Below are 72089 nucleotides of genomic sequence, written 5' to 3'. Positions count from 1 at the left end.
AGTACCCCATATGCTCCTCTATGGCAGAGACTGTGTCACTTAGTTCTGACATAAATCTCTGCACAATGTTTTTGTTAGTATTTAAAGTGACAAATGGAGAGATATTTGGGTTGGAGGATTTCCATTTATAAAAAAAAATGGCAGCTACAAAGTCAGATGTCTACTTCTTGAAGGAAAAAGCCGTGTTAGTATTTAATCTCCTGCATCTACATAACCTGGCATGTAATAACTGATAAAAAAAATACCCTAATGTATTGAATAAATAGATTAGAGACATATTTGCAAAGGGTGGTTATTTTCTTGAAATCTTTGATGGATTTGTCTATGGAATATGAATTACACTTTTATGTGTAGCTAGGGGTTTAATCTAGTAAAGTAAGATTAATATACAAATGAGTTCAGTTACAAATAAAAAGTGCTAAAATGTCATTTCTGTTTTCTTGTATCTTCCATTGTATTTCAAGCTCCCTGCAGCAGAGGTCTCTTTTCATCTCTCATAACCCATTCCCTGGCACAGTATATTTGGGGGTTAATGAGTAAGGAAATGATAATTGCAGCTTTGAACATGAAAGTAGTTATCTTCCCATTATTAGGGTGTCTACCCTTGTCCAGGTGACTACACTTTGTGAGTCTCAGAGAAGTTTCAAGAATCAGTTGGAGGGTCATTAGATGACACATAATGGTCACTCTAACTTTGAGACACTAAAAGAAATATTTCTGGTGTTGATAAAAATTCTTCTAAGTTGAAGCATGCATTTGCTATATGTAACAACAATCCATCCACATTTTTTAGAGAAATATTCTTCCTCTGACTATAAAGCATTCCACAGGGGGAAAAAAAAACTGTAATTCTTACTGGTAGAAAATAAAATGAGGTGTTACCTCTCTGGGATTATGGGGAAAAATCTTTGTATAACATTTTTTAATGCTTTAATCTTTTAAACTTTCAACTGACACAGTAATTTCATATATGTATTATTACCTTTTTCATTGCTGTGACTTAAGGAACTGATCAGAACAATTGTAGAGGAGAAAATTTTATTTGGGGGCTCATGGTTTCAGAAGTCTTGATCCAGAGACAGCTGGCTCCATTCCTCAGGGATTGAGGTGAGGCAGAACATCATGACAGAAGAGTGTGGTAGAGGGATGTGGCTCATATGATGATCAGGAAGCAAGAGAGAGAAACACCACTAGCCATATACAAAATAAATACCCCAGAGGCACACCCCCATGACCCACCTCTTCCAGCCATACCCTACCTGCCTTCAGTTACCACCAGTTGATCCCATCCTGTGATTAATTTACTGATTGGGTTAAGGGTCTTGTAACACAATCATTTCACCTCTAAACCTTCTTGCATTGTCTTACCCATGCACTTTGGGGGACACCTCACATCCAAACCATAATAATGTATTTGTGAATTATAATGTGAAGTTTGGTACATGCCATCTTGAAAACGTCTCTCTCTCTCTCTCTCTCTCTCTCTCTGCTAGATTATTAACTAACATCTCTCCCTTTTATCTGGATTCCAGAAGCTTTTTTTTTTTTTTTTTTTTTTTTTTTTAGGAGCAGCCTAGTTGTCTACAAGAGACTGAAACAATAAAACTGTTTCCTATATGTTGGTTTATTATGGAGCTTCTGCAGGAATTCAGGCAAGACCAGAATCACTAGAACTTATGCTTTCACATGTTCCTCAAATGTTGTTCCTGAGAGCTGAAAGCTACCTGTTACTTTGATATATCTTTCTATAGTAAGTGTGTGTGTGTGTGTGTGTGTGTATAAATGTGTGTGTAAGCATGCATATGTGTTGCTTCTCATGGATAGAGCAGCATGAGAACAATTATGGTAGTGTGTTTCGTACTTGCTGCAGCCTTCTTTTAGGGGTCCAAATCATATTAACTGAATTTTTTTGTTCTGGTAGAAATACTCTGTTATTAGAGTACTGTGTTCTGGGCAGCTTTATAGCATTTACCCATTCTTCAGAAAAGCTGGACTGCTATTAAAATAACACCTGCTAAAGTTTTCAAATTAGCCTTGAATGATGGCATATGATTTCAGTATTTACTTATTCACTTCTTCTTCTGTTCCTGTTGATAGAAATGCATATTTACTATTTTCATTTTTCCTTAATTTAAAAGTGTTTTGGCTGTTGAGACAAATTGGAGTAACAATTTGCAGACAATGGTCAGTACAGAATACTAAGATATCTTCAAAATGAAAAAAATTTTAACTCTACAGAAGTGAAATTTTTGGAACTTTCCCAAAAGAAATTTATAATTAAATTTCACAAGGTTTTTCAAGAAGGGAGAAGAAGCATGGTAAAGACATAAATAATGGCTAATGTATTTGTAGCAGTTTCAATCATTCAGCCTTTACCGTTTTGAATCTTGCCAGGGAATGTCATTATTATGATTTGACAGGAGGGGAAACTGGAGTATGGTGTGGTCAGATGGCTTATATAAGGTTAGAAGTCTGCAGGTCCCAGATCAGTGGCTTTTGATGTCTTTGACTTATGGATACTTTCAGGATTCCAGAGAAGGTATGACTCTTCTCCCCAGAACATCTGGGTGGGTTTGTGTCCTGAGCGAGGGGCGAGGAGGAGTTACTTGCCCTTGGTTAATTTTTCCAGATGACGTCAGGGGATTCTCAGGTCCCTCAGGTTCATCCAAGCGCTCACTGGGTGACAGTGGACCTCTTACCACCTAGCGGTCATTTTTTCCAGTCTCCTGATGACAAAGTTCAAGTTCTGAGGTCTGGTAGTTTCCTAAACCCATAGACATGTTAGTAAAAGGGCTATCCAAGGAGATAGCAGGAGTCAGGTGGCATGGATAATTTTTCAAAGCTAGAGGCCAAACAAATTGCAAACAGATCCGAAGAGTTAACACAGTGTTGCTCTTGTTCTGCAATATCTGTAACTTAAGTCTGGGATGGGAGTTGCTATGGACTAAATGTGTTTTTGCAAAACTCCTATGTTGAAACATAATCCCCAACGTGGTGGGTCCTTAGAGGGGCTGTTTAGGCCAGGATGGGTGAGATGCATGCCCTTATAAAAGGCTGAAGAGACCAGAGTTCATTCCTTGTGAGGACATGGTAGAAGGTACCATCTATATAATCAGAAAATGGGCCCTTGCTAGACTCCAAATCGGCGCCTACCAGCTCTCAGACTTTACAGGCTCCAGTAGTGCAAGGAACAAAAATTTTTCAGAGTATCCAGTTTGTGGTATTTTGTTATAGCAACCCAAATGGAAAGAAATTCCAAATCACGTTAAAAATTCTTTTTGTTTTTTAAAGAGAGAGAGAGAGAGAGAAAGGGGGGGAGGGAGGGAGGGAGGGAACTTTAATATTTATTTTTGAGTTATTGGCAGACACAACATCTTTGTTTGTATGTGGTGCTGAGGATCGAACCCCGGCCACGCGCTACCGCTGGAGCCACATCCCCAGCCCACGTTAAAATTCTTGATGAAGCCAATATCATGGAACCAGGTTCCTGGATACAGCTTGGTGGGCTAGAGTAGGACTTTCACAAGTTTCAGCAGTCTGTAGGGAGATTACAAAAAAAGAGAAAACAAGGACATTTTCACCCAGATAATATTAGGGGTCATTTTTTACATGTTGGCCAGAAGAAGATGCTCTGGTGCCAGACTCCTGAGGTCTAAAGCCTGGCTCTAGCACGGGGTAGGATAGACCATTTCTTTTAGTTTTAGTTTCTATATAATGTAAAATGGGAATAAAAACATACTTACTTCATAGGGTTTTTATGGGTGATTAAATAAGTTAATAGGCATAAAACTCTTAGAAGAGGAGGTTCTCTGTGTTAGCTAATGTAAAGAACATATATAGTTCAGCTATATATGGCAAAGTATTTGCAACCTTATGTGAATTTCACAAGTTAGTATTGTTGATGATATTTTATTCAAGTTATACTGATTATGAAAACCCCAATATGTAGTATATGAGAGGGATAAAAATAGGAAGGAGTGTGTGTGGGGAAGGAGAGTGAGTAAAATATTTGATGGAGAAAAAGATTCGATTAGTTATTTTCTGAGTGATGCCTTCTTTGTCTAGAAGAGGTGGATGGAAGAAGATTAGGGAATTCAAATTACATTAGTATGCCTTTTATTTGAGTTTGAATTTCTCTTATTAAATTTATCTTCGTGTGTGTGTGTGTGTGTATCTCCCTCCCCTTCCAGAGTGTCAGCCTAAAATCATCAGCCCCATCTGTCTTGGATCCTGTTGCTTCCTAATACCCAACACATAGAAAAGCTCATGGAGCTCAAAAATTATTTATTCAACAAAATAGGAATGATTTGATGAATCCATTAGTGGCAAAAGCTCTGACATGTAATTATTTTAATGTTGTCAGTGCTCTGTTGACCCTCTGACTAGCGGCCTCCTACTAGCTAGGGACACAGCCTCCACCCAGTGAGTGCAGGGGCCACTCAGTATGCACTATGACTCAGGACACAGTGTGACAGTCTCTCATGTCTGTCAAGGTGGGTACATATATTTTTTTAAATGTGAAATTTCAGTTTCCAGCATTCCTTGCCTCAACAGTAAATTAACTTCAGGCAATTACTTAATTGGCTTTTTAATGCCAAGGTGCTTCCACCTGTAAGATTAAAAGGTGTTTATCTCATTTAAGGGAGAGAAGGGCTTTATCTAAGATGAAAATATTTTGGTGGTGTGAGAAACACAGCTATCAGTGTGTTTTGAAGCTCTCTGCTTATGAATAAGAATAATTAATGTTTTCCTCTCTTCAAGGAACAATTTTTTTCTTTTGTCAGGCATAACAGAGAATAAATAATTGTTTCAACACATTCACTAATGACAAGAGAAAGCCACCCAAACCCAGCAAACAAACAACCTGGCAAGCACTAAGGTGTAGGATTGGAGACCCCCGACTCTGGGTGTGTCTTCAGCCTGCCAGGAGTGTGTAGAACTCCTCCACAGGGCTCTTCAAGGTCAGTATGTGGCTGGATGCCGTGGTATGTGCCTGTAATCACAGCTATTCAGGAGGTTGAGGCAGGAGGATCACAAGTTTGAGGCCAGCCTCATCGATTTATGGAGACCCTCAAAAGCTGAGCAAGATCCTGTCTCAAAACAGAATAACTTTTAATAAAGGGCTGGAGATGCAGCAGCTTAGTGATAAAAGTATTTCTGGCTTTAATCCTCACTGCCAAAAATAAATAAATAATTGTGCCTATTATATCACTCCTGGTTCAAGCTGATATTTGATAATGAATAGCAATACTAGCTCAAATAAATATAAGAAAAAAATGAAAAGGAAGAGAGACAACCTAAACCTAAGCCCCACCACCAACAACATCCTGAGATTCCTAGCATGGCATAGTTATGAGTCTCAGAAAACAGTAAATTACCTGGTGTCCCCACTATTTATATTGAAGTTTAGGAAAAAGGAAGACTGTTTATTTAATGAAGCTTACTGAAAAGGATGCATTTTTGGAATGTCAATTTCATTTTTCTATAGAATGAACAAAACCTCATATTATCACCTGATATTCTCAAATCATCTGATTATTAAGGGCTCCTCTTCCTTCAGCTAAGAATAATAAGTGGGTTAAGTGAGCAAAATAATTTCCTCTTTGACTTCAAGAATGATTTCTCCAGCACCCAGTACTCCTTCCATTAACTCATTTAGCATAACCTAGTACAGGTACTTTCTATTTTATCTGAAACTTTTAATATGCATCTTCCTACAGATTTCAATTCCTAAGAAGTTTTTGGCATAAGTTAGTTTTTAGAACACAAAGAGATGAATTGACAGGGAGGAAAAAAAGAAAACTTTTGTAGTTGTAAATAAAGGACATTATCCAGATTCTCCCAAAAGTGAACTAGGGAAAGTTCCTAGAAGGACATCATAGGTTTTGTGGACCCTCTGGAGGGACTGGTTCATGCCAGGTGTTCAAAGTTATCAAAGTTATCAGAACATAAAAGCCACCCCTTCTGTTCAGCATTTCATGGAGGTGATGAGACCCCACACGGATATAAAATGTTTGGGAAAATGCTGGCATTGATTTTTGGCTCTTTTCATCGAAGCTTAAAATCTTGCTGGCCGAGTCAACAGCCGGTGATATCTAAATTCCAAATCCTCCCTGAGAAAATGTGCTCTCTCCTGTGTGGGGGGTGGGTGGCAGTAGCGGGGTGTATTTGTTAATGGCGGGTACTCTTTTCATCTTAACTGCCTTCCTTGGGGTTTAATGGGTTGTTACAAATCAAACTTTGCAGTGATAGGAAAGCTTTCTCTAATCACCTCACCTAATTACAGGGGAGAGTGAATCAATCGCTAAGCCTCAGTAGCACTGCTAATAAATCACAAAATCCTTTAAATGGTGTTTTGAATCCCAGAAAAAAAGAGGGTGAGGCATGAACATTCAAATGAGTGTCCCTGCAGGGGAAAGCGGAGCAGGACAGGACATACAGGGCATCTTTCCATCCTCTGATCCAGGCTAATGTTTCCGGAACCTTTCCCCAGGGCGGGTGAGGCATGAATCACCTTTGGGCCTCACCTGTTCAGTCTTCCCAAGGGTCCTCTGAGTCCGATCTTGCTATTCTGTCTTTCTGAGGCTTCTGAAGCTCAGAGAAGCTCATGATGGCCCAAGTCCTGGAGTTTATAAATATAGGAGCTGGGATGGGAATGAAGTCTTGTGGCTACAAACCACCCCCCCTTGGTGTCCCAGTCACACCCCAGCCAAACCCTCCGGCTCTTCTCAGTGCCAATGGAGACACAGCAGAGTGAGCCACAGAATGATGGTAACTTTTAAAAAGTAAAATGTGTGGCTTGAAGAACTATGAAACATCATGCAGGAAAAAAGCAGAGGACTTAGTAATAATAATCTAATATCCAATTGCTTCACTAGAATGTGAACACTTACGAGTTGTCACTGAATTCTCACGTGAAGAAATTTCTATCATTATCACCCCCATTTTGCACCTGCATACTAATAAAAATTTAAATAAATGTGTCTGAGGTCACAGAATTTGGGATCTGAGCCCAAGTAGCTGGATTCCAAGGCCATCCATGGGTCCCTTCTTCATGTCACCCTCTGTAGGAGTCAAGAGGTCCGATCTCTGCATAAGGGACTCGGGTTTGGGCTCTTAGATTTAAATAAAACCCCACTTGATTTTTAAAATCTGTGAATTCAAAAAGTCTGATTGGGATAGATGGTATCAAGATAAACTCTGCCCCAGTAAATGCATATTCATCTTGTAATTTATCCCCTGAAAATATCATCTAGGGCTTTAAATGATCAAGTGTGTAAATGATGGCCCCATAATCACAGGTGCCATTTACAAAGGTTCACTAATCGTTACTCCATGAATATGTAAAGGAGAAAGATGGAATTAAACAAATATTAATTATTATAAGGAATGGAGACAACTTTGTAGTTTTTACTTTACTTTTTCCTGTATTGTTTGCATTTTCTACAATAGATTTGGATTACTTTTATCATTGAAAAATAGATGCAAAAGAGGAAGATTTATGATTGTCTGTTACTTAACTTTGCGTCTCTGAGGCTTCCAAAACTTCCTTTTCACATTCTTCTTCTCAAATTGTTTTCCAGTATTTATCTCATTCCCTTTACTTAGATTTCAGGCTCCTGAAGTCAAGGGATAGAGCAAATTTCTTGTACCACTTTATGTTTTCTCTTTATGTTTATGGTTTTCCTATGATAGTATCACTCTGCTTAAAAAATTAAAATTTGAGTAAAAAGAACATATTTTTGCATAAAGCTTATTCTGTACTTTGGACTATGTTCATAGAGTAGACTCTCATAACTAACATTAGGAATTCAGTCTTTGGAGGTTTTTATAGCTTGGATACACAGTTTCTAATGGCTCCCTTATAGTACAATGCTCTCACAATACAATTTATGGATGATACTGGTTTTATCCATTATTAGTTATCTTTACTAAAAAAAATCTTGGCCACTGTGATACATGAGAACAGTACGTCATGGTTGTTTTAATTACATTTTTGAAGTCTGGACACTATTCTATATACTTAACTTGCTAATACATTTCCTCTCATGTTATTTTTCCATATTTGAAGTTCATTTATTTTGTTTGGAGTATTGTTTGTCTGTTTCTGCTGGTTCTTACAGAACAACATTTGGCCCTTTGATTTACTTCTGAGAAACATTTCCCTCCATTTGTGTTCAATGCGATAAAATGGAATTTAAATTTTTTTTCCTAGCTAAAATCTTTGCAGTTTCCCTCTTGCTTTCAGGGCGATTTTATGTTTTCACAACACTTAAACTTTTCAAGGACAACTCTGTATTTACTCTGAAATGTTAAAGTGGAAAGCACAATTTTAGATAAGAAATAAAATAAAACATTAATTTCCTGGAGAATACGTGGGTTATGGAAGTGATTCATAAGTGGCTGGTTTTTAGCCAGGCCTAAAGAAAACAACTTTTTTTTCCCCCCTCTTATTCTATCCACTTCCTGCCCTAGTGAGTCCAGCTATTTCCAGGAAGAAGATACTTGCAGAGTATCAGTTGCTTCCCAATCTCCAGAGGTAAAGACAGAGAAGGCAGGACCTGCAGGAAGAGTAAAGAACTTTTACCATAATTCCCTTTTCCTCCATTTATGCCTTAGAGTTGCTTGTTTCTTTTGGCTTTTTCCTCTCTCTCTTAGAAAGCCTTCCCGGGAAATCACCCACTATCTTGGGTTAGGTGCACCAGCTGTGTATCTCCACCAAGTCCTTTACTTATTAATTTTAGCAGAGAGTTCCTGCCACACTGCTGGTGCTTATTGCCAGAAGCTAGCTCTGTTGGCAAGCTCTTCAACAGCAGAGCCTGATGACATGAATTAAGTATATGGAAATGGATGTGAAAATTTAGTGTGCAAATTCTACAGAGAAGTGAAACATGAGAACCCCATCCTGCAGCCCACACTTTTGGGCACCATGAGACATCTTAATGCTGTCTTCTATCTTATGTTACCAAATGCCCAGAATTAACCTTAAACTTCATTTTACTTTCTCCAGGACTCCATGACTTAGGATAGTTCTGCTAAACTCTTTGTTCTTTTTGCCAGTTGTGCTTTGGGGCCCATCATGAGTGTTCCAGAATCATACATTTATTTGCTAAACCAGTTTATAGACTTTGTTTTAGAGTCAACAACTCACCTGATTCAAATTACTTGGGCAGAAGAATTTCGTTGGCCCAAGGAACTAGAAAGTCCAGAGGTGGGTAGTTCCTTGTGGGCTTGCTATTGAGGCTCAGATGATCTCATCAGGACAGATTTTCTCCATCTGTTAAGTTCTGCGTTGGCTTTAGGATCCATGGAAAGGGAAGGTATATATCAGCAACCTCAGGCTCTTTTAGTCACTAAAACAAAAGCCCTGCATGAACTCTGAACATCCAAGCTCCTCAGATTCCTGCACAGTGCAGCGGAACAGCAGCCCGGGTCACCAGCCACTGGTAATCTCACATCCATTCGAAGAGCACACACTTGAGAGTGATGCTTCCTCAGAGGAAAATTTCATATTCCCAGAAAGAGGGTGATTAGCTGACTGCCAGAAAAAATTAACATAAAACACATGCTCTTTATTTTCTATGGAAATCCTTATTTCACCATCTCCATTATTTTGAGCTACATCTTCTTTCCAGTCCTCTCTGAAGCGTCACTTCCTATATCTTGACTTATATCTCCATTTTCCAGGGCAAATTAGCTCTCTGCTCAGTTTATCCAGATGCCACTCATGTTTCTCATGTGTGTTTTTATTATGATCTCAGATGTGCTTGTGTACTTGTCTTAACTTTCTATATGCTCCTAAAGATCAGAAACTCTGTCTCATCCTCATCAAATCCCTTGAGGAAACCAGTTCCCACTCTCAGACTCGGGAGATGTTTTGTAAATACTTGCTTAATTACATTTCCATGTTTCTAAAATAATAATTGCACTTCAATTGTAGAATTACATTAAATGAAACCGGAACAATGGGCTCTTGCTTTATTCCTTTGGTGGAAACATCATCCTAGATTTTGCTTTGAAATTTGGTAATGCCTGGTCTCAGAATTGGCAGTGACTTGCAGTGAGAGATCTGAGCTCCTATGATAGATGCCGAAGGAACTTCTGTTCAGTTATAGAGCAGAGTTGTTCCATGGAGATGCCCTCCAGATCACCATCATAACATAGCAGATATTTGTTTATGTGAATTGGACAGATTCTTAAGGCAGAAAGCAGATGGAGGACTGGGGGGGACATATACTTGAATGAAATTATGTTTTTCTGTGTTTGGCCTCATTAGAGTTTCCTTGTGATTCATAAACATAAGGGATAATTAAAAATGATATTTTGGCCTGGGGGTTTAATAAATAAAATGGACAACGACAACTGTAACAACAAAAACTAGGTCTCATCTCCCCATTTGTTATGTTATTTTTCATGTAACATAAATGAATCTCTACTGTGAAATCAATCCTGATAACTAGTCGAGATGAGCAGATGAAGCTGAACTATTACTTAATTACCACTTTTAACTTAGGATTTAATTCCTAGGGCTATAATGCCTCTCTAAATGGGGAATTCTCCATTGCTGTTTTGAGTTAAATTGGTTAGGATCTTATAAATTGGCAAGCATTAATTGTGCTATATCTTCTTATTTTTATTTTGTGATAGAAATGAAATTATTCATTAAATATTCATTGAATATGTATCATGTGCTAAGAATGAGATTTAGATAAAAATAAAAGGATTTACATTTCTTAAGGAACTTACCGTTATTAAAGGATATTAAATGTATTTACTTACAATGTTTGCTAGAAAACAAATGCAAAGAGACAGATAAAGATGAAGAGAGACTTCAAGAGAAACAATACTTATATATAGCTATTGGTTCAAAAAAGGCATATGGGGTTGAGGAAGAGAGTTGAGTGGGCTTTGAATTATGGTAAGATTTATATATTAGTAGCTGATATTCATTGAATATGTACTAAATAATGGGGAACTGTTCTAACTAAGAATTTATAAATTGTCACAGTTACTTCATGGGTGGTACTCTTATCCCTGTAAAATAGATAAGCAAATGGAGACAGAGTGACTGAGCAACTTGATCAAGAACACAGAGCTAGTAAGTGGTAAGATTAGGGTGTGAATGTGAAAAGTATAACCTCAGAGCTTGTGAGCTACTATGGAAAATTCCATGTATGAGTAATTTCCAGAGTGGAGGAAACAGGTCAGAAGAATGTGAGGTGGGTATGGGGAAGAACACAAGGTTGAGCCTAGATGTCATGAATTGTCCCTGGAGAATGTGTTGATAAAGTCTATTAAAGATGAAAGTTAGGGTGAATTACCAGAGGCTGTATGAACCAAGAAGCTTGGGTGCTCCACTGCAGGTAACTGAGCCAGGGCATTTTCTTGGATTTGGCTCCCCAGAAATGAACCTTAACACAAGGTAGTTAATTTGGTAAATGATCCTAGGAAAGATTCACACTGGTAGGGAAGTGGTGAAAAGAAGAAACGGAAGTCAAATATAATATGCCATAATGCAGATATGTGATGTATACCAGGAAGTTTTGAATTCCTCTTTAGAGAGTTCCAGATAATGAATGCATTTCCAGATGTTCATCCCAGTGAATAGCAAAGAGCAAGTCATGAGCACACCATCAGGAAGACCTCAGGCTGAAAATATAGATCTGAAAATTGTCTCTCACAGAGTTGATAGTTACTCCTATGTTCTTAAGAGTTCAACTGAAAGATTTTACTCTCAGAAAATGTACACATGACTTTGCAAGTCTTGACTTTAGCTCCTGACAGAGGTCCATAAACATTTGTGCAGAACTAAACTGTGAAGTTATATTCTACCTCCAGTAAGAGTGGGTAAAACTATAGGACCCAAGTTCCATTGAGGCAGATAGGATAGCCTGTTGTTATATTTTTCTCTTTTATTCTTTTTAGGAATACGTGACAATGGGTATTTTAACATATTTAACATATAATATGTGTATTTAAACATGTTATACCTACATGGAGTATATTTACTCTAATTAGGATCCCCGTTCTTATAGTTGTACATGATGTGGAGTTTCATGGGTCATTGATTCATATATGAACATAGGAAAGCTATGTCTGATTCATTCTACTGTCTTTCCTATTTTCACCCTCTTTCCCTCCCCTCATTCCCTTTTGTCTAATCCAATGAATTTCTATTCCACCCTCTTTATTGTATGTCAGCATCTGTGTACCAGAGAGAACATTTGGCCTTTGGTTTTGGGGATTAGCTTATTTCACGTAGCATAATAGTCTCCAATTCCATCCATTTACCAGAAAACACCATAATTTCATTATTCCTTATGGCTGAGTAATATTCCATTGTGTATTTATACCATTGTTTCATTATCCATTCATCTGTTGAAAGGCATCTAGGTTGGTTCCATAGCTTAGCTATTGTGAATTGAGCTACTGTAAACATCGGTGTGGCTGCATCCCTGTAATATGCTGATTTTAAGTCCTTTAGGTATATGCTGAAGAGCAACATTTCTTATTATTTGTATTTTTGATGATTGCCATTCTGACCAGAGTGATCTCAGTATAGTGGGAATTTTTATTTCTCTAATTGCTAGAGATGTTGAACATTTTTTTCAAGTACTTGTTAGCCATTTGTATTTCTTCTTCTGTGAGGTGCCTGTTCAGTTCTTTTGCCCAGTTATTGATTAGGTTATTTGTTATTATGGTGTTAGGTTTTGGGAAAAGTTTTTTCTCCTGAATGTTTGGGAAAGACATGAAGGAACTCTTCATCTAAAACCAGCAAGATGGGCTGGGGATGTGGCTCAAGCGGTAACGTGCTCGCCTGGCATGCGTGCAGCCCGGGTTCGATCCTCAGCACCACATACAGACAGAGATGTAGTGTCCGCCGAAAACTAAAAAATAAACATTAAAAAAAAAATTTCTCTCTCTCTCTCTCTCTCTTAAAAAAATAAAAAAATAAACCCAGCAAGATTAGCAAGAGATAAAAGGGATTTGCAGCTTCTTGTGAACATAAAAAAAAGGGAGAGTTAGTGTAACCGGGAGTTTGGCTATAAAATTGGTTCTGTGCCTCATGAATTCAAAGAATGAGATCCATGGACAAACAGAGGGTAGAGCAGTAAGTTTTATTTAAAGCAGAGAAAGACTCCTGCAGCATGGGAGGGGTCTCAAGGGAGAGTGACACTGGTGGCTGTTTACTGGGGATTTTTCAAGGCACATGTAATGGCCTAGCATGGGTGATTATGGTAATGAGAGACATACACCAATCAAGCTCTTTGGGTTCTGAGCTTTGCCAATCAGAAGTGTATAATTTCAATCCCTTATTTACATAATCAGGAGGATGGGTCCAACCTTGTGGTTTGGCACATCTGTGGGGGAGAAGAAGAGCTACAGGCAAGGGTGGATTGGTGGTCAGTCATTGCTAAGGGTAGGGATAGGAGAAGCTGAATAAGAGCCATTGTGGTTGAAGGTGTTGAGGAGATGGCAGCTGACAGGGGCAGCAAGGAACAGAGTGTTTTCCGGACATCATGTCTCCCTTCAGTTTGGAATCTTGTTTTCCTCCCCTTGTTCCCTTCTCTGAGGCCCTTATACTGTGTGCCTATGAGGTCACCGTCCAACCTCATTAGCAAGGCATGGTCATTTTTGTCTTGGGGAGGATATTGGAGGAGACTAGAAAAAGATTCTGATTCAAGGTTGATTTCCAAGAACAGTAGAGGACCTACATCCTGGAGACTTTGGGTAGCTACCATGTTTAAAGCACATTATTGGAAGGAGCTACAGAATTGGTACCTATTCATGAAGAAGGCAATGTCTATAGATCTCTATAAGCTGTTGAATTTATTTATTCCTTGTATGTATGTATGGATGGATGTGCATATATATCTATATAAATATATATAGAGAAAGTCATTCTTAAAATTATACTGAAAAGCCATTGAGAGAATTTACATCTGAAAATAATATAAATAAATAGGTCATTAAATTTTTTGACAGCTTTATTAGTCATTAACCTATAATTCTCCCATTAAAAGTTTAAAATTCATTGACTTTTAGTACACTCATAGAAATGTGCAACCATTACCACAGTCAGTTTTAGGACAAAACCCACACAGTGAGCGAAGAGTTTGCATATACTTGGTAAACCCTGTTACAACCACTGTTGGTCAGGCTGGTGATAGTATGGCTGGGTTTCAAGTTCTGATGGGCAGTCAAGAGGTCTCTTATTCTTAAGGCTACAAGTCCTCTACACCTGAGGTGTGGCTGTTCTGCTGAATTCAGTTGAGAGTCTCAGAAGTTCTTTAGGTTCTTCCACTCTGGCCACTTAAAACCACCGTATTTTTTCCCTACTCATTTCCCCATTTTTTCTTTGTATGTCCAGTGAATGGAAACTCCCCAGTCTTCATTCTTACAGCTCCCAAGAGCTGTTCTCTGCTGATTTCAGAGCCTTGCCCTCCATATGAACAGCTTAGAATATGGCCCAAGACCTAATGGGACATTTCTAAATATCTGGAGCTCCATTTTTTTTTTTTTTGGTGTAACTTTCTTCTCTTTAGTACCCTGTCTCCCAAGTTCCAATCACTCCAGTATTCCAGTATTCCAGTTGCTTCCAGTGGCTGATAGATTTTTATACCTTTACTTTTGAATTATATCATCAGAAAATTTCGTCTTAGGTGTCTAGTTGCAGCTCCTGTTTTTCCTCCTCTCCTTATCACCAGGAAAATAGAAATTAGATTAGTGGTCCACCTGTTGTATATTATTTTCTGCATTGTCTGTAAGACAAAAAGAGAAAGGTCAATATTGCTGGTGTGTAAAGAGAAAACTATTAATAAAGAAAGAGTTGATCATACCCATGTTTGAGTAGACTGGAAAAAGCAATCAATGTGATAGAGGAATTTATTAAAAGACTAATCAATTTCTGTTTGCAGTTTTGTCATAAGAAATTAGTTTTAAATTTTGAGGACTGCTTTTACATACTCCAGATACTGAAGAAAATAGAAAGCAGAGGATGGGAAACAAAAAGATTATTTTTTTGGCTACAGAAGAAATGTTGAGAAGGGAAGTACACAAATCCTATCATCTATTTATGATTGGTTTTAGAGTTATGTTTACTATGAAAATAAATACATTACCTCATTGGGTCAGTGATGAAAAACTCTTAACACCAAAAAGCCCTCATGTCTTCACGGGATACTTAGATTCTCAATAAAACCAGGAAAAGGGGAGAATTTTTATTTAGGCAGCAAGGATAGAAGACAAGGCTACAGGAAATGGTGGTATTGTCATTTTGTAGGGGTTTTATTATTAGTTGGTAAACATCCTTACCAGGTTAACATTTTCACAATAGAATCACTTTTAGAAATATGTTGGTGTCTTCCAGAAACAAATATGTGTTTTAAACTATATCCACAATGCAAGTAAACAATAAAAAACTGTGTAGAAATAACAAAGCAGATATATGTCTGAATATTTTAGAGGAAGAGGATTTATGATCCTTATTAGATTCTCCCAGTTGGTAAAATGAACAATATCAAACTCAGAGGGCCTATCTGAGATTTAAAACTACCCATATAAAAACATATCTTGCAAAGTACCTTGCACAGAATCATAATTCAGTAAATGTTGGATAAATAAACATTCACATATGGCTACTATCATTATCATTTATAGGTGTGAAAATGTGGCTCAGAGAGGATGCCTAATGACCTCACGGAGAGTGTTATTCTTGTTTTGCATTTTTTTTTTTTTGGGGGGGAGTGATACCTAGGTTTGAATCCAGGACCTTGCATGTGCTAGGCAGGCACTGAGATACATATTCAGCCCTTTTTATTTTTATTTTGAGATAGGGTCATGCTAAGATGCCCAGGCTGGCCTCAAACTTGTGAACTTCTTGCACAAGCCTCCTGAGAAGCTGGATTACAGATGTGCATCATCATGCCTGGCAGTGCTGAGATATTAACTTGGTTATCCTATTATAAAAGTCAATGTGGCCTTGAATTAGAAAAATATAAAGTGATATAACTTGGAATCTTGTATGCTTGTATATGAAGATGATAAAATCATCAAGTGAGTCGCCTTTGGCCTTTCCCTTCCTCCTCTGTGTATTTAAGAATACTGACAAAAATAGTGTAATATGTGACTTCAGTCATCAACAACTGAACGTCTTCTATGTAGAAGGGCCTCGTGCTGCTGTGTCGGAGACGAAATCCTAATAAGGCCTAATCTTCAAAGGAGAGGACATTGAAAGACCTTTGCCCATCTCGGGGAAAGGGATTGATGCCAACAGTCTCTTGAAGGCTTCTTCACCTAGGAGAGGAAATAAACAGTCAAGGGGGTCAGATCTTCCAGGAAACTGTTGGAACATGGGAGGAATTAGAAAGGGAGCAGCAGGCAAAGGGGGAAGGTGTCAGTACTGGAGAAATTTGTGTGGATGTGACAACCCTGAGACAATAGTCGTATAAGAGACTGAGATTTACTCAGATTAGAGAACACTACCCACCCCCACACCAAACCTCCACAACACAGCCCTAGTAAGATAACAATGGATTACTGGGGAAAGACTGACGGGTCAGAAACTCCCTCCGAGGAGGAATAAGTCCTAGGTCAAGAGGGATATCAATTGGAGCATTGCTATTTGAAGCCATAGCAAACATCAAGAACATCTCGATTCAAACCAGATTCACCCAAGTCTTCACACTGAGGGTTTATTTACTTGAGTCCCTATTAACCGCTACAATCCATGTCAAAGAACAAAAAACAAAAAACAAGCAAACAAAAAAACACTGAAGAATATGAGCAAGGCTAAGATGTGACACCCACAGATGTTGGGATTATCAGGGAGGGGATGTCAAATCACTATGACGGATATGTTAAAACGAATGTAGAAAACATAAGAGGAGATGTCAAAGCTCTACAAAAGATTCAAAAGGAAATGTTAGAAATTGAAAACTGTCACAAGAGGGAGGAATGCCTTTGGGAGGATCATCAGAAGACTGGATGTGACTGAAGAACCAGTGAACTTGAAGATAAGTCAGTAGAAGTTCCACAAACTGAAATATAAGGAGAAATAAAATTAGAACAGGACATATAGGAACATTGGAACACTGTCAAAAAGTACTTTATTATAACTATGTATATACACACAATTAGAATATCCAAAGGAGAAAAGAGAACTGAGCAGAGGAAATATTTGAAATAATAATGACCAAGAACCTTTCCAAAATTAAGGAGGGTGGACACCAAACTACAGATCCAGAAAACTCAGAGAATACCAAGATAGACATATAGAAAATTTGATATGTACAAGTCACATGAACTACAGAAAAAAAAATAAGGAAAAGAATCTTGAAAGAAACCTAAAATAGAGGGACAAACACTTTATTGCTCAAGGAGCAAAGCATATATATGCTCAAAGAACAAATTCGTATATGTGAATATATATGAGTTGATGAGAATTACACCATAATTGTCATCAGAAACTATGCAAGAAAGAAGAGCATAAAGTGAAATATTCAGAGGATTTGGAAGGGTACAACACCCTAGAATTCTTTATCCAGCAAAATCACTTGAAATTGAAGGAGATATAAAGAGTTTCTTAAACAAATAAAACTAGAGGGAATTCATAACCAGCAGATATGCACTGTAAGAAATGTTAAAGGAAAATTTTCAATCAGAAAATTATGTAAATCAGAAATGAATGTATACATAAAGAATGGAAGAGCATAAAAGATGGGATAAATTTAATATAAAATATTTTATTTTTCTTGTTAATTGATCTATAATAGAGTCCTCTGTTGAAAGCAGTGTTAGTAATAATGTGCTGGGTAATTATATTGAATGGATATGTTAAATGAATGACTGTGATAGATGTTTGGGAAAAACACAAAGGAACTCTTCATCTAAAAACAGCAGGAATAGCAAGAGAGAAAAGGGATTTGCAGCTCCTTGTGAACATAAAATAAAGGGAGAGTTAGTGTAACGGGGAGTTTGGCTATAAAATTGGTTCTGTGCCTCATGAATTCAAAGAATGAGATCCATGGACAAACAGAGGGTAGAGCAGTAAGTTTTATTTAAAGCAGAGAAAGACTCCTGCAGCGTGAGAGGGGTCTCAAGGGAGAGGGACACTGGTGGCTCTTTACTGGGGACTTTTAAAGGCACATGGCCTAGCATGGTGATTATGGTAATGAGAGACATACACCAATCAAGCTCTTTGGGTTCTGAGCTTTTTAAGCCAATCAGAAGTATATAATTTCAATCCCTTATTTATATAATTAGGAGGATGGGTTCAACCTTGTGGTTTGGCACATCTGTAGGGGAGAAGAACTTCATGCAAGGGTAGATTGGTGGTCAGTCATTGCCAGAGGTAGGGGTAGGAGAAGCTAAATAAGAGCTATTGTGGTTGAAGCTGTTGAGGAGTCCTGGAGATGGCAGCTGACAGGGACAGCAAGGAACAGAGTGTTTTCCGGACATCATGTCTCTCTTCAGTTTGGAATCTTGTTTTCCTCCCCTTGTTCCCTTCTCTGAGGCCCTTATCCTGTGTGTCTATGGGAGGTCACTGTCCAACCTCATTAGCAAGGCATGGTCATTATATAAGGTAATTATATTGAAAGGATATGTTAGATGAATGACTGGATTGTCATATGGGATGGAGGAATTGGCTACTTACATTGTATAATAAGTGGGTATTATTTGAAGGTCAACTTGGATTAGTTAAAAATGTATATTATAAATGAAAGGCAACCATTATTTTCAAAAAGTGTGTTATGCTTATGAAAGATTATGTCTCTTGAACTGAACAATTATGTTAGTGGATTGATAGGAGGTTAGAGCAGAGGATATAGAGGAGCAAGAGGAGTAGACTAAGATGATGCACATGGTTCTGGACTAGAATTAAAGACATCAGCATGAAGTCATGTGTAGCTCAACACAGAGATGAGTACATAGAGACTCAATTATTTACACGTGTATATGTGGATTTATAACAATGGATTCCCTCTCTGTCAGCTGAGAGGGCCTCAGAGTAACTGCACAGTATCTATAAGCACATCTGTCACTAAGATCTTCATTTCTAATACTATTCTCCATTAAAGGGAATCAGCTCCTTGGAGAATTTTCCAATTCTAGGACTGGAGCAGGAAACGTAGGAGTCTGGAGCATGCCATAGCACCAGAAAGTAAGAACAATGGTTTGAGTATGTCTTCAGAATTTAGTTTTGGGAAGCGAATCCCCAGTGTGACAGTATTGGGAGGTGGAGACTAATGGGAGGTATTTAGGTCCCGAGGGCTCTGCCTCCATTATAAAAAGGCCTTGCAGGAGTGGGTTTGCCTTGATGCACTGTTGCCCTTTTGGCCTTATTGTGATGCTGCAAGAGGCCTTTGCTAGAGGCCAAAACCTTGGTCTTGGATTTCCCAGCCCCCAGAACTGTGAGCCAATAAGTTTTTTTGTTCATTACAAATTACCCATTCTGTGCTAATCTGTTATAGTAGCACAAAACAGAATAGGACAGGAAGAAAGTACTTTAAAAAAGAAAAAGAAGCTATAATAAAAAATGTCAAAGGGATATAGGAGCTAAATAAAAGAGCTCCCAAATGGCCAAAATGAGAACAATTTGAGCAACAAAACACAGTCCTGCTAAACTATAACTCAAAGTTTGTGCATGTGTATGTTAATCTGAATAAATAGAGAAAAAAATAACACATCTGAAGAATTATAAATAATTTATGCAGATACTCTACCCTCAAGGAGGAAAAGCAAATCTCTGACTCATTCAGTGTGGAACGAGCATAGTTACTTCCTTCCAAGGAATAAGGGGGGAAAGGAGCATCTTCAGAGCAGAGAAACCTGACAGCACTACGTGAGCCAAGTCATCAACCTTAATTTCTATGATCTTCCCTCCCCATTCACATAATCACTGTGTAAGCAAGGGAGTCACATCAGATCCCTTCAATAGAGGGACATTCTACAGGAAACTTGGCCAGCACTCCTCAAAGTTTCAAGGTTGTCAAAATGCAAGAGAAGGCTGAGAAACCACCACAAGGAGCAGGAACATATGGAGTCCCGAGTACTGAACATCACATGCCACCCTGGATCAAATCCTGGAACAGAAAATGAACGAAGGTAGAAACAAGAGAAACCGCAATAAACTAGGGACTTTAATTTATCCATATCAGTTTCATTGCTAGATATGTCATAATTATGTAAAATGGTAAATGATAGAGGAAACTGGGTTCGGAGTACATTGAAGACTGCTTGTGTTAGCTTTATAACTTTTCTGTGAATCCAAAACTGCTATAAAATAATTTTTTGATGGGAACCCCACAGAGTGAGAAAATGCATTTGTGAGAAGCATACTGATTACTTCTGCATTATATAAAAATATACTTACAAATCAATTAAAAATAAATAAGCTAGGCAACCCAATTGAAAAGTTAATGCAAGATTTGAACAGATCCTTCATAAAAGATGACAAATGGTCAATGAATATATAGAAATTGTTAACTCCATTGGTCATCAGGGACATAAGACTTAAAATGATAATAAAGTTCCGCTACATGATATAAAGCAATTAGTACTTGCATCACCATTGGCTTAGTAAATGATATTGTCTAGTGTGTATGCAGGTATATATCTACCTAACAGAAAAGGCCTGTACTAGAGTATCCATAGCAACATTATCTCTAATCACATAGAATTTAAAACTGTTCTAATTATTTTCAACAGTAAAATGGTCTGAGATATCAGACATTCAAATATCAATAAGGAGATTGGAGCATCTGTGAATCCATGTAACAATATGGATAATGATTATTAACATAATGTTAAACCAGAAAAATCCAGAAAAAAAATCTGCTTTTATAGCAGAGATGCTGTAAAATTTCAAACACATAAAATACAAAAACAGGCAAAACAAATACCTAGTGTTAAATGGCTAGGTGGTGGCTTTCTGGAAACGAATGGAGAGTAGAGGGGCCTCCTAAGGTTCTGCTGTTTGTTTGCCCATGGGTTAAACTGGTACCTTCAGTTTCTGAGAATTCATCAAGGTGCATACTTGGTTAGGTATTGTTAGATGTATTTTGCTATGTATACATAGTTCAAAAAACTGTTAAAAAATGTTAATACCAAAAGTTTCAAAATCCACGGTAATCAAAGAGCAGTATAACACAGCAAAGCACAAAAAAACAGAGTAAAGAAAAGCAAGAATGAAGTGATGACTAGAAGAGAAAAATCAAAGAAGAATAATTGTATCCAGACATTTAGGGGTAAGGAATATACTACATTCAGTATAAAACTAAGGAGCACACCTGTGATCCCAGCAACTCAGCAGGCTGAGGCAGGAGGATCTCAAGTTTAAGAGCAGTCTGGGCCACTTAGCAAGTATAGACCCTGTCTTAAAGTTAAAAAAAAAAAAAAAGAATAAAGAAAAAAAAAGAAGGAAGGAAGGAAAGAAGGGCTGGGGATGTAAGTCATTGGTAAAGTGTCCCTAGGTTCAGTCCCTAGTACAAACAAGACACAACAACAAAACAAACCAGAGATCTAACTATCATGACCCAAAATGAAGTAATGTATGCAGAGCAAAGAATGTTAAGAGAAGTTTTAAACTCAGAAATATGACATCTCAGTCTTGATCAGGGACATGGATGAACCTAATGGGTAAAGATGGATAGGTCACAAAAATTTTAAAAACACTTTTGCCTTACTTACATTTCATTCTTTCAAATAATTTACTGAAAATAGCAAAACATCATTTCCTTAGAAATGCATGTCCAAGATCCAGAGCTAGGAAAATAGAAACTTTGAGAGAGAGGAAAAAAAAATGTGTCAGTGGCAGGAAATTCTTCTAAACATTGACAACAGCTTAGGAGTGGACAAGGAGAGGCTGTAGACAAATGCAATCCCTTCCCTCGTGGAATCTGTGGGTCTTGCCAAGAAGACAGACTTTGGAGAGCTGATGATAGCTATGACAGAAGGTCCAAAGGGAGGGTGCACCCCTGTGGACATGCAAAGATAGGGGCCAAGTTTTCTATGGTTTCTAGGGAAACAAAGGATGAGCAGGAATTTGGCAGACAAAGTGAGGTTGTGGAGTGGGGAGGTCTAGACATAGGGGACAGAATATTCAAGGCAACAAACAAGGTGTGTAACTTAAAGGAATCTAATGTGTTTAATTTAATGTGTTTAATGAGTTTAAGGTGTGAGTGGGGAAGGGACCTGGGGGACAGGCAGGGCTGTGGTGCCTATGTATTGATAGGGGATGGTAAGGTATCAAGTTAGTCACGCGTGATAAACTGTGTTAGCTATTATTTTTATTTTTCTTCTTACCTTGAGTTTAAAGTGTAGTCTCATTTTTCTTTGACAGAGCAAATAGGGTTCTTTTTCTCCTGCTAAAAAGGGACCTACTTCAAAGCAAGGTGGGTTGACACTAAGACGGATGGGTCAGGGCTCCTTCATAGTGGACATGGTGCTGTGGAGCCTGTGGCCATCCTGGGATGGAAAGAGTATTAATTTTTTTAACATTACAACATGCAAGCTCTAGTTGTGACTTTCTAACCAAATCTTTGCTGGGAAGAGACAAATTGGAAAAGAGATTATTTTTCTGTGACAAAATGATTTTTCTAAGCATTATCACACAACTTTACGGATTTATTGAAAACAAAGCTCATCTTATCCTGTTTTAATTGAACCAAGGCAAAAAGATAAATACCAAAACCAGAGGTATATTATTAGAACTGTATCCAAATAGTGTTTTCTTTCTCATTGTTGCTTTTTTGTACGAAAACAATTATTGAGGATGCTTGTTTTGATAATCATATTTCTTCTATAATGATTTGCTTTCTTATGTCCACTGTCTATTCTCCATGTGAAGGAGTTGGTATATTAACTTTCTTTTGAGTAATGCCATCTGTGTATCAACAGGCTATGATATTTGAGGGCTTATATATGTAGGCTACATTTTTAAGCTGTTTACAAATATAAACTCATTTAATCTTCATGAAATTCAGCACAGTAGAGATATCATTATCATTATGTCTCAAAGATCAAAACCAAGTGGCTTTTTCTTGTATTAGTTCATCAATTATTGAGAGAGGGATGTTGAATTCTACCTGTAATTGTGGGTTTGTCTGTTTCTGTTTTTTTTTTTTTTTTCCTTTCACTATCAGTGTTTGCTTTGCATATTTTGCAGCTGTTTTGGGGTGTATACACTTTTAGATTTTCTTGTTGGAGTGGCCCTTTTATCAGGATATGATCTTCCTCGCTGTCCCAGGTAGTTTCATTCTTTGAAATCTTACTGACCTGATAATTCACAGGTAATTTATCGCTTTCCCTCCTTTAATTGCATCCTGTTATCATCGGTGCACTTGAGGTGAATTTCTTGTAGGCAGCACATAGCTGAATCATGCATTTTTACCTACTTGGCTCATCTTTGTTTTCTAAATGGCATATTTTGACAATATATAAATGTAATTATTAATATGTTAGAACTTTACCATCTTTTTTCTCTCCATGATTCATTTCTCTGTTTTCTATTTTAATGTAGAGTTAATTGAACTTTTTTTTTTTAATTCCAATTTGATTGTCTACAATCTTTGGATATTTTAGTCTTTCCTCTCATTATTACATATTCATAACTTACCACAGTCTATTGGCATTGAAATTTTTCATTTGAATGTAGAAAAATTATTTCTCTTTTTTAAATGGATGGTTTCTACAGGTCAATAGATTTTCATATTTGATATCTTATTGTGTGTTGATTATTTACTTTTAGTTCCTTTTACTTTCTCCTGTATATCATTATCTTAAATATTTGCTTTATGTGCATTGAGAACAATATCAGAAAATGTTATAAATTTGGCTTCTCAACATAATTTAGAAAACGCAAGAGGATGGTATTTGCCCACATTTCCCAATTTCTACTTTTGTTTCTTCCTTCCTAATATTCCCATATTCTTAATTTCCTCTCTGTTTCAAAAATTTCCTTTGGACACTTTTCTTGAATAGGTATGCTGGCAACAGTTTCTCTTATTTTCCATTCCAAACAGTGGTTTGCTTTGAAGTTTTTATTCTGGTCATTTTTTTTCCCACTAAATTCCATATTTATTCACTTCACTCTGGTCTCCAGGTGGGTAATTAACAAGTGTAATGATCGCAAGAAAGCCCCTTGCTGTAAGCAGAAGACACCCCAGCAGGACTGGAAGCTTTTTTTATGTGTACAGATATCCCTGGAGGGCTAGAATACCACACCAGTCACCTGAAACAGAATGGGAAATTCCATGTGTGTAATTGAAGAGTAGGGAACTAGAGGGTTTGGAACTCAGGGGCACTTGATCTCTGAACCAAATCCCCAGCCCTATTTTTTATTTTATTTAGAGACAGGGTCTCACTGAGTTGCTTTGCGCCTTGATTTTGCTGAGGCTGGCTTTGAACTCTGGATCTTCCTGTCTCAGCCTCCCATGTTGCTGGGATTAGAGGCACACACTGGGCCCTGGAAGTTATCTTGGTCATGGGTTGGTGAAGAGGACTTAGAGAAAAATCTATGTGTTTATTGAAACTACTAACAAATTCTCTCTAGGCTCCTGATGATTGGGCCAGACTGGGATCCCCATGATACTTTTGACCCTTTAGGAGGGTCATGGGTCAATAAGGACTCTTTCACATTCTAGTCATTTGGCTTGCCAGGTGCATACAAATGATGAGCTAAGTCGTGTAGGAAATCCATTTAATTTAGAGTAAATGGAATCACCTCTGAGGGAGGCAGGGAGAGCAGAATCTCTGTAGTGCACCCTGCCAATTCAGCAGATTGTGCTGCAGTCCCAGGAGCCCACAAGCAAGCACAGGCAGACTCTTCTCTGTTTGAATCCAGATCTTCAAGTCACAGCTCCTCCATGTGACATCCTTGACTGCCTCTAATCCCAGGAATTGTTCCTCTCTTGTTTGTTAGAGAGTTAACTAATTGCATCATCAAGTATATCGTGAATGGTTTTGAATTATTGTCTTTGCATGGTCATTAATATTTTTGCATAAATATTTTTTATGTGTACTGAGTTCTAGTATTGTATTTCTATTGCACTGTATATTTCTATGTGTATTTTGATGTCTATTTATTCTGTATGTGTTTTTCTATTTAACTTTTTTCTATGTGTTATACCACCACAAGAAAATTATGCTCTCTGTAAAGACACAGGGTCATGTGTCAAAAATACTAATATCTGTATAGAGTCTTAGAGTTCCACAACCACAATCTCATTTCACTAGTGTCCCTCACAAGTTTATAATAATTCCTATGAGTCAGGAATTATTAATACCTTCATTTTAACAATAAAGCAGTTGAGTGTCAGAGAGGAAATTTCCTGATATTATAATGCCAATAATAACTCAGAATTTCTGAATATAGTTCTACTTCAGTTACAACTATTGTCTTTTATATGTTTTATTTCCAACTTCTGGTCAAGCACTGAGACTCGCTCATTCATATAGGTACTCAAAAATATTTGGGATTGTATACATAAGAATAAATGCACATTTAGTTTAATGGAGCCATACTAGTGAGTGGGAATACCTATACAGGGAGGGGAGGGTCCACCTTTTTTACTTTCAAATGTCTGCTGTTTAATGGAATCATGTAAGAAGATAAAATGTACCATAACTTTTTAAAGATTATCATGCCTCATTTACAGTTTGGTGAAGTTCAATACAAGGGAGTGACAATCTCTCTGAGATATCTGCAAGGTCTTCCATAAAAAGTAAATGTTTCTAGGTCCTGAGAGATGAGTCAGAGTTTTTGAAGTGAATGAAAAGGAATAGATGGGGCAGAAGAAGAATGTTAGGTACAAAGACCTGGGGTTAAGAATGGGAATATCAGTGAACTAGAGCACAGAGAGGTTGGAAGAAGAGTTCTTAGCAGAGGAGGCTTAGAGGTGTGTATGGCCTCTTGGAAATAATTTCAGTCTCAGATCAAGGGGTTAGTCCTCTATAATCCTATTCATCTGAGGAGCTGTAGAACCTATTTTTCTTAATTAAAGAATTTCAAAATAAACATTCCCTGTCTCTTATGTTCTAAGCCCTTTAGTGGGTACCTTATGGAAGTCCTAAGTTTAATGGACCAGAGTAATCCTACAGAATAGATAATGTTAATCTCATTTTACTGGTGGTGGATCTGAGAGCAGAGGAAGATGAAGAGCTCACTTGTGACCACAAAGCTGGTTGATAGCACATCTAAGATTTTGTTCTAGATCGACTCCAAAACTTCCCATGAGTTTGCTGATACTCAGAGAGAGGGGACACACATGCATATCACATGGTGGGATCTGGGAAACCAGTTGTATAACAGAAAATCATAGACCATTATGCCTAGTAAAGATGCTATGAGGGACTGAACCAAGGCAGGACCCTGGGCTTGGTGCTAAAGATGGAGCTGTAAAAAGTGCTTCTAAGTTTGGTTGGCTGCATTAACTTTTTTTTCCCCACTCAACACTCTTTCCCTTTTCCAATCCAGCCAACTCCAAGTTATAGAGCCTTCTTTAAAAACATCCCCATCACACAGGGCTTGGTGGTGAATGTCTGTAGTCCCAGCTACTCAGGAGACATGAGGTGGGAGGATCACTTGAGTTCACAGGTTGAGGAACAGCGTGGGCACTGAAAGGAAAGTGAGAAAGCCAGAGATGGGTGAGCGAGAGATGAAGGATGGAGACCAGGAAGAGATCCACATGAGAAAGTTTATGGGTCAGAGCTGACAAATAAAGGCCATCTCTCTATAGGAGAGAGAGGCCCGAGATGTTCGGGTGTTCAGCTTTTGTGGGGTAGGGGTTTGGAGTTGTAGTTGTGGCTCAGGGGTGCTTGCGTCAGAGCTAGGCGGGTGGGGGATAGCATGGGATTGGCTTAGGTCAGTGGCACCACGGGGCTTTCCTGAGTCAAGGGGTCATGTCCATCTGGGATTGGTTTAGGGTTATGGTACCATGGGTAGGTCACTAATGGGGCTGGGGGGGAGTTTTGGTAAGAGGAAGTACAGGAAAGTGAAACTTATAAGACAGCTGCTCAAATGTTTATACCCTATGGGCACCATAATTTTTTTTTCTACATCAGATAATGTCATTTTCCTTCTGTCTCTTTTACATAGAATTAAATTTCTTCAAAAAAATGGGAATTAAATATATGCCAAATTATCTAGTCTCGTTTCTTCCATCTCAGGAATACCAGTCTGCCGCAAATTTTTTCATGACCCGCTTTAAATTAGTCAATTCATCCTATACTCAGCAAATAAATAAATAAATAAATGCCACTTCTTCAGAGAGGTCATTTAAAAAAAAAACAAAAAAAAAATCAAGAATCTCTTTCTAATAATAAAATCTGGTAAATATGAAATAGGCCCACCTGTGTAGTAGAGTGCTACCTGGTGCTAGAATTTTTTATACATCTATCAAAGATGTATTGGAAATTCTACAGATGACAATAAAAAAGATGAAAAAAAGGGCTTAATACATACATTGAAATGTGAAAACATCTCACTGAAGAGCCAGTGTTAGAGGAGGGCTTGGAAGCAGAGTGAAGCCAGGGAGAGAAAGAACAGACAGTCAAGGACCAGAAAGAGCTGCCTGTTCACAGGGCAGCAAGACTGGGTGGAGCTGCAGGCAGGATTATCCTGGGGAACTGGGCTTTGAGCTTTGGTGACTATGCTAACAGGTCCTCTTGGTGCCACGGGCTACAGAAGTTGAAGGAACCCTCACCTGTGAGGTACAGTATACAGTTACTTTCTCTCAGGGTAACTTAGAGTTCAGCAGTGACCTGTGGTCCCAGTGAATTTCATCAACAAATGAGTTCTGGTTCACCCATCCAGATGGAAAATTCAAAGCATTCTCTTGCAAAGTCGGAATATGAAACAGATTATATCAAAATGTGTCTAAGGAAAAGGTCAGGATGCGCTGATGAATCTTCCCACACCTCCCACATGAAAGAACACTTCAAACCCTATCCTGTCAAATGCTCTTGTTCACTTCAATATTGCTCTTGGCTGAAGGGAAGGCCTGTGGGGTTTGTGGAAGTTGGCTCTTTCAATATAGAATTTTTCATGCCTCTTGTAAAAATGTCAGTGGGTTGATTCAAAAATATTTTTATTGGCACCTGAATTGAGGAGTCTGCAAGACTCTATACAAGCTCATTCTTTAGAGCATACTAAGCCCCCTCCAGGGAAGACAAAATAAAATCCTTAGAACCAAACTTGAATCCAACAACTTTCCTCCCAGAGCTCTTTGCAAACACATTATTTTACTGGAAACCTGAGAAAGCTATAGTTGCTCTAGTTTGCCAGGAAATGGCCCATTTTCATTCTTTTATTTTCTCTCCTCCTCCTCCTCCTCTTCCTTCTCCTTTTCATGGTTTATTTTTTCTGTTACTTTTATAATAGCAGTTACAAATAGTTCATGAGTTATACCTTGGAACCATTTTTTGCTTCAGGGTAACAAAAGGCATCACCAAAGTGCACCCCTGAAATAGTCTACTTTTTAAAAATTCCCTGAGCTGCGACACTAAAGGGGCTTTTTAAAAGAAATAACAAGAACTCAAGATTTATTCCTCTGAACATTGTAAAGTGTGATCCTTCTGTGACAAAAGGTAAAGAAGCCTCAGACTCTCAACTTAGTTTGTAACCTGGGGACAATGCCATTAAGGAAGTGCCTGCAGTCAATTTACTGGAACTCCTCCTGCAAGGTGTAAGCTCTCTCTGGTTGCTCCAGTCAGTCATTTGAAGCCCAGTGCAATTGGTGTTGTAGAGGAAAAGGTGAGGGCATGCTGAGCTACGGTACTAAAATGCAGAGAGAAGCCATGGTTCCCTGTAATCCCAGAATATTCTTCTGTGGACTGAGCACACGTAGAGATAAATCAGACAAGTCCTTTTGGAAAGCCAGTGTTCTCTGAGCATCTCCCACGCCCACCATCCATGTCTTTCCCTTCCTAGGTAAACTCACTCACTCACCTGGTGAACTCCGAGGATCAGCAATGTGCTGTTTGCTTTGGGGTTTTCAAGTAACCTTTTATTGTGTTCCATGAGGAAAAACAATAGCAACTGCTCATTATTGAGCATCTACTATGCATTGGGTCCCATGCTGAGTACCTTAAAGTAATTATTTTGTGTAATATTTTAAACAACTGTTAAATATGGATTTTACCACTGCTCCTGTTTTGAAGATGAGGAAGTTAAGTCTTAAAGATGGTATGTTGTAAAACCCACCCTGGAAGTCCATTCCAAATGCCATGTAGAGCCTAAGCTTTCAATGTACCATGGATGGGCTGGTGATGGGGGCAGACATCAGTGACTGGTGCTTACTCATGTGCCCAAGGGGAGCTCCTTGGAATGTGCCATACTCATCCATTGAAAGAGAATTGTAAGATCTTGGTGAAAATGAAATAAACCAAAATCTGTCTGGCACATTTCCTACTATCAGGTAGATACCTTTGGTTAAATCTGAACTTTAGAATTATCTTAAAATCAGACAACGAGTCACATTTGTAGCTCATTCAAAGGCATTTTGCTTCATTAGAAAACATTTTCCAAGTGGTTGACCATTTATGCTCTTGAATTGTTTGAACAATCTTACCCATGAAGATACTGGAAAAGTACAGCTCTTTAGGCAAGCTGTCAGATGCATGCATCTCTAAAACTTACAGAACTTGAGAAGGAATTCAAAAAAGACTTCAGTGGACCAATGTAATTTTGTTTCTTAAACTGCAAAGTATAAGGATAGATGTTTATTGTTTGTCTTAATACAAATCCCGGCATATCTGAACTATTGCATAATAACATGATCTAACACCAACAAGGAAAACCCACTCGTTGCCTCTAGTTTTCAGACTGAACATGATTATACATAAATATTTTATTTTACTTTTAAAGAGACTACCCAGAGGCAGATATCGTCTCAGCCTTGGGCTGAAATCCATTTATGGACCAAAGAGTTGACATGATGTAGTTTATCATTAAATAACTCTTTGTGTCATGTGTGAGACTTGATTCTCTCTGTGTGCCAGAGAGCAGGAGCCATATCTCAGTATTTTTCCAGTCACTCATGGCATGAAATACACTAAAAAACCAAGACTCTTTTCAATGAAAGCAAAGGATCTCTTAAGTCTTTTCCTATTGGATTTTGAATGCGTAGGATAGCATCTGACACCTGGAGGTGTTCATGGTAGACATGCACATTAGTTGGCCTTATTGAGACTACGCATTATGACTTTGTAATCTGTTATAATTAAGAATTAGTTATTCTTGTCAATGATTGTCATTCCTCATGTTTCAAGTTTTTTCACTGATGTTAATTAAGCTTAGAAAAAAAGCAGCAGATGTAAAGGCATGGCTGGAGGCTAGAAGTAGCAAGATCATCATCAACAGCAATGATCTAAATAAAAATAATGACACTAATTGAGTGTTTACCATATGCCAGGCATGCTCTTAGTACTTTATATATTATTTCATTTAGTCCTAAGGAAACAGGCATGTCTTAAAGTGCCCATTTATGGATGAGAAAAAATGAGGCCCAGGGAAGTGAAGTAACTTACTCAAGGTCTTAAGTAAGTTGCCAAGCTGGGCTTTGCACCTGCTGTTGGGTTCTTGGATGCCAGGGCTATATTCTAACCACTGTGCTTATCTGATTCCAGCTTCCCATATTACAATCCAAGTATGTCTACAATTTCTCTTTCAAAAAAAAAAAAAAAAGGAGCATCCCAGAAGTTTCACAGAGGGCTTGTTTTAAGTATCGCTACGTTCCATATCTCCTTTTGATATCATGGAAGGCAGTGTTTCATGGTGGTTAGATCAGGAGGCTGATGCCAGTCAAAAGACAGAGGGGTCCTTGCTCTGTTGTTTAAAATCTGTGCTATTTTTTAAGTGCTACATAACATTTTAAAAGTTACATGCTATAGAAGTGGCACATTTTCTTTGTGTTTTTATAATGAGGTGAATACAGCAGATTCTGGGATATTTAGGAGAAACTTTGGATCAATGTATTTTCCCCATATTTATGTAATTCTTTCACAATGTCAACTGTCAAATCAAAATTATGTGGTTACAATGACCATATTTCCAAACAAACACACAAAAAAGAATAGGATCACATGGTCCAAAGATAAAAGATTTTTGTTCTAGTGAAATTAATGAATACACTCACCTCCCCCCCGCCCCCACAGGTTTACAAATCCTTAAAAATGGATGAAGTTTTGCTTTCATTGAACCAGTCTAAAGGAGAAGAATAAAATCATCTACAATTGCGATTGTCTTGGAAAAATCCAAGCTGTGTAGCCACAGTGTCTATAATGCACAGAGCCTCTGAGGGAAGGAACCCTCTGTGTGTTCCACCCAATCAAAGATTTCTTTGTATAAACATATTTTCTTTCTCTCAAATCTAGACACTCCATTCATGGGTCAACCCTTCATTTTGCCAATGACACTGTTTGCTCCTTATCTTTCTAGAGTGATTGTTCCAAATTGTTCTCCTTTGTACTCCTTAGAGAATTTCTGCATGATTAACATATTTATTGCCCAGTTGTTTGAGCTACTCTGCAGACATTAAAGCTTTGTGTTGTTGAGTTCTCTTTGCATTCCTTTTCTTTATCTTTCCTTCTCTATGCTTGCTTCCCTTCTTGAATAATTAATTCCCAAAGCTCTTAGATTGGGCCAAATAAGATCAGTAGCTGAACTGGAAGGAAAGAGAAGCCACAGTGCTCAGATCAGGGGGTGAAGGCTAAGTGGGCTGAGGAAGATGTCCATGAGCCCCTGGATTAGACCACCAGGGACCAAGCAGAGAGTGTTGGTGCCCACACCCAGGGCAAGTGTTGGAAGAGTGTTGGAAGTCAAACAGTGTGAGTGCTGAGGATGTTCCTGCTGGGGTTGGTGCTCATAGTGAGCTGTACGTAGTGGGGTAAGGTGAGATTGGCAGACGTGAGAGATTGGTTATGTACCAGGGGTTTGATGGAAATATAATAAATTAAGAATAAATAGAGACTGTTTCTGGCTGTCAGAAAGGAGAACAAATATTAAAAGGGAGAAAATGCAAAGGAATCATTTAAGTTTTATTATACTGAAATTTGAAGGATGACTTCAAGGATATGTGTTTGTGTGTGTGTGTGTGTGTGTGTGTGTGTGTGTGTGTGTGAGAGAGAGAGAGAGAGAGAGAGAGAGATATTTGCTTTCATCTATTTTTTCTTTTTTTGTCTCTTGGAAAGGCCAAGGAAAAATGAGATGTCAACAAGATCTTATGCTACATGTTCTCTCTCTCTCTCTCTTTCAATCACAAATAACAGTGCTAATGAAGTAAATATTGTCATAATGGGGCAGACTGAAGCTTTCACTGGATGACATATGAAGGGAAGACACAGAACCACACATGCATCTAATTTCATCTCATCATGAGGCCGAAGCCGACAAACCCAAGAGGGACAGGTCCCTCACACAATACCTGACCTGCAGTGTTCTGAAGGGTCCAAGTTGTTGAAATCAAAGAAAGACAGGAATGTTCCCAAACTGAAGGACACTAAGGAGACAGGCCCCTGAAATACAACAAGTAATTCTGAATGGGAGCCTTTTGTCATAAAGTCATTAATGGGACATTTTATAATTGACTAGTACATGACATTAAAGAATCAACACTAATTTCTGCCTTTAATTATGTCTTTGTTGATGGGAATAACACCAGAATGTTTGGGGAGGACACGTCAATTCAGCATCTATCAAGTGCTTTAGGAAAAGATCTTTTCTACCCTATACTCTACCCTAAAATGCACTAAGAAAATGTACATTTTCTCTCTCTTTCTCTTTCTTTCTCCTCTCCATTTCTTTGGAGTTGCCCACGTAGGCATTCAGATCTCTGCTCTGTCATTTTAAAGTTTTAATCATGGGCTTTAATAATTTTACAATCTGTCCAAAGCTCAGTGTTTTCTTCTATAAATATGAGATAATAGTAATTAGTGTAGTGTCTGGCTCACATTAATCATTTAATAAAATCATCCTTATCATTAGCATTAAGTGTGTTAAACTGAGTGGTCTATCCTACCTTTTTCAACAGTTTTCTATATTTAATTATTTCAGTATACCTTCTGTGTAGTTTGATAATTGACACATTGGTTTGTAAATTCTTGATGTACTTGAGATTTTTTTTCAAATTTTTTTTGCTGTTGTGTGCAGTTTCAAATGAATGTCTCTGAATCTATACCTTTCTTTGTTCACTCATTCCCTTAGGGTATGTCCCTAGAACTGGAACTTTTGGATGAAAGATATGCTTCCCTATTTAAAACAAAGGTTACCAAACTTCCTGGAGGGGGATGGATATTCTAGGCTTTTCAAGGTTTTTATTCTTTGTTACTATTACTGTTCTTTATTGTTGTAAAAGCCATCATAAGCAATGAGTATAAACTGTATTCTAATAAAATTTTATGTAAAAAGACAGAGAGTGGGCCATATTTGCCCATTACTAAAATCAACTCTCATTTGACCATAATCTAAATGTGGAAATTCCATAGCATGACAGCATAATGTTAGCTGCCCCATGGCTTTTGTCATCTTAGATTTACCATCAATATCATTCTTGACTGTACTAACCTTCAGGCAGAGAAAAACATGGAAAAAATTTTGTAGTGGTGCTTTACTCCTTAAAGTAGAAGAGTAATCAGCTTATCATGGATTTTATTTATCGTCTTAAAGTGGAAAAAAATAAGACTACTGTGGGACACGAAGTACTGCTGGTGTGGATTTTTAAGAAGGCATGCACGTGGGAGGGGAGTTTAGCATCTTCTAATGTAACAGGGATTAAAGTTTCTAATTTCTTCAAGGTTAAATCTCACTGTAAATCTTTCTCTAGTATTTTCTTGTGTGTTTTAAATGCACCATCTGTTGATTACCTGCTTTTTTTTTTCTTTTTTTAATCTCAGAATGGTTTGCATTTCCCACCTGATAATCTAGGCTTTAGGGCATGAGGTCACTTGTCTAAGGAAGGGCTACTGGATATGGAGGAGGCACCAAGCAGCACTGTGCCTGGCCCAGCCTGATGGATGGCTCTTGTGGATGGAGGGCTGTGGGTTGCTGAGGAGACTTCCAGGGACAGTCCAGGTGTCAACATCCTTTATCACACTATCACCTAGTGGGTGTTATTGTGGGGACTGGAGGCTCCTAGGAGAGGGAGGAGTTGCTGTCTGGTAAAGATTTTCTTCTTTTGATTTTCTATGGAAGTCCCATTCTGAAGGTCCACCAGGCTGAGAGAGTCAATTAGATGGTTTTACTGGTAACTATAATATTCACTGCAAAAGGAACAGAAACAATGCTCATATAGAACCTGCTATTTGTTGACCACCATGCTAAACTTTTTACATGTATGAACTACTTCAATCCCCACAATAGTCCTGGAGGACAGAGGCTTTTATAACTTCATTTGAGAGATGCAGAACACGAGAGCTGTAAGGGCCACACAGATATGAAAGTCGGGTCCAGGCAGAGGAAAGGACTGACATTAAAAGCACCATGCATGTGGGGGGCATCCAGTGCCATGCTGTGGGGTCTGCACTTGATGTTCACAAATTTTCTACAAGATAGTTCCTATTTATATTTGCATTTGACAGATGATAGACCTAGGACCCAGAGATATTAAGTGTATTTTTAGATGGAACAATCACTAACTGGCAAAGTGAGTGTTTAAGCTCAAGTCTATCTCTACAACCCAAAATCTTAACAAATATCCTATACAGTTTCTAAGGTTAAAATAAGGAGAACAATGCCGGATCAGAATTAAAATACGCAGCTCCAAGACTCAGCTTTTCTACTACGTCATCTGGGGACACTGGATAAATCATTGTCTTTCTCTAGTCCTAAGTTTGGTCTTATATCAAATGAGAGAATTGGTCTTAGTGACAACAGTTTCTGTTCAGAAAGATACTGTATGATTGTATGATGATTTTTATGTCAAAATATGCATAAGCACATTTTCAAATTCTGAATTATCCAAGGTATATCAGTCCCCAGAACTTAATGTAAGTAAGGAGAAAAAAATTCAGCTAAATGCTAAATACACTAAATTTAGCTCAATACACTAACAACTTAAATATAGAACTTCTACTGTAGAAGAATAAGCTAAGGACGATCTCTGACAGAAAGTCCTTGGGCCTCAATTTTCACATCCCTACTGTGATCACATGAATGGCGGTGCTTGTTGTCCACTTATGGGGGCCCCACACTTGACATACACGAGAGCTCAGAGCTCTTTAGTGCCCAGCCACTTGCAAGTGGTGAACTGTGCTCCAGGTACTGTTCCAGGCTGAGCTCCCTGTTTATTCATCAGGGCACAGTAAGGGGTCATGGAGAGTGAGTGGACCACGCTGTTCACTGGGACTTTTGCAAAATCCCACCAAGTCACAGTTGTTGAATCCCCAGGGTCATTTCCCATTCTTGGCCAAATGCAATACTGTATCATAAAAAAGCTTTTCCTGGGTCTTCCTAGGTCTCTCATCTTACCACCCCCCACACCTCAGTAATATGTCTAAAGATCTTTTAATGGATTGTACTTTACTGAAAAGCAGAGCTCTTTCCTTAGATTATTTGAAATAGCACCTTAAACTTTTTTTTCTCTCACTCTTTTATCATTATTCTGTTTCTGATGTGGTTGATTGACACTCATGTCTTCTTTCCTAATAACATGATATAAAAGCAGAAAATTCCAGACAATGCCCTTGCTTTTTTCTTTGTATTTAGGATATAAACATGTGATCTCATCCACACAATGGGACCCAAGAGAAAGTATACAGTGGTGAGGGTTGGGAGAGATACAGGCAAAGAGATACCTAAGGAGTTTTCTACTTTCTTTCTTCAGGCATGTTTAGGCAAACATATGGCACGGAGAGCACTGGCAGAAATTTTGTGATCATGATACCATAGCTTGAAGATTAAGGCCACCAGGCTGAAGATGCTAAGTGGAAAGACGGAAGCACTAGGTTGTGAATGACATGACTATGCTTCCGAAATAACCAGATTTGGAACTATGTTTTCATTGACATGATGAAAGTACTAATCTTAAAAAAAACTTTTAACTGATCAGAGAATTTCAGCTAAAAGCCTTTTGATACTTTATAGAAATTCAAAATACCTACTTGCAAAAGTTTTATATCCCTTTTGTCTGATGTAAGATGTTTCTAACCTGTTTTGGCAGAAGTGTCATTTCAGAATAGCAGATGACAATATATGCTTCATAATTAATGATGAGGGAAGGGAATTGGGTTTGAGATTGAACTGTCAAAAGTACACAGATGCTCAATGAAAATGTGAAAATGTGTCAGAGTTTTATTTTTTCCTCTGACTCCATAAAAATTACTATTTTAATTAAGATAGAAATAAAAACTCTCAAGGTAATAAGAAAAAAATTTTGAGCACTAAGAGAAATTGGGGAGGGAACTCTACTGTCATCCCTGAATTCAGGGAATAAAGAATGCCCTATCCCAGAATAATGTGTCTAGGCCGACTTTAGGGACATGAAGCCTCAGCCTCTGCCATTTAGTCAGGCTGGATGATGTGTCTGGCACAGGTGATTATTCAGATGGGCCATGTGAAAGGTACATGTGACTTAATTTGGGAAGAATTAGATTTTATTTTGAGTCTAGAGAAAACTAATTTATGAAATATTAGCCATACACTCAAATTTATATCCTTAAAGCTTTACCCAAATATCCAGTAGATAATTTATTTTGAGGGATATTTCTAAGAAATGTCAATAAAGATTGTCGTTTTCTTTCTTGACAGGAATTTTTATGGAAGTTTACCTCTGGGCCTTAATATGTCAATCAAATGGTGTCTTATAAATTATATATCTCTCTCCAAATGAGCTTATGCATGTTTTGGTTTCTGTTGGGGGCATCTCATATTCATAAAAGGTACAAAAATATCATTTGTTATCAGAATAATTTTTTGCATGTGTTCATGGGATACTATCTATGTACTTATTTGCAGAATCTGCCTCATATACACATTGGCTTCCGGGCCCTTCTGTAAGTTCCCTAGTAGTTGCAGTCACTCATTTCAAATATATTGAAGTATCACATCACGATATCCTCTGAACCCAATGGTGATAGATTTTAGTAAAATAAATATCAAAGAATGTATGTGAGACTGTGTGCTGTGTGTGTGTGTGTGTGTGTGTGTGTGTGCAAACTCATGCGACTGTAGGTGAATTGCTGCTGTATCCCTCTGTCTGGGCTGTTGATTTGGGTGGCAGTTTTTGCTGCTTAATTGCCTTCCTTGGCGTGTCCCACTGCAGTGGAGACATAAACAACGTGTTTCAAAACATCTTCCTCCATCATTAATGAGGAATTAATTTGCTTTAAATGTTAAGACAAGTGAAAACCGGAGAACCTTTGTCTTAAACACTTATATAATAACAATATTTAAAGTCAGAGGATCAGATTGTGCACTTGTAAATATTTTAGAGAAAGACTTGAAACTAGTTTACAAGGTATGATTATTGTTTTCTGATGTAAAAAATATTCCCCCCCAAATGACATATTCTGTCATTAAGAGATTGTGGTACATCAAGACCAGATGTAAAATACTTGGCAATTTGGATGGCCTTGTCTGGAAGATAAGCAAAAGACATTTTATTTGAGTATATTCCTAAAAGTATCAGTCTTGGATAGAAGCACATTTATATTTTTGATCATGAATTGAGGAGTTGGACTCATTCCTGGATTAAAGACTCTTGAAAGATTCTTTAAATAGGAACTTGATCCAAGACATTCCATGAATATGCAATAGGTTTGAAACTTCCCACATACAACTCCATAGGTTACAAGCAGTTAAAATATTCTGCAGTTAGTATAAACATTGCCCAATGGTCCATGTATTAATGGGTTGGTTGCCTGCTTGTGGCACTATAGGGAGCTGGTAGAATCTTCAACAGGTGAGACTGAGTACGAGAAAGTTCATTTATTAGAGGCATATCCTTGAAATATTGGGATCTTAGCCTCTTTCTTCATTTCTTTTCCATCCTGGTCATGAGATGAATCATTTCTCCATATAGTCCCACCATGATACCCTGCCTCACCACAGGCTCTAAATGACAGGATTAATTGATCATGAACTGAAACCTCTGAAATCATGTGTCAAAATAAACCTTTCATCTGTTTAAGTTGACTGTATTATGTATTTTATTACCATAAAGGGACACTGACTAACAAAAAAGTCAGATGTTTTTTACTCAGTGATAGAGTAGCTAAACTTTTATGTCACTAGGTGGCAGGAATTCATGAGTTATCTCTAACCATTGCAGCACTCTTTAAGATTTTTTCCTATATTTTATAGGAGTAAAAAATGGAGTACTTTGGAATACCCCCAAAGAGGTGGAGTAACTTATTTAATAACACCTTCTGCAAATAATGGTTTTATTTTATTTTACACAGACATGTCAAGTATGTCAAGTTTAATACACACACAATATAAGATTACAGTGGATTGTTTTTAAGTTATTGCTTCTCCAACTATTATGCTGAAGAAGTATGTTTCTATGATGAGTAATCCATATTTGGAGAAATAAACATTGTGTGAAACAATGCCCAGAATATCACTGATGCTTAATAAACTTTAGATGAAGGATCGAGTGAATACAATGGCATTGACCTTCTGCTTGTGGCAGTATAAACCACTTATTAACATTGTTCAGACCAAAGACTAATAATATTGGAAAAATTATTTAAAATGTGGTTTGTGGAAATGCTTCATTCTAACAAGCGGAGAAAGGGAGAGAGAGAGAAATCAATCTTCATTCTCTAATTTTTAATGGAGGCTAAAATTATCCCTAGAGACATGGTTCAACTTTAGATTCATTTTTTTTTAGACAAAAATCACCACAAAATTCTTTAAGAAAAGTCATTTATTTTGAGGACACTGTAATGCTTCTTTGCCTTCCATCCCTCTTTGTGGAATATTTATTTTACAAAAGTAAAGTATCAAATAGAAACTTTCCAATGGAATAATGCTTATGTTTTCTAAAATTAGTACATTTTTAACATTGTTAAAGATTTCCAGGTAGAAAATAATAGGAAACCAAATTATTTAAGGAACTGTATGTAGCTTTGTTAATATGGATAAAATAAAGGAAGAAGTCCCTTGAAACAAATTAAGAATCAACCTCATTTCAGTGATGACTACCTAGTAGCTACTTATAATAAAAAAAAATTAATCGTATTTTGGAAAAATGAGAAACACCTAAGGAAGCATCTTCTTCAGAATTATTTTAACTCAACATTTTTGCCTAACTGAAAAAAAAAAAGAGCCAGGAAAATATTCAGCTCATATTTGATAAAATATTAATCTATGGCCTCAATAAAATTGTTAATATTTGTTACATAAAGTTAATATTTGCAATTTCTCTATTCAGCACTGTGGTTGAAGAATAAATTTATCTTGCTTTGGAATGCAATTATTTGCATTAGACGGCTGGTCATGCACATGAAACATTTATTTCTTCATTTTAAGACTGAGAATTATTTTTATATGAGATATGTGTAAGAATAATTTTACAAAACCCCAATGTTCTGTTTTCTTTTAAAACTACCAAGATACGAGGTTTTTCTTGCTAGGTGAATCAAAATAAATTAGATAGGCCAATTTTTTTTTTCTTTTTACCTCTCTATAGTAACAATGTTTCTTGAATATTAACCATATTTAAGGGACTGTAAGAATGTCAGCAAGGTAGAGGCCCTGTTCTCTTAGAGTTTCTGCTACCTGATGGCAAGAGCCTTATGGTGGGATGTTTTCATGTCTGATTTGAGAAGAATCCCCTGCTCTCTGCTCTGGAAAGGGGGAGATTTTGTGCCAGATGCTGGGTTCTTCTCAGTCCTTGGTGAGAGGGATCTTACTGAACTTCTTTGTCCTTTATTCTTAAATGTTTTATTTTAGAATCCTACTTACAAGTTTGTATAAATTTCTTGGGCTCTACTCAGGGAGGATGTTGGCTTTGACTTCTGAGATTTTCGTAGACTGGTATAGTGGAAGTCCATCAGCATTCTTTATCAGATTAGCCCTGGATCCACAGGGCCTCTTCCTGGTGGAGGATTTCTGGTCAGACAGGGCCCATGGCTGAGACCTTTGAAGCTGATCTGTGCACCCCCAACACAAGAGGGTCTTACTCTGTGAGGAATCCTCCCTGCCCCCTGCCTCTCGCTGCCCAGACTTTGAGGTAAGAGTTTGATTCTGTTCTAGGAAATGTCACTTTCATTTCACTTTCAAGTTCCCATTAGAGAGAGAGAGAGCATGCAACAGGACAGCACTAAGTCATCATTGGAAATTAAAGGGCAGAAAGGGAACAGGTATTTTAATTTAGAGTAAACAGAAAATTGCTTGTGAATTAAAACCAATTAACAGCTCCCCTTTGGGAAAGAGAAAAATTATCTTAGAGAATAAAAGGATCATACCTTAAAAGTCATATTGGTTAGAAATCCTTTTTCCCTGCAAGGAAGAAAAATCCTCATTCTTCCTAAAGTGACATGTATAAAATGTATCAAGTACTCTTTTTCTCAAATGAAAGGAATTCCAAGGTCAGTGTTCCAAACTGGAGCAGCAGCTCAATGATGTGTCAGGGATCGTCCTCTCATTCCAAAGTGTCGACCTTAGTGTTTTGGTTTTTTTGTCCTCACATTGTTATCTCCTAGTTTTTGAAGGCTGCTGAGCCTCCAGGCCTCACACATGTATTCTAAGAGGAAGGAGCAGAAAGTGGAAGAGGCAGAAACTACAACTTGGCCAGAACTGTGTCACATCAATATCTTCCTCCCATCTAGGAGTCATTGTGCCCTTTTGCTTTTCATAGTTTCTATTTTAGAGGTAATGAACAGAGAGGGTGGTTGAGAAGGGTCAAGATGAAAGTGTATGAATGTTTTCAGCTCATGTTTGACAAGTCACTGATACAGTACAGTGTGATTTGGTGACTTCCATGTGACTTGGCACTTTTTCCTCCTTTAATATCTAGTAAGTTTCTTTACAAAACTTATCCTTAATTTCCATGTGGTTTTTACAGTTCTTCATCTTAGTTGATTTTTCTGTTGCTCTAACACAATACCTGATGCTTAGTAGTGTATAAAGAAAAGAGAGGTTTATTTGGCTTCAAAGTCCAAACAACATGACAATGGCATCTGGCAAGGTACCCCTGGCTGAGTTCCAAGGTGGAAAGGGAGGCAAATGTGTGCAAAAGAGACCAAGTACATGGGGCACCTGACTTTCAACACCCTGCTTTGTGGTTACTGTTTCAGACCTGGGAGATCTAACCCACTAATCGCCCCTTAAGATGGTGCCCCATGACCAAAAGTATCCCTGAGAGACATCCCCACGTCTCACCACTGCTATGTTGGGGACCAAGCCATCATCAGACTATAACATCAAACTAGAAGCCCATCCAGTCTGTTTGGTAAAAATCATCAGAACAAGCCATTTGTAGTTTTGTGCTCTTTATTTCTCTGATGGACTTTTGGCCATAATTCTCTGTAGTCTTCATTTGGGCATTTCTGTTCCCAGTGCTACCTTATATGCTCACCTTGGTAGCAAATCTTTTATTGAGACTGACTCAGAAGTCTGCATTATTAGACAAGGACCTCTTCCTGCTCACTAATTCCTTCCTGTTTGGCTCTCTCTGAAAGTGACAGTGGGAGGTAGTGTAACTGCCAGTCAGACCATCCCCGAGGTGCAGTGTCATAAAGGAATTCCTACCTTACCTTAGTGCAATGAAAATGTTCCCCACTCTCCTTCCTATGGAGGTGCTGATTCCAAGCCCACTTCTTAATCCATGTAATCCTTCCAGCCTCCCTCTGTGCTCTGCGTGGGTGGATAGAATTTAATTAAATGTATTCCACCACTGGCTTCCTTCTTTCTTGTATTTGAATAACAGTGGATATCAGAGGACACTGGGAAACAGCATCAGGAAAGGATTCTCTGAGAGGTTTGATTCAAGACTGTGTGCATGATCAAGAATGCATGCATGATCCCAAAATGATTGCCATTATTATAAAATACCCAAATTATAAAACAAGCTCATGATGGCATATGTTGAATATATTACAGAGTTTGACAGGCACAATTTCTATGTTTACTTGCTTTACATAAAGATTCCTGTGCGTAGAGGTGGAAATCAGTAACTCGGGGCATGCATGCTGGAGACAGCCTTCTTCCTGCTGTGGGAAGTAACACTGTGCAGACTTTGTATAAACACCGTCTTTCTGAAGTGTTTGATTAATTATTCATTAAGTAATATTTTCATTGATGAAGTATGCATCTTATTTCCTTTATCTCATTTTTGGTCCATAAATTTAATTGTTGGGTTTAATTATAATCACTTTATAATTACTGTATTTTGGCATTAATTATATCACATTAAGCCATTAACCATTATTCAGCAGAGAACTAATCAAGTCAAGAACACACAGAGCCCACAGCTTTACCTGTAAACCCTGTTCTTCCCTCTCTCCCTTCCTCTTTTCTTCCTTCTCTCTCTTTCTCTACTGGGGATTGAGCCCAGGTTTGCTCTACCACTGAGCCACATTCCCAATCCTTTTCTTTTATGTATTTATTTATTTATTTTTAAATTTTGAAACAGGGTTTTCCAACATTGTTCAGGGCCTTGCTAAGTTGCTGAGGCTGGCCTCAAACTCATGATCCTCCTGCCTCAACCTCCCAAGCTGCTGGGATTATAGGTGTGTGCCACCATGCCTGGCTCTTCCCTCCTTCTTTCAACACATTTGAAATGACTTCTTGATGACTTAGTTGTTCATCAGTTATGTTGTCACAGAAGCACATGACACCCATGACTATCTTGTGGAACCTGATTTCCCAGACAGACCCTTTGCTCTCTCCTGCTATTGTTCTAGACTTCTTATTCATCAGTCTTTCCAGCAAAAGGGGCACTGAGGTTTTTCGGTGATGTTCCCTGACTTCTTGCCACACAAAGTTAATTTCTGTGTGTGTCATCTCATATACAAATTTTGCTAAGTTTAAAAGGTGATTTTTTATTATCTGCATCTGACAGTTGTCAGATGAGCATTATGTAGCAGAAAGACTATAAGATTTTATTCAAAAAGATTTTTTTTTTTTTGTTCTGGGTTCAATTCGCTATTCCATTCTAAGTAAAACCCCTTACCAACCTGGAGCCTTAGTTTCTGATTCTGTAAATACAGGACATTGGACTGAGTACTATTGAGAATCAGTTTCTGTATCTGTAAATACAGGGCATTGGACTGAGTACTATCTCTAATCATGCAGAAGCGCTTCCAGAAAATGCTATCCTGTCTTAATTGCACAAAATCGAACAATTTTACTGCTAAACTTTGTGTAAATTAAGGGAAAAAATTCCCTCCATATTTCAACTGCTGAAAAAAATGTAATAAATACATATCTATGCTTATTACAAATTTAGATGTCTCTCTCCTCTGTAAATTTTTTTGGGTTTTTTTGGTATACCAGTTGTGCAACTATAGGTAGTGAGCACAGGATATCACATTTATCAGTTAACAGCTGAGCAAGGATTGACAGCTTTACAGACTAGGCATCAATGTGTGTAAGAGAAAAAATGAAATGTGAGGTGGATGAAGGGGAGTGTTGATGAGAGGTGGAACAAGGGACCAAGTTTGACAAACACGTGACAAGCAGGATTCATTTGGTGTGCCAACCACGATCCATAGTGGCTGAATGTTGTGTTGAGCAGGAGTTGGAGGTTCCACCTAGACTGTGGGTCAATGTCCCATGGGTGTATATGCAGATGTCTGACATGATGGGAGGAGAAAGTGGTGTCCTCCCTGATTGAGAGCCAGCTGACTGTCCATATAGTACCCTTCATAAATGAAACCTAACCTTTTTCTGAGCAAAAGAGAAGACTCAGTCTGACTTAGTGTAAGATCATGCATATTTCGAGTAGAGGGAATGGAATGAGCACTAAGGTAAATCAAGAATTCCGGTTCTCATTTTCCTTTCTAATTTATGACTGGGTTATATTTGGGCAGCTTCATAAAGTCACAGAAGATCAGAGCTCTCTGGTTTCACTTGAACAACTCCAGGGACAGAGAGTTCTCATTACAGGTAAATTATAGGACTATAATTTTCATTCACTTGTCCTGGCTCTGTCTCTTTAGGACATGTAGAATTAGGTCAGGTCCTGGACCACAGGGCAGCCTGCTGATACTCCAGTCCACCTGACTCCCTACTGGATTGCAGCCCATATCATTCATCTCTCCTATGTCAGGGCAGAGACCTCCTGCTCTGTTCTGCAGGGGCTCCTATAAATCTCAGTTGCTCTTAAAGCGTGACCCTGAAATCACGGTGTGACATGAATGATACCAAGGTAGGGCATATATCACTAATAATTTTTAAGTTAGCATCAAGATTATAAAGTTCTTACTATATTAAAAATGTATATTTTAACTAATCGACTCAAATTTCCATGTCATTTCAAAATAGTCACTGATTTTAAGACCAGTAGCTGTTTTTGCAAACTGATTTGAAATGCATCAAATATCACCTCAAAGCCACCTCACTTTTACTGAGGACCTTCTTGTACTAGTTTTGCTTAAGAAGATTCTTTTCCAACATGATTCTTTGGATAGGCAACACATTAAGTCATTTATGAGGTAATTTTTTATCATCACATTCTCTTCTTTACTTTTCAAATATGCCCCTAGAATTTCAAAGCCTAGAATAGATCATAAAGCTTATGTGTCCCTCATTTTCCCATTTGTGTATAGTGTAGGTGTTAAAATCAAAATGCTCATCACAGAATACAAGAAAACTCTTTCCTACTTCCCAGTTCCTCTCCCAAGAGGTAACCCCTTAGTCAGCTATGTAACTGTATGTTTATAATGAATGCATTACAATGGTTTTTTAAAAGTTTTCATTTTGTCAAGTTTATACACTATCCTTTGATATACCATAATAATACATAAAGATATATCGTTGTTATAAAACACTTCATCCCTATTTCCCCAATACATTTTCCCGAATATTTTTAGTTGAATAAATACTTAACGTGTGTTCTTATTAGTGTGTATATGTTGTTCATCACAGAATCACAATTATATTCTTACAGAATTTTTTTTATTGAATTAATATCTGTTATTGGGTTTAACTGACAACCTGCCTATAACTACTTCTATTGTCTTTATCAAATTCCTGTTGATCAATTTCCCCCCTTTACCGAAACATATATAATATTCGATCTTTTTTTTTTTTTTTAACTTCCACAGAATCCTGACCTCAGGAGCCTCTACTCACTCTAATGTGGATTAGTGGGGTTTTAGGTTTGTTTCATGGCTGATGTTTTCTAGTTCCTGTATTTTCTTCTTTATTACTAGATGTCTTTCATCTTAGTAGGTAATAGCTCTTCAGTAGATTCCTGAGAAACAATATATTGGAGCAAGTGTCAAGTCATTGTACGCATGAAATGTTTGTTTTCATACTTGATTGAAAAAGAAATTGAGTATACACATTTATGCTTAGACTATTTTTGTTTCTAATTCTTTGCTGCTTCCATTGAGAGGTAGCCTACGTCTATGGATCCTCGTTGAATCTAGGTTTGCCTTCGCGACTCACCTGCCCCGTAGAATGTGGCAAAAAAGTTCTGTGAATTCTGACACAAGGCAGAAGAAGAGCAGCGTCCTACTGAGAGGCTGAGCCGCCCCCTCCCCCTGCGCCCGCAAAGTAGAGGGAACTGTGACCACGCACAGAGCAGGCCCAGCGGCCTGCTGAGGGGCAGAGCCGCCCCCCACCACCCGCGCCTGCCAGGTAGGTGGAACTGTGACCACGGACAGAAAAGGCCCAGGGGCCCGCGGCGGGACAGAGCTTCCAATCACTCCTGCAAGGTAGGCGGGCCTGCGACCCACCGGCAGAAGAGGAGCAGCGACCTGCTGAGAGGCAGAGCCGCCCCCTCCCCCTGCACCGGCAAGGTAGAGGGAACTGTGACCACGCACAGAGCAGGCCCAGCGGCCTGCTGAGGGGCAGAGCTGCCCCCCACCACCCGCGCCTGCCAGGTAGGTGGAACTGTGACCACGGACAGAAAAGGCCCAGGGGCCCGCGGCGGGACAGAGCTTCCAATCACTCCTGCAAGGTAGGCGGGCCTGTGACCCACTGGCAGAAGAGGAGCAGCGGCCTGCTGAGAGGCTGAGCCGCCCCCTCCCCCTGCGCCGGCAAGGTAGAGGGAACTGTGACCATGCACGGAGCAGGCCCAGCGGCCTGCTGAGGGGCAGAGCCGCCCCACACCCCCCGCGTCTGCCAGGTAGGGGATCTGTGACCACCGACAGAAAAGGCCCAGTGGCCCGCGGTGGGACAGAGCTTCCAATCACTCCTGCAAGGTAGGCGGGCCTGCAACCCACTGGCAGAAGAGGAGCAGCGACCTGCTGAGAGGCAGAGCCGCCCCCTCCCCCCAGCACCTGCAAGGTAGACGGAACTGTGACCACCATCAGAGCAGGCCAGACCTGCAACCAAGAGACAGAACAGGCCCAGTGGCCTGAGGAAGGGTAGAGCCGCCCCCCCCCCCCGCGCCTGCAAGGTAGGCACACCTGCGACCCATTGGCAGTACAGCCCCAGAGGCCTGCAGAGGGGCAGTGCCGCTGCCTGCGCCTACAGAGTAGACAGAACTGTGACCACCGACAGAACAAGCCTAGCGGCCCGCAGAGGGACAGAGCCGCCGCCCGCGCCTGCGAGGGAGACTTTGCAACTATACAAGACCAATATAAATATATAGGGGGAAAATTCAATAGCACAACAGTTTCACCAAGTAGAAAGGAACGCGAACAGTATGAAGAGACAAGGAAAGAAAGGACCACAAGCATTGCAGGTCAACTCAACGTTAGAAGAGGTAATAGCTGCAGCAGATGGAATGTCAGATAAAGAATTCAGGATATACATGCTTCAGATGATCTGGAGTCTCAAGGAAGACATCAGACAGCAAAATCAGACAATGAAAGATCACTTCAACAATGAATTACATAAACAAATCCAAGAAGCAAAAGATCAACTATACAGGGAAATAGAGGTTATAAAAAACAAACAAACAGAAATCCTAGAAATGCAGGAAGCAATAAGCCAACTTAAAAACTCAATTGAGAATACTACCAGCAGAGTAGAACACTTAGAAGACAGAACATCAGACAATGAAGATAAAGTATTTCAACTTGAAAAGAACATAGACAGCTCAGCAAGACTGTTAAGAAACCATGAGCAGAACATCCAAGAAATATGGGATAACATCAAGAGACCAAATTTAAGAGTCATTGGGATACAGGAAGGGACAGAGTTTCAAACCAAAGGAATGAGCAATCTATTCAATGAAATAATACGAGAAAACTTCCCAGACTTGAAGAATGAGACAGAACCCCAAATCCTAGAAGCCTACAGGACGCCGAATGTGCAAAATCATAAGAGACCCACACCTAGACACATTATAATGAAGATGCCCAACATACAGAATAAGGAGAGAATTTTAAAAGCTACAAGAGAAAGGAAGCAGATCACATTTAGGGGTAAGCCAATCAGGATAACAGCTGATCTTTCAACACAGACTCTGAAAGCTAGAAGATCCTGGAATAACATATTTCAAACACTGAAAGAAAATGGGTTCCAACCAAGAATTGTGTTTCCAGCGAAATTAAGCTTCAGGATGGAAGATGAAATTAAAACCTTCCACGATAAACAAAAGTTAAAAGAATTTGCAGCTAGAAAACCATCTCTTCAAAACATCCTTGGCAAAACATTACAGGAAGAGGAAATGGAAAATAACAATGAAAACCAACAGTGGGAGGTAGGACACTAAAGGGGGGAAAATAATCAAAGAGGAAAACAAACCATGTTTAGTAACAGAAATAAACAAATATGGCTGGAAGAACAACCCATATCTCAATAATAACCCTAAATGTTAATGGCTTAAACTCACCAATCAAGAGACACAGGCTAGTAGAATGGATCACAAAACAAGACCCAACAATATGCTGCCTACAGGAGACGCATTTGATAGGAAAAGACATACATAGGCTGAAGGTGAAAGGTTGGGAAAAATCATATCACTCATATGGACTTCGGAAACAAGCAGGAGTATCCATACTCATATCAAATAAAATAGATTTCAAGCCAAAGTTAATCAAAAGGGATAAAGAGGGACACTACATACTGCTCAAGGGAACCATACACCAACAAGACATAACAATCATAAATATATATGCCCCAAACAATGGTGCAGCTATGTTCATCAAACAAACTCTTCTCAAGTTCAAGAGTCTAATAGACCACCATACAATAATCATGGGAGACTTCAACACACCTCTATCACCACTGGACAGATCTTCCAAACAAAAGTTGAATAAGGAAACTATAGAACTCAATAACACAATTAATAACCTAGACTTAATTGACATATATAGAATATACCACCCAACATCAAGCAGTTACACTTTTTTCTCAGCAGCGCATGGATCCTTCTCAAAAATAGATCATATATTATGTCACAGGGAAACTCTTAGACAATATAAAGGAGTAGAGATAATACCATGCATCCTATCTGATCATAATGGAATGGAACTGAAAATCAATGATAAAAGAAGGAAGGGAAAAGAATACATCACTTGGAGAATGAACAATAGGTTACTGAACGATCAATGGGTTATAGAAGACATCAAGGAAGAAATTAAAAAATTCTTAGAGATTAATGAAAACACAGACACAACATATCGGAATCTATGGGACACATTGAAAGCAGTTCTAAGAGGAAAATTCATTGCTTGGAGTTCATTCCTTAAAAAAAGAAAAAACCAACAAATAAATGATCTCATACTTCATCTCAAAATCCTAGAAAAAGAAGAGCAAAACAACAGCAAAAGAAGTAGAAGGCAAGAAATAATTAAAATCAGAGCTGAAATTAATGAAATCGAAACAAAAGAAACAATTGAAAAAATTGACAAAACTAAAAGTTGGTTCTTTGAAAAAATAAACAAAATCGACAGACCCTTAGCCATGCTAGCGAAGAGAAGAAGAGAGAGAACTCAAATTACTAACATACGGGATGAAAGAGGCAATATCACAACAGATACTTCAGAAATACAGAAGATAATCAAAAATTATTTTGAATCCTTATACTCCAATAAATTAGAAGATAGTGAAGGCATAGATAAATTTCTTAAGTCATATGATCTGCCCAGATTGAGTCAGGAGGATATAGACAACCTAAACAGACCAATATCAATTGAGGAAATAGAAGAAACCATCAAAAGACTACCAACTAAGAAAAGCCCAGGACCGGATGGGTATACAGCAGAGTTTTACAAAACCTTTAAAGAGGAACTAATACCAATACTTTTCAAGCTACTTCGGGAAATAGAAAAAGAGGGAGAACTTCCAAATTCATTCTACGAGGCCAACATCACCCTGATACCTAAACCAGACAAAGACACTTCAAAGAAAGAAAACTACAGACCAATATCTCTAATGAACCTAGATGCAAAAATCCTCAATAAAATTCTGGCCACTCGGATACAAAAACTTATCAAAAAAATTGTGCACCATGATCAAGTAGGATTCATCCCTGGGATGCAAGGCTGGTTCAATATACGGAAATCAATAAATGTTATTCACCACATCAATAGACTTAAAAATAAGAACCATATGATCATCTCGATAGATGCGGAAAAAGCATTCGACAAAGTACAGCATCCCTTTATGTTCAAAACTCTAGAAAAACTAGGGATAACAGGAACATTCCTCAATATTGTAAAAGCAATCTATGCTAAGCCTCAGGCTAGCATCATTCTGAATGGAGAAAAATTGAAGGCATTCCCTCTAAAATCTGGAACAAGACAGGGATGCCCTCTCTCACCACTTCTGTTCAACATAGTTCTCGAAACACTGGCCAGAGCAATTAGACAGACGAAAGAAATTAAAGGCATCAAAATAGGAAAAGAAGAACTTAAATTATCACTATTTGCAGATGACATGATTCTATACCTAGCAGACCCAAAAGGGTCTACAAAGAAACTATTAGAGCTAATAAATGAATTCAGCAAAGTGGCAGGATATAAAATCAACACGCATAAATCAAAGGCATTCCTGTATATCAGCGACAAATCCTCTGAAATGGAAATGAGGACAACCACTCCATTCACAATATCTTCAAAAAAAATAAAAAACTTGGGAATCAACCTAACAAAAGAGGTGAAAAACTTATACAATGAAAACTACAGAACCCTAAAGAGAGAAATAGAAGAAGATCTTAGAAGATGGAAAAATATACCCTGTTCATGGATAGGCAGAACTAACATCATCAAAATGGCGATATTACCAAAAGTTCTCTATAGGTTTAATGCAATGCCAATCAAAATCCCAACGGCATTTCTTGTAGAAATAGAGAAAGCAATCATGAAATTCATATGGAAAAACAAAAGACCCAGAATAGCAAAAACAATGCTAAGCAGGAAGTGTGAATCAGGCGGTATAGCGATACCAGACTTCAAACTATACTACAGAGCAATAGTAACAAAAACAGCATGGTACTGGTATCAAAACAGGCGGGTGGACCAATGGTACAGAATAGAGGACACAGAAACCAATCCACAAAACTACAACTACCTTATATTTGATAAAGTGGCTAAAAGCATGCAATGGAGGAAGGATAGCATCTTCAACAAATGGTGCTGGGAAAACTGGAAATCCATATGCAACAAAATGGAACTGAATCCCTTTCTCTCGCCATGCACAAAAGTTAATTCAAAATGGATCAAGGAGCTTGATATCAAATCAGAGACACGCCGTCTGATAGAAGAAAAAGTTGGCTACGATCTACATACTGTGGGGTCGGGCTCCAAATTCCTCAATAGGACACCCATAGCACAAAAGTTAATAACTAGAATCAACAAATGGGACTTACTCAAACTAAAAAGTTTTTTCTCAGGAAAAGATACAATAAGAGAGGTAAATAGAGAGCCTACATCCTGGGAACAAATCTTTACTCCTCACACTTCAGATAGAGCCCTAATATCCAGAGTATACAAAGAACTCAAAAAATTAGACAATAAGAGAACAAACAACCCAATCAACAAATGGGCCAAGGACCTGAACAGACACTTCTCAGAGGAGGACATACAATCAATCAACAAGTACATGAAAAAATGCTCACCATCTCTAGCAGTCAGAGAAATGCAAATCAAAACCACCCTAAGATACCATCTCACTCCAGTTAGATTGGCAGCCATTATGAAGTCAAACAACAACAAGTGCTGGAGAGGATGTGGGGAAAAGGGTACACTTGTACATTGCTGGTGGGACTGCAAATTGGTGCAGCCAATTTGGAAAGCAGTATGGAGATTTCTTGGAAAGCTGGGAATGGAGCCACCATTTGACCCAGCTATTCCCCTTCTCGGTCTATTCCCTAAAGACCTAAAAAGAGCATGCTACAGGGACACTGCTACATCGATGTTCATAGCAGCACAATTCACAATAGCTAGACTGTGGAACCAACCTAGATGCCCTTCAATGGATGAATGGATAAAAAAAATGTGGCATTTATACACAATGGAGTATTACTCTGCATTAAAAAATGACAAAATCATAGAATTTACAGGGAAATGGATGGCATTAGAGCAGATTATGCTAAGTGAAGCTAGCCAATCCCTAAAAAACAAATGCCAAATGTCTTCTTTGATATAAGGAGAGTAACTAAGAACAGAGTAGGGTCGAAGAGCATGAGAAGAAGATTAACATTAAACAGGGATGAGAGGTGGGAGGGAAAGGGAGAGAGAAGGGAAAATGCATGGAAATGGAAGGAGACCCTCAGAGTTATACAAAAGTACATACAAGAGGAAGTGAGGGGAAGGGGAAAAATAATATAAGGGGGACAAACGAATGTCAGTAGAGGGAGCAGAGAGAGAAGAGGGGAGGGGAGGGGAGGGGAGGGGAGGGGAGGGGGGATAGTAGAGGATAGGAAAGGCAGCAGAATACAACAGACACTAGTATGGCAATATGTAAATCAATGGATGTGTAACTGATGTGATTCTGCAATCTGTATATGGGGTAAAAATGGGAGCTCATAACCCACTTGAATCAAATTGTGAAATATGATATATCAAGAACTATGTGATGTTTTGAACAGCCAACAATAAAAAATTAAAAAAAAATAAAAATAAAAAAAAAATAAAATAAAAAAAAAAAAAAAAAAAAAATTCTGACACAAAAGTCACTAAAAACCATTATGGTATCCACCTGGTCCTCTTAAAAGTCTTTCTCTCTGGAAGCAGTACCCTGACACCATCATGTCATCAAAACCCCACAGTAGCCATGTGAAAATTCTGCAGGAAAAGGGAGGTGGGTGGCACTCTCCAACTGTTCCAGCCACCAAGACCAAATGCCGGTCATCCCAGTGAAGAGATCATCTTGAACCTTTCTAGCTTTGTAGATGGGATGGAAGAAGAAAAAAGAAACTCATTCAACAGGAAACACTAAAATCCTAGACTGATGACACTAAGCAACCTTCTCCAGCTAGTTTTAGTGGTTTGACCTCCTTGGCAAATGTCATGATAATGCCTTCACCTAAACTTGTAGGCATAAATCCACGGTTATGGGGCTTAAACCACTGAGTTTGAGGGTGGTTTGTTACTCAGCAATTGATTGAAAGCATACCAGTGTAGACTTCTACCATGTAAGGCTGTGACTGAGAAGCTTTGTATCCTTCTTAATTCCTGCTATTTAGATTTTGAAACAGGCTTTAGGTTTTCTCATTTTTCTGGAATAATTTAATATTCTGAGATTCACCTGGATTTTTTTTCATCTTGTTCATTGTACCGTGGACTGTTTCAAACTGGGAACAGCCTGAAATGCTAGTTCAGGGAAAAAAAAAAAAAAAAAAAAAAAAAAAAAAAAAACCTCTCTGATTAGTTTTTGTTGTTCATTACCATTTCAAATTAGAAAGACACATTAACTTTTTTATTCCATCATGTCAGTTTGTAAAAGAAAATTATTCAAGTTCATTTTTCCTTGTTTGATCTTTTGCGGATACTGTTCTCATGATCATAATTGTAGCCAAAGAGCCAACATCCTATCAAACTCATTGCCATTTCATGTCTTTATTTCAGTTCTCTCCAATTTTTCCCTTCCCTTGACCCAAATCCTGTTAATCAGCAAGGCCTAGCTCAAGTCTTGGGTACTTAGGAGGACTTCCTAATTGTCTGTGCATATTCTTATCTCTTCTTTCCTGAATTCCCAGGGTTACTATTTCATATTTATCTGTCATATGCATGGAAGTAGGCAGTTCTAGATCAGTGCTGCTCAGAAGAAATAGAATGTAAATCAAGCATTGAATTAAAATTTCAAGTAGTCACCATAGCTAAGAAATACATTGTTTGGATTGGATATGGAATATTCCCCCAAAACTCATCTGTTGAAGATTTGGTACCTAATACAGTGATGTCCAGAGTTGGGACTTTGAGGAAATGATTGGATTATGAGGGCTTTAACCTCACCAGTGGATTAATCCAAGTGATGGATTAATAACCTGAATGGACTATGGGAAGGGAGATGGTATAAATTGAAAGCAGGTGGGGCATGGTCAGAAGAAGTAGGCCAGTGCGGTGTGCCCTTGAACACTATATGCCTTATCTCTGGCCCCTTTCTCCCCTGCCTATCTCTTGCCTTCCTTGTTGCTATGAGCTGAGCAACCTTCCTGTGCCATGCTATTCTGCCATGATGTTCTGCATCCTCTCAGGCCCAAAGCAGTGGACTGGTGACCATGGACTGAAACCTCTGAAGCCATGAGCCCAAATAAATCTTTCCTCCTCTAATGAGTTATTTCAGTTATTTCAGTCTCAGTGATGAAAAGTTGACTGATACATGAGCGAAATTAATTTTAATTATGTATTTAAGGAATCATTTCAATTTCTTATTTGTATAAAATATTAATGGGAGGATTTTAATTTCTTTTTTAATATGAAGTCTTCAAATTGTACTATATATTTTAGACTTGTGCTCTGGATTGTGCCCTTTGCATTGCTTATAATTTAGCACAAGCTAAATACCTTTACTTGGTTACTATAGGAAGTTGTGTGACTACTTTCTCATGTTCTGACATTTAAATTTTTTTCTTTCCTAATTAATACTAGCACAGAAACTGCAAACTCTTTAGCATCAATGGCATGTATTTCTTCAGGCTTGTTTTAATTTGTCCAATCATATTCTGTATTCCTTGGTTTTCTTGTACCACTCAGTTTATAGAATGCTGTAAACAATATTTTGGGCATTTGAAAATTTTTTCTCTCTTTCTCATTTCTGTCTCTATCTTACTTTCTTATTTCTTTCACCTTGTTCCAAAAAAGTATTGCGAATTACTTAAACAGCATAACATAAAAATATGTGGATTATTTTGATATTTATGGTAATCAGAATGTTTTAGAACTTTAACTTAAACTTTAATTTCATAAATAATGGAACATTCATCTAGGTACTTTCTACAAAAATGACCAGTGGCATTTTTCTTCTCCAGAATAAATTGCACCAATTGCTTCAAAATATTCTTAGGAAATATTTGTAAAGATTCCAAACTAAAGAAGTCTCCTTTATGAATTACTTAAAAATATATGTGAAATTATTGCTCATGGTGATTGTAATACATTTGGCCTTAGTGAAAAACTCTTCAATTGACATTAATGCTCTCACTGAGCTGCAGTCTTTGTTATTGTACCTTCTGTATAATATGGATGCTATCAAACATACTAGAGTGTGCAAAAGGGATTTATTTCTACTGGGCTTTTTGAGCAAGATGAGACTTTGTAAGTGATTCCATTCTAACTTTTAACTACATTTTAAATTAAATGTACTTTTAACCGTAGCTTTAAAATATCTCCACACTAAGTAACTAAAATGTTTTAATTTTTAAAGTAATGTGTATTATAAAAATGCACCCAAAATGCTTTTGGACAGGATCATTAAATGTTCTACTTATATAATTTTAAACTCATTTAATTGCACTTTAATTTTATGGAGTTTTAGAGTCCTAGGGAACATGATATGATTGCAAATTGTCCAGGTCTCATTTTCAAGCCCTTTATCAGAAGATTTGTTTAAGTAAAAGGAATTTACAAAAAGTAGAGAACTTCAATAAGCTACCTAATTAAGAGCCATGAGATACAAACTGCTGAAGGCTAAAAAAAAAGGAAGAGGTTAATTTAATCAAATATCAGTAATTGGTGGTGTGGGGTGGATAAAGAGGAAATACTAATTTGCGCTCACCACGTTGGAGGATTTCTGCTAAGATAAAATATCAATTTCCTCATGCGTGTATTCTTGGCAGATTGCCCCTTCCAATAACTGTATTTTGGAGGATGTATTTTGTGGCACTGAAAGGGAAGGGAGATTTTTTTTTCTGGTTATGAGAGATAAAATGAATCTTCAGATATCTAGATATATATATTCTCAAGCAAAATTGATTTTCTCTCATCTGAGTCCATTTGGACCATGTGCCATAACAAATATGATACTTTAAGAAAGTACCATGGGTCGAGTGGCTTACAAACAACAGAACTTTATCTCTTGGGGCTTTGGAACCTGGGAGGTCCAAGATCAAGGCACCAGCTGATTTGGAGTCGGGTGAGGGTCAGCTTTCAGGCCTATAGATGGTCTTCTTGCTGTTCCCTCAAATCGAGGAATGATCAAAGGGGCATCTTTTATACTGGGGGCTTCCATTTATGAGGGCTGCACCCTCATGATCTAATCACCTCCAAAGGCCCTACAGAACTTGCAAAGGTTTGAAGCCAGGAAGTTTGAAGAGAAGGTTTGAACTATTTACCTTCTGGGTAGTTATCGATCATGTAAAGAGTTGAATATAAGTTGTTACTAATTATCATTCTAAAAGTTAATCAGTAATTTATATTTAATTCAAAGTTATGTATACATATCACATTCACTTATTTGTATTCTGATACAGATTTCTAGTTATTAAAAATATAACAAGTTGAATTAACTCCTACTTGTCCTAAAGGTCTCAGCATAGATGCCAACTATCTAGAATAGTGTTTCTCAAATTTCTTTAATGTAAGATTACCTAGAATTCTTGTTAAAAATTAACATTTTGGTACCCTGACATCAGAAGTTTTTATTTAGAAAATCTAGAAGTTAGAACCCTGAAATCTGTCATTTTTTGTGTATGATAACAGGAATCAAAGTCAGGGGTGCTTTACCACTGAGCTGCATCCCCCCAGTTCTTTTATATTTTATTTTGAGAGAAGGTCTTACTATGTTGCCAATGCTGCCTTCAAAGTTGCAATCCTCTTGCCTCAACCTCCAGAGTAGTGGGGATAACAGGTGTATACCACTGCACCCAGGAAGGGATGCAATTTATATTTTTAATGAGCCATCCATGGAGTTAAGATACAGTTTGGAAAAAAAAATCCATTATGGGTTCTTTCCCTGATACTAAGACTCCTTGGCTGGCCCACAAAATGCTCTCAAAGAATCTCACATTTAATCCATTAGAATGCCTTCACATGCTGGGCTCATTTTCAACCTTTTTGCCCTTCTTAACTTTGAGGTCTTCAAGAGTGCTTGCATCCCTCCACTGAGGTATCTCTGATATCTTCCACTAACCTTTGACACAGCAGATCCTCAACAGCTATGTGCTGAAGAAATGACCTTTAGAATATGCAGAGTGATAGAATAATGAATGATTAGGAGATGGTTGTAGGATGTGCAAAGTAATAAATCATTTTTAGATAACTGGATTTAGCATGCCTGATTGTGTCACTTAATTGCATGTGTAGAGATAAAAACATTATGTGTTTTTTTTCCTACGGTCTATTCTTCATAACTATCTCAACATAGTGGCTTAGCTTTCTCTTTAATTCTCTCTCTGCTCATGTTACCCAATTTAACTTTTCCTTTTAAATTAATTTTCCCAACTTTTATTTATTTTAATAGAGTTTCTCAGCATGCTTATACACTAAACTACAGTTATACAATTTTTTTTTGTATTATACTCACTGAAAATACATGCATTCTCTTTAGGAGTTCCATTGTAAGAGTCAAGAGTCTAGCATGCAGTATTTAGTTATTCTCCTTCTTGAACAGGAGTCTGAGCTTTAGACATTTGCATTACTGTCTTCTACCCTAGTGTAGAACTTGATCAATGACACATCTATATCCCTCAATTTAGGAAGCATTTTATAGTATGCTAGCATTATGCTAAATACTAGAGAAGAACAAATTAGCAGGTAGAGCCCTTTACTATTTTATGCAGCATTCTCCCATATGTGATCCAATTTTTTTTTCTTACAACAACCATTTGAACTAGGTAGAACACTTAACTTAATCTTTAGTCCTTTAGAAAAAACCATCAAACTTCATAAGTAGAGTGCTTGCCTAATATTAAACACCCAACTAGTGACTCAGTTGGGACTGGAACCCATTTCATAAAATTTGAGAGGTAATGCAATCTAGGCTGTCTCTTAAAGAAAACATTCGGTTAATTCAACAAACATTTACTGAGCAAACCCCAGCAATGGGTAGTGAGCTAGGAACTTGGGATTTAAAATGAATAAGAAATTCTACTTGCCCTCAAGTAACTCAGATTATTATAGGAAATAGACTTGTAAACAAGTACATTAAAGTTAACATGGTAAGTGATAATATTAAGGTATGAACTGAGTGCAGATTATAGAGGAAAGAGCAAAACTTGCCCAGGGCTATCAGAGAAAGTTTTTTTCAATTCTGTTATGGGCATGAAAAAAGATAATGCTGTTATGGATGCCTATGTGGTAGAGGGTGGAGCGTGTAGGAATTAAAATACTTCGAGGAGCAAGGAACAGCCTGGCATAGGCACAGCATTATAAAAGACCCAACTTGCTTAGGGCAAATGAAAATTTCAGTGTTACTGGACTGGGGGCCAGGCAGGACAGGTAAGTATGTGGGTGATTCTTCCAACCAACACGAGTCATCTTTATTTAAAGGGATTCATTGATAACTTCACTGAGGAAGAGGACTACTTAGTCTGTATTATTCTTAGCAGTTTTCTTCAACCCTTCATGTGTGTCTCTGTCTCTGCACAAAGAAACCTTTAAAAAGAAGTTTTGTCACCATGTTTTATAACTTAGCTTGTCTTTTGGAAGTCTTACCCCCACTCCAGACAGCTTAGCAATATACCCCTTGAACCACTTCTTCCCATAACCTGCACAGCCATTAATTCAGAATCCTGCGAGAGGTGATGGGGGATTAAAACAAGACAAACATACACAAAGAGTAAAAGGTGGGGCCAGGAGGGTACTGTCCTCTGATGGAGGAACAGTGACCCAAAGCTGGCTCCACATGTTTATTATATATGTTTTATCATCAAAAGGTTATTTGTGAGGATGTTTCTGGAAAGCAGGCAGGCTTGAAGGCCACAACACAGGTGAGACTTTATGGTTTTCTTGCTATGATCAGAATCTTCTACCCTTAGGAGTCAGTGTCTGTGATTCAAGGTTAAAACTGAAATCTGTGGATATTTGCTCAGAGAGACTAAAGGCTGGCATTGCCAAACAACTGGGAATATTAACCCTGTACTTTTGCACAGGGAAATGTTAACTCCATACTTTTGTAGAGGAGAATCTCAGTGTAAGTGTGCCACAACCACAAGATGATCAGATACCTTGATACACAACATCTGGCATTTCTTTCTGTTATTTAGAAATATATTTTAGTGCTTCTAATATCTTGGTATCCTGGAAACTGGTCAGCTGGTCCATCAAGGTGTCCTCAAGAGGGTTACTGGAGAGGTGAGAACAGGAAAGGTACACATGGCTTTGAATGATGAGTTGAAATGTCTGGATTTACTTATTTAGAACTGGGGAAACTGCTATGCAGGGGCCTGTGAGGAATGCTTTTTAATTCTGAAGAAGCCATCTCTGGACATCACATCTATCTGTTAGAATGATGAGAACCAGAGCTGGTAGAAATGGAAGCACCCAGAGGGAAGACCAGGGAATGGAGGAGGCCAGGGAATGCGTGGGCACCATCACTGTGTCTTAGCAAGGAACACCTGAACGTAAAGACATCTTGGTTTAAAGATAAAACCAACTGCATTTAATTGATGTATTGTGGGGAATGAAGGAGGAGCAAGGTATTGAGAGCCACACCAAGGTTTGTAACTATGGAGACTGATCAGCTATTACATGATAAACACAGGGACAAAAAGAGTAAATTATGGAAATGTGAACTTGGGTGCTAGTGATATCTTCTCTAAAGGGTGTATTAGGTTTGAGGTGCCCCTGCAATATTGAGGTTCATGCATCCAGTATGTCAGATGTGATTCCAGGTTTAGCCTCTCTTTGGTAGATGAGTTGACATTTTGAAATGAAGTCAGTTCTGAAATTGCCTACTAGAGGTCGCCAATGTGGTTCAAAATAGGAAAAATGCTGTGGCTACTATTAAAAACAGCTGTTTATACTTCTGTGTACATAGTGAAGTGAAGCGTAAGTAAATGAAACAGCCCCACTTCTCTGATGAGTCTTGAGGAAGAAATTCATTTACAAATGATCCAAAGTAAAATGTATAAAATTGGCTACGAAAGAGAAAGTTAATGACTCTTCAATTAATTAAAGGATACATAGTTCAGGCTGAGATTATGGCGAGCTGTCCTTGTGTGTATGGTTCCAGATTAACATTGGCTGGGCAGGAATTGACCAACTACAGCCCATGAGCTAAGAATCACTTCCCATTTATAAGGAGTGGAAACAAATCCCAAAAGGATTAGTGCAGGCCATGTGTGGCCTGGAAAATCTAAAATAAATATTTGATTTATTTGTAGAAATAAATTGATTCTTTATAGAAAACACTTGCTGACTCTAAGGGTAGGGACTTAGTCTGCTTGTTTAGGTCAGTGAATAAATAGATGGATCTCTGAGTTTTTGTTTATTTGGGTATTATTATTGTTATTTGCTTCACCAAGTCATTCTTGATAGTTGGTTGTGGCCTTCAGTTGACTGTTTTTAAATAAAAATTCTCAGTGATAGGAGTTCCTGTTTACAAAACTCCATCTACTTTAGACCTATCTCATTCTATACATATAAAAATAATACATAGAGATAGGAACAGGGATTTTTAATCAACAACCACAAACATTTTACCTATTCAAGATTATCACAAGATTAGTAATCTCTTGTGGTAAATTGCACTTCATTTCAAAAGGAAATTGTGACTTCATTTCAAAATGCCAACTCTTCTACCAGAGCAAGGATACACCTGGAGCCAAATCTGACAGAATAGATCTATCTAGAGGTAGACAAATACAGATCCAGAGATTTATCTCTCTGTTTTTTCCTTAAAGTGAGGCAACATTCACTTCCCTGGGGCTACTTACCATTTGTGCTTCCATTGCCTCCTTGAAAATTCAGACCAAGGATGCATGATACCAACTCTATATCCATTTAATAGCTGGTGAATACATTCCCTGTAAATTCTCTACTTTAGTCAAATATATTCAACTTTAAAGTCATTTCATTCTATGTGTTTTACTATCATTATTACTGTTCTGTCAAGCACAGAATTTATAAAATCCTTCCTCCATTTGATTATTTTTTTCTGCAGACTAATCTGTTTGTACCTTATCTCCCTTAAATGACAGTGCCCAGTCCTGAGTTCAGCACCTTTGATATGCTCGGAGGTATGCAGAAGATGTTCATCTTATGGCAAGTTCTAGAAGGAAAGTGTGTTGTAGGGCAATACGAGACTGGGTTTTGGAATCAGGGTTTCTTGCCTGAGAACTGAGTTTGAGTTCTGACTGTGTACCTCTCAGTTTTCTTTCCTATGAATTTGGTGATCACATGTTCATTTCAAAGACCGGCTATGAGAATGTGATGCTTATGAAATTCGCTTTACATAGTAACTTACACAGAGGGGTTACTCGGGTAATAGCACACAATAGATATTGAAGATGGTGGTCAAGTTGAAAATGACTGAATAATTTTTCTGGTTAGACTGTCATCTTTTAATAAGCTTACACTCCAGAATACTCCAGAACTTTTCTTCAAATTGGTCCCAAACCTTAGTACCTCCACCAAAGAATTGTATGTAGTTCATTTCTTTATTTTTACTTACTGTTTATAGCTTCAAATTCTCCTTGCTTGGTTTTAAGATTTGATCTTTGCTCACCTTCTAATCTGTTGGCTGTAGGAGTAAGGTGCAACTCACTAATTTTGACCCTAGGTTCTTTCTGAGAATGTGACCTGGCATTGTGACTACCAGTGGTGTGGCTCATTTTATGGATAAAGGACCATAGGATGTGACTAAGTGGATTGTTACTTTTTAGTGAAGCTTAGGAACTTCCTGGTTCCTAATAATATCTAGTTTTAGTCAGCTTTTTCATTGCTAAGTCCAAAGCAAGAAAACCTAGAGGAGGAAAAGTTTATTTGGGGTGCATGTTTTCAGAAGTTTAGTCCACAAGATGGCCAACTCCTTAGCGCTTGGCTGAGTGGGACAGAACATCTTAGTGGAATGGTGGGCAGAGGAAAGCAACTTAGGACATGATAATCAGGAAGCAGAGAGAGAGAGCTCCACTCACCAGGGACAAAATGTAAACCCCAAAGGCATGCCCCCAGTGACCTACCTCATTTAGCTATACCATACCTGCCTACAGTTACCACCCAATTGATCCATATCAGTAGATTAAGCCATTGAATAGGTTTTACCTCTCATAACCTAATCATTTCACTCTGAACATTCTTGCATTGTCTCACACACGCGCTTTTGGAGGACACCATGTATCCAAACCATAACATATCTGTAGCCACTCCCTCTAAGACAGCTAAAGAAGTATTCAAATGTTCTTATTTCAGTAACAAATGCCCAGAAGACTAGAAAATAATTCCCTTTCCATGGTATATTAGTGTATAATTTCCTAATTACATTGCCTTTAGAATTTTGAGATATTGTTAACACTTGAGCAGAATTTCTGGATTTGATGAGTTGTCTCTTGATTCTAAACAGGTCACAACTAAGACCATGGGAAAAATGAGGAAATAATCTCTCACTTTAGCCATAGGATACTTAAGACTTGGAAAGGAAGGCCTTAAATAACATTTATTCTTCCAATTTTCAACCTCTCTAATTAGTGAATTAAAAAAAAATACTCTAGGGGAGTTCTCCAACATATAAAATATACAAAAGCCAATGTCATTGGGTAAAGATTTGTAGTGTTATTTTAGGCCTTCCATTTACTAAATGTGTAATTCAAATATCACTAAATTTTGTGGTTGTCATATTTTTAATCTTAAAATGGAAATAATTCCTGCCTTGATTGTTCATAGAGCATAAATTATCCCCTCTGCTCTATGAACAAAGTACTTTATTATTAATAAATATACATCATATAAACATATATTAATTATTCAATATTAAGAGATAAATACTATGGGAATACATGATAATAGGTGGTTTAAATAACAGACATTCTAGAAAAGATACTAGATAGTTTACATAAACATCATTTCTATTCATCCCTAATTTACCAAATGATTGGAATATATCACTTTAGGACTTATCATTTTATGGGATTATATGGGACATATTATATGATTTTCGTACTAATAATTAAATACTTTAACACTTGATGTTGTCATGCATCGTGGACAACCAAATTGACTTTTGTTGAGAAATTAGGAGTTACTGCTTGGAGGAATAAGCTCAAAATAGCTTCCTAGCCAGGTACAGTGGCACACAAATATAATCTCAGTGCTTGGGACGCAGTAGAATTGCAAGTTCAAAGCCAGTCTCAGAAACTTAGTGAGGCCCTGAGTAATTTAACAAGGGCTGGGGATGTGGTCCAGTGGTTAAGTGCCCCTTGGTTCAATCCCCAGGACCAAAAAACAAAGCAAGCAAACAAACAAACAAACAAACAAACAAAACAACATCAACAAACAAAAACCCAGCTTCTTTATTCCCTAACAGAGAGAGGGGTTTTGTGCTAGATTGGGGGGGGGGGGGTCTGTATAAGTGACTATATTTTGTATCTTCTCACATCCAGATGTGGTGTTCTCCTGTTTAAACATGTGCAACTTTGATTTGGGCTTGATTCAAATGATCAAATATAGTCAAAGCAATTTTGTTTTTAATTCTGAACCTGGATATTAAGAAACTTGTGGAAGTTTCTCTTGTTCCAGAACTATCACCACCATCATCATTTGAATAAGCCCTCACTGTCCTTGTGGAGTATGAGAAGCCAGACAGGGGCAAGGACCAGTTGTTCCATATGACCCATCTTATTTCCCTTAGCCAGAGGCAGCTCTGGTACTGACTGTAAATGCATGGGCAAGCGTGGCCTGGAGTAGAGCACAGCCCAGACTAGCAGAATAGCGCAGCCCACCTGCAGACCTGAAAACTAGTGAATACCTTAAGCACTGAGTTTGGGGTGTTTTGCTACATAGTAACAGATAATTGTTATAATAGATGATGTCTGATATGAGTAGGAAATAAGATTGATGTGCATTCCTTTCACTATCATAGCTATTTTCACGCATTTGATTCCCTCCCCACCCACTTCTTCTCAAGTTCACAGTTTCAGGCATAATTCTGAGACCCATACCATTTCTTAGAACAGTTGGGGACTGTCATTCCAAAAATTCAGGATGGGAATGGGACTAATTGCTCACACATTTTGCTACTGCAGTGTGTGTTGCCATTTTCTGAACCTAACAGTTTGGGATTCTGACAGTTTGTCAGCTTATTGGTGCTTTTGTGTATGTATGTGTGTGTATATATATATATATATATATATATATATATATATATATATATATATATATATATATATATAATACACACACACACACACACACACAATACTCTAGACTGTATCACTGTCAAAAACTTACCCATGATAAGGGTCTGCTGGACATACACAACACATGGATGGACGTATTTAATGATCTATGATTGCAAATTGACTTAACCTCACTCGGGTATATCATGAATGTCAATCCACATGTCTTTGGAGAATAAATGATCTTCATAAGTTGTTCCTTAACCTAGGAAAAATAGGAAATAGAAGGAGCTCATCAGAAGACAGTAGATAAAATAACTGCCTCTACTGTTTCTCATAAGAATATGAGATTTTCAGATGCTTACCTATTTTCAATAATTAACATTTTCAAATATTCCGATAGTTGGCTTGGCAGATCATTGAGGGTGCCAGTGAAGAAAGGACAAACTGGACATGATCATGTGCGTTGAGTTCATGAGAGACGGCATCACACATCCTGCCGCAGTATCAGTGTCTCTGATTTCTTTATGTGCAGTCTCTGCCTGCAGCAAATAGTCTTATTCAAGCCAAGGAAGGCAAACTGACAGCTGCATCTCTATCTCTGAACCTTGTGAGTATAATTGTGACAGCTTATGAAGACACTTGCCTTATGTCGAGACTTGGAATCCTCAGAAAATAGCTATTTTTTTTTTTCTTTTTGAGACTGGCTTAGGGATTGGAGTAGATAAAAAACGACTTTCTGCACAATGGTTTTTAGATTAATGAATGAATTGAACCATGCTAATGATAGATAGGAAATTATTTCCACTGTAACTGGAAGGTCCAAAACTGCTCTATTTTAAATTAAAGAGGTCTAAAATTTGTCAAGGTTATCAAAAGTGCATGAGCAATGAAAAAGTACAAGTTTATAACCCATTATGGGGCACATTAATTTCTTAACATGAATAATTTTTCTGCTTCATTACTTTGGTGTGATCCTTATGGGAAACAAGGAAAGGGAATAAATATGGGCCAGGATAATAGGTTTTAAGGGAATGCTAGAATTTCTCTACTTGATTAGCATGATGCAAATTAATTTATTTTACTGGCATTTCCCTCTTTGTAGCCTCTGTGTCCTCATTTAGGGGCATGATCTGCTTTATTTAGAAATTAAATCCAGATTTGAACTAAGTCCAGAAAAATTATTAGCCAAGCCTAAAAGAAAAAAAAAAAAGTGAACAAATTGGTTCAACGAGTTAGAAAAGCAGTGAGGAAAGGTGATACCTAACAAGAAAAAGAAAAAAAATGGCAACCCAAATGAAACTGTCACTTGTGGTACCTGGATGATAAAAGTTTCCATAATGAATCTGGGGGACTTGGAAAGATGATTTCCATGCAGAATGTTGTAAGTTCCATGAGGCTTCATTTTGCTGCCTGTACAAATGTAGGAGAGAGAAATGAACTGAAGGAGAAATTGTTTGGTTGGCAAGCAACGCTTAGGAACTCTACAAGGGATAGGGTGTATATCTACTTAGAGAATAGCTTATTTTTAGTTTTCACCCAAAGCAAAAGATTTTTCAAATCAAATGTAGCTTGGACCGAAGTAAAAAATCAAAGGTTTAGGTATAAAACCCTTCCATACAATATTGGGAAAGTTTAAATTGTTCCTAGTGGATCTCCTGTTAGACCTAAGGGCTTCTAAGTATTTAAAGGCATTATTCATAGCAGACTGGCACCAAGAATCTTGTCGTTCAGTCTTTCCAGCTCCTTCCTGCCTGCCTTCCTTCCTTTACTTATTTATTTTTTTATATTTTCATCTCTAATCTCCACTTGGCCCCAGCTTGATTCAGGTTGTTTGGGCTTGGGTCATGTGACTAACCCTAAGACAATCACTGTGCCCAGGAGCTTTTTGCTTTCTCATTGGCCATTCCTGAGTGACACTGTGCTGCCTGACAGCTGAGTGGGATCCACCCCTCCCCACCTTAGCCACCTGTTAAATATGGGGATGAAATAAGGGACTATGACTAGATGGGGAAATGAATGCAGCCCACTCCATCTTCTGCTTCCCTCCTAAGGCTTTTTACAGACTCTCGGATTGTACGTTGTAGTCCTGACCTACCCTGCTCTCGGCCCCTAAATAACACGCGCAGCCCTCTGCCTGACTTCCCACTTCATTTCCTGCTTCCCCTTTTCAAGGCAGGCACACATCTCTTTACAAACACTCCATTAGTTTTGATGTTTGTCTCGGTGCTCTGGTGTGTTTGGAGGGTTTCTCTGAGGTCTGCTGACATTTCCTGATTGCTTACCATGCCCTATTTCTGTTTTCCTCCTGAGCCATCATTCTTGGAAATTCATTCACTTCATCAATATCCTCTAATACTGGTTAGATTTGTGGGTGTGCATTCAAGCAGGATGGGAGGCTTATGAGGTGAGCAGAATCTCTCTGCTGCGTTTTGTCAAGTTCCAGGGAAGTTCATGGTGAAGAGAGGAGCAGGCTTAGGCAGGCAGGCAGTTGCTTTCATCATGGCACTAATAGGATAGAACTGATGGGGTAAGGGTGGATATGCTCTGGAAAGAAGGAAGGGACAAGTCACTTAATATATGAAGGCGAGGCACTGTTAGTCAGCCTTACATCACTGTGACCAGAACACCTGACAAGAACAACTTAGAGAAGGAGAAGTATATTCTGGGCTCTAGGTTTCAGGGGTTCAGCCCATGGTCAGCTGACTCCATTTCTCTGGGTCAGAAGTTAGAGAATACCATGGCAGAAGGGCACAGTGAAGTCAGAGACAAAATATAATTCCCTTTGACCTACTTCCTCTAGCCTTGACTCACCTGCCTACAGTTACTACCCAGTAGTCCCTCCAAATTATTAATTCATCAAATGGAACAATTCACTGATAAGGTTATTGCTGTCATTAGCTAACATTCCTCCTCTAAACATTGCTTCATGGGACATCGTGTTTTGAACATGAGTTTTTCAGAGCACACTTCATATCCAGGCCATAAAGGGAAATTATGATTTATCATGTTTGAAGAGCATAAAGTCTTAGATATTTTTGTCGGAGGCTAAGACATGGTTGCTACCCCTATAGCTTGGGTTCCCGGGAGAGGCAGTGCTCAGTGCTCAATTCAGTTCACTGGCTGCTCGTTGCCTGTACTCTTAGATAACCTCCACTGGTCTGGGCATTTCTGCCCAGACTCACAGTATAAGACTGGCAAAATTCCATGTCACAGCTGCTATTAAAGCTGGTGCATGCTTCTGAACTCGAATGGTGAGTTTAAATTCCTGAATAGCCTCAAGCTGTAGCTCAGATCTTCAACACTCATCATGTAACCGTTGTCACTCCATCACTGTGGCTTTTAGAGTAAAACATGTGTGGCACAATATAAAAGAACCTCCCCTTTCCTCTCCAAGCTCTCAAGAGCTCCTTTTCCTGTGTTTGGATGATCCTTGCCTGACTTATCTATTATGTTGCTGGTTATAGAAAGTTAATTTTCGGATATGTCATTCTTATGGTGATTAGCTGGTATCCCCCTCTATGTCAGGGAATTGGAAAAGTAAATTTTTAAAATGCACACTATGAAATATTTATATTGTCGCTGATGTAGACATATCATGAAATATTTGTCATGTTTTATAAATAATAAAGAAAAAGCTTGTGCTCCTAGGATGGTGGCTTGAGTGTATAACTCTGCATTTATAACTCCTCATTATTTGGATCAGGCGGAGGACATATTAGATTGATTATTGTTTCATTCACGTGTTGGCCATTTTTTTTTACCCCTTTTCTATTAGCACTGGCTCTACTTGTGTTCCTTTGGTTCTAATGTATTAAATGTATCTCTTACAGAGCTTGTCACAGTGTCTTAGGAGTATGGGGGCAGTTGTGAGGTTTTAAGCATATTACTGTTTAAGGAGTCTTGGACCAGGAGTATAGAGTCATAGATGCTACAACTAGATGTGACTCTCAATTTACACACCTACAAAATGAAGAGACTTTGCTTTGCCTCCTGTTATTCCTGTGTCTCTATGCCTGGTCATGATTTTTTTTTGTTGAATTTCAGGTGAATTTTTAATAAAGTTCTAAGTATTTCCAGATATTAAAGAGTATCTCTAAAATTTCTCACACACCCCAAAATTTTGCCTTGAAGGCATAGTTGAACTCTGGCCTCATCATCAGTGTCATAATGTCAACCTTGACGTCAGCATCACAGCCAATATTCAGGACATTTTATGTTCCAGACATGATGCTGAAGATATTGCACATTGTGTCATGTGATTGTATGATAAGGAAATGCTAATATTATTTCAGGTTCACAAAAGGAGAAAAGTTAAATTGAGAAGGAGTTCACCCAAGGATGTGCAACAAGGAAATGATAGAATTTGGTTCTCAAAATTAGTTTGGTGTGACTTTTCACCACTTTTCTGTTTCCACTCCTTTAGGGACACAATAAACAAGACCTTGTGAGGTGCATTATGAAATTAAGCAGTAGATGAGGACATGGTTTTACATTTTTGCAGGGTTCCCCTACATCCCTTTATCCTGAGAATGTACACTGGTAGCCATCCTTAAATTGTACTTCCATCTAGAGAAAAAAATCATCCCAGGATTTGTCCATTATCTGGTTGCCACAACCAAGTCTTCAAATTTCAAAGTGCTTTTCCTAGATGTTCCTTTGTACCTTACATTTGAAAGATATACCTTCTTATGAAGATCCATTGTTGTTGCTCTGTTCTTCATTTCTGTGCTAGAATTTTTCCCCACTTAATCCTATGTGTTTCCAGGATTGAATATTCCAGTGACTCATTACATTTTCGTAATGTTTGCTCACAGTAAGAGGCAAATAAAAGGTCCAAGATACAGAGACACCTCTTTGCTGATGCCCTTAATTAGAAAAAAAAAATTGGAACAAGGAATACTTGCCTTTTTTTCCCCCTCCTGCCACACTTTTGACAATAGAAGCAGTTATTATTATTTATAAACTACATTTTTTTTACCAAATTTTGGAGTTGGCTCTTTCTCCACAATGGCACTCAGAGAAAACTCGGCAAATTTTTCTTCAAAATTACAAAGGTTGGAAGGAGCCAACCTAAAATGTAGCAGAGTGGATCTTAAGACAGATGCCAAAAGTGGAATTAGTTAAATCAGTGCCTAGTCTGGAGGGGAATACAAAGAGGAAGTGATTCAGTGGAAATGAGTTTCCAGAGGATCAAATGGTGAGCAGCAGTCTTTCAAGAGAGCAGAGACTGGAGCAAGCATAGATGCCCTGGCACATACCTGAACAAGTTCGAATACACACCTGGGAGAATCTTCTGACAGAGATGATCTCTCAAGCTCTGAGAAAGAAAGAGTTTCACTGGGGATGAGAAATTCTGCAGAATCCTCTTAATATTTCTTCTCATTGTACATGTCAGGGTTGAGATATGTATTTGTTATGAAGTCCGATAGGAAGATAGGTCATCTGCTCCTTCTTCTTCTGATTCTGTTGCACAGGAGGAAAGAAAGTGAGGGAAGGAGAGGACAAATAGAAGGGAGAAGAATTAATAACCCAGGAAGGGAGGCCTGGTAAGCAGGCAAGTCTTGATGGTAAGTAAGGCTTTGAGCAGTGCCCCAGAATGTTAATGAGCATTGAATCATCTGGGGACCTTGTTAAGTACCAGATTCTGATTTAGGAGTTCTGAATTGGGGCTGATGCTCTTCATTGATATCAAACTTCCAGGTGATATCAGTGCTGCTGGTCTGAGAACCAGACAGAGCATAGCAGCAATAAGAAATGTAGGAGAAATACAGGCCGAAATCAGTATTAACAAGTGTGAAAGAGCAAAGAAGACACTGCCAAAGAGAAGCTTGCAGACTGTGGTCAGGAGTTCATGGAAGCTGAGAGTCTGTACTTAGAAATCTATCTATGCCTTCTTCAATTTAGGAATATGACTGAGATACTGGTAATTTTTGACTAGTTAAATGAGGCTCTCTGCTTTGGGCAATACTTGGTAGAACCACTTCATTTTCCTTCTTCTTTATCATTTTTTTGCAATCCATTTATTCCCCAAAGAATTGCAAGGCCAAACCAAGCAAGTTGGTTTCCCATAACCCAGTGATGTCTTGCAAGGTAAGACAGGGCACAGAGCCATAGAGCTGGAATAATTTATAGGAACTATGATCTCCAGTTTAGAAGAAGCAAAGGCTTTGCAATTTGGGGTATGATATTGAGTTTGGTACCTATAAAATTTGTGATGGTAAGTTTTTCATTCTATATAAGTTTTAGTTTTTTCTTTTTAAAAATGTGATAATTATGCCAAATCTAGACTTAAATGAATATTAAATAATGCATGCAAAGCGGTTACTATAGAACGTGTAGTATGGAAAGTGTTCATTCTGATTGTGATTATTAATTGAATTGGAAGTGACATGAACATCTTGAGGGAGGAATTTAACTGGTAATTTATCTCTCAACAACCTCTATCTTGAACCTGCTTAAGATCCTGTGCTCAGACACTAGGGTATCCCACTTTTCAATTTCACTTTTAATGTTTTCATAAAACATTATTCATTATACACTGGAAGTCATTTGGTAGAACAAACCCATGTAAATTTGAGTTGCTAGGGTGAGATTAAAGTAATAAGCAACAAGTTAAGAAACCTATAAAAAGGACAGTATTCTATGTAAAATAAATATTTATATGAGATCCAAGAAATATTCTTGTCTTTAATCTTTCTCCTAATATCTTTATTAGGAGATAATGCATGTCAGGGTAGGGACGCTGAGCACTTTGCATTGGCTTAGGGAGACTACTGAGGGAAACCTTACACTTGTTCATGTCAAATAAGGTAAATTCACTTCATATAGTATGGTTAAGCAAGGGACCTGAGGATACCTCTGTGTAGGAGGAAGACAAGGCAGTTGGATGCATTGATAATAATTTCAGACTCTCAAATTACATATTTCTGATTTAACGTTTCAAATTTGGCCACTGACCAGCCTCTTGGCATTTGTCCCATTACTTAACTGCTGTGAGATTTCATTTCTCACTCATAAAATGGAAATATATATTATAATATATAACTTATAGCTGTTGTAAGCATTAGTCATAATATTTAGTAAAGAGTAGGTATGACCAAGAAATGGAGGCTTATGGAAAATCACCGAGAGGAAAGTCCATGTCTTCTTTTCTCGGGTCCATTCTTTACCTTGGAGAGAAAGAGGGGACTGATAGTGTGCTGATTCAGAAAAAAAGAAGGTCAACTCATCTGCTAACCTTCCAAATCAGAAGCTGTTGGAGAAGCACTGACATGTTCATTGAAGTTTGAGGTGTATCTCTTTGAGGAGCAGGATTCAAGCCCAAAGTAATGAGAAGGTAAAACAACAACATCAAATAGTGAAATTTTGGTAAATACTTTAAAATTGTTCCATACTACCAAGGCTGTGGTCCTCTGAAAGGGCAAAACAAGCCCTTAAAGCACAGGTCAACTTATGTCCTGTATATGCTGTGACTCCCTCTGGGCAGCTCTACTCTGACCAGTCCTAGCGCCTCAGAATCTAGCCCCAAAGAAACTGGATCCTGAAAAGAAACTCCCAAGAAACCCATGGAATAGCTCCTTCTCTTCCTGCATCACTTCTCATCTCAGCTAATTTGCATCTGTCTCCTCTCTCTCTCCCTGTTTACCACTTTTTACTGCTACTGAAACAATGTAATAGTAGAAAATGGCTACTGCTCAAGTTCAAAATATACACAATTAAGGTTAGTATTGTAAAGTCTGGCTCTCAGGAATCCTCTGGGTCCCCCAAAATAAAGATTATCAATCACTGGAAAGTCAGGTGAATCAAAAGGGCACCTATGGTTTAATTACGACTGACCAGAAGCTCAGGAGCACACAAGAGGCTTGAGGATACATTGCTGTGAACAATGAACAAATGAACCTTTAGACCTGGGTGGATAGCACAAAACACAAACAGGTATTGCATGGGCATAAGGTAAAAGCTCTCATCCCCACAAACCACAGGACTATCAGTGATCTCCTAGTAACGTTTCTGATATTTCAGCTTTGTTGAGTTCCTGTGGGGCAAGGTGGTGGTGCTGTGGACAGTGAAAACTACATTGACCACTCATGCAAAAGGCATAGTAGTGGAATGTTCTATGCTTCTTTTCAGGAAGACATGGTGAGAGAGATCCTTCCAACACTCATTCCATAGTTTTGTTTTGCACTTGAAAACATCATATTTTAATTTGGAGCTCTTTGCCTTCTAAGAGGGATACAACAAAACCATGTTCCTCTTTAACTACTCTTCAGATAAAGAGTGACATGATGAGAACCTACCCCAATTCCTGTTACTTCAATATAAATTCTACATTGATTTATTTTCCTTTCTTCCTGTAATTTCTGCATGGAA

This window comes from Marmota monax, unplaced genomic scaffold, assembly GCF_021218885.2.
Source record: "Marmota monax isolate L192 unplaced genomic scaffold, Marmota_monax_Labrador192_F-V1.1 WCK01_AAM20220418_F8-fsc00004, whole genome shotgun sequence".
NCBI classification, from domain to species: domain Eukaryota; kingdom Metazoa; phylum Chordata; class Mammalia; order Rodentia; family Sciuridae; genus Marmota; species Marmota monax.
The sequence above is the reverse complement of the archived record's forward strand: the minus strand, read 5'-3'. Positions refer to the sequence as shown.